Consider the following 72,089-nt stretch of genomic DNA (forward strand, 5'->3'; position numbering starts at 1 on the left):
GGAACTACCATTGTGCGCCGGCAGCCATATAGCGTTTCTTCCGCTGAACGACAGATCATCGATACCCACGTTGCCGACATGCTGCAACGTAGCATAATACGCCCATCTTCAAGTCCTTGGTCGTCACCTGTCGTTTTGGTGCGCAGGAAAGACGGCTCAGTGCGATTTTGCGTAGACTACCATGCCATGAACAAGATAACCCGCAAAGATGTATATCCACTGCCCCGAATCGATGATACGTTACATTAATTACAAGGCGCGGAGTATTTCTCCAGCCTTGATCTACACTCCGAATACTGGCACATACTCATGCAGGAAGCAGACAGGGAGAAAACCGCCTTTGCCACACCCGATGGACTTTACGAATTTAACGTAATGCCTTTCGGCCTGTGTAATGCTCGCGCCACATTTGAGCGGATGACTGACACCGCACTAAGGGGCCTAAAGTGAAAGACTTGCTTATGCTACCTTGACAACATCATCATATTTTCGTCGACCTTCCATCAGCACTTGCAGCGCCTCGACGAAGTCCTGACATGCCTCTCAGCTGCTGGCCTTCAGCTGAATACAAAAAAGTACCACTTCGCCAGCAAAACCATTAAAGTGCTCGGACACCTTGTCAGCAAGGCGGGCCTTCGACCCGACCCCTACAAGATTACCGCTGTCCTCCGCTTCCCCAGGCCTCAACGCGCCAAAGACTTGCGTAGCTTCCTTGGCGTAGCTTCGTATTTCCGGCGCTTCATACGTAACTTTGCCACCATTGCGGCGCCGCTCCATCAACACGTTCCTTATGGAGCTACCTACGTATGGTCGGACGAATGCCAAACTGCTTTTGACGCCCTCAAGCGTGCCCTCACGTCCGAACCTGTGCTTTGTCATTTCGACAGAACCGCGCCCACTCTTCTACATACTGACGCCAGCGGACACGGTATCGGCGCTGTTCTTCTGCAACGTCAGCAAAATTCTGAAGAACGTGTGGTTGCATACGCAAGTCGCACGCTAACAGCTGCAGAGCAAAGTTATACGATCACTAAGCAAGAGTGTCTCGCCGTTGTTTGGTCCGTCCAAAAATTTCGGCCTTATCTCCACGGCCGCCACATTACGGTCGTTACTGATCACCACGCCTTGTGCCGGTTGGCGACGCTAAAGAATTTAACGGGACGCCTCGGCCGTTGGTTGCTACGTTTACAAGAATACGACTTCGACGTCACCTACAAGTCTGGAAAGAAACACCAGGATGTCGATGCTCTCTCTCGTTATCACTTACCACCGCCTTCAAACGCTGCTTTCTTACCACCTTCCGTGAGGAAACCGCAGGGCACATCACCTGCATTCCCTTCGCTCGCAGCTCTCGACCAGCTCCCATCCAGCCATTCTCATACGTTTGCCTCTAGCCAACATAATGACTCCGACTGCCACTCCGTTAAGGAACGTATTCCCGGATCATCTCGAACACCTTACGCTCGGCTCCGTCGGCAGTTGAAGAAAATTAAGATAAAAAATTCGATGTTATACCGGTACGTGTTTGATCCCGAAGGACACCGTTGGGTTCCCGTCGTTCCCCGATCACTTCGGGCCCAGATATTGGACACCTTTCACGACGATCCCACTGCCGGTCACTTTGGTTTCTATAAAACCTACGAGCGAATTCGCAGCCGCTTCTCTTGGCCTGGACTTCCAACCAGCGTAGCGAAATACGTGGCTTCCTGTTCGCTCTGCCAACACCGCAAACGACTGACCTCACCTCCGGCTGGACTGCTCCAACTTGTCCCGTGTCCTGAAGCTCCTTTCGCAGTCGGTGGTATTGACCTTTATAGCCCGCTACCCTTAACCACTGGCAGTAAACGATGGATCGTCACAGCTGTAGACCACTTGACACGGTACGCTGAAACAGCCGCACTATCTTCGGGATCCGCAGAGGAGGTTGTAGCCTTTTTCTTGAAAGCCATCTTTTTACGGCACGGAGCCCCACGTATCCTTTTGAGTGACCGCGGCAGGACTTTTCTCTCTAAACTTCTCGACGATGTTCTCGGTGCGTGCAATACCATCCATAAAACGACTTCCAGCTGCCACCCTCAAACTAAAGGTCTCACAGAGCGCTTTCATCGCACGCTGTCCGACGTATCTAGGTACATCAACCCTGACCACACCAATTGGGATGTCATTCTACCATTCGTCACTTTCGCATACAACACGGCCGTCCAACGCACTACGGTATACTCGCCCTTTTTCCTCGTGTATGGTCGCCAACCGCTCACTATCCTCGACACTTCTTTCTTCGGTGTCCCCGTTCCTTCGTCCACATCAGTGTGTGAGCGGTTCGTTTCGCGCATTGCCCGGTGTCGCCAAAGTGCCCGCCTCAACACCGACGCCAGTCAACAAGACCGCAAAATTCGCTATGATGCATCTCACCGTGTCGTTTCCTTCCACCCTGGAGACGAAGTGTTACTGTGGACCCCAGTTCGCGCTCTTGGATTGCGCGAGAAATTTCAGGCCCGTTTTATCGGGCCCTACACTGTTAGGGAACAGACTTCGCCAGTTAACTATCGTGTCACTCCAGTTGTTCCGCCTTTGAACAGCCGCGGCCGTTCCACAGAGATTGTGCATGTTTCGCGTTTAAAACCTTTCATACGGCGTTTCCCGCCATAACCAGCGGCCAGGTTGGCCGCTTCGACACCCGGGGGAAATTGTGTGAGGATTATATTACCACTTCATCTTCTTCATCTGTATATTTTCATCATCATGGCCAGCTTCATCGTTTTCAGCGCGCGACCGGCGCAATAAACTGTTGAGGCTTAACAGCTGTCTCGCAGTTCTTTCGGTGACACCGTGCCTGTTAGGCACGAATTCGTTGAAGTTGATATGGAACCCCGATCAGAACTGCGGAAGCCGTCGATTGGATACGAAAACAGCTGGGTTCCAAAGAGTACCTGTGCAAAAATGTGAGGTGAGCACATGTTGACAGCGATGTTGCGCTTCAGCAGCATTCGGTCGTAATGAAGCTCATGTAGGGAATCTGCCTTCCTGGATTCAGCCAACGTAGGTGGTTGCCACGCTATTAGTGTGAATGAATCCAAAGACAGCGCATGATCGCTGTTGCCCGGGAAAAACAAATTGTTCTTTCGGTGTCACCCGCGACGGTAAGGCACGAATTCGTTGAACTTGATAATGAACCCCAGCCTGAACTGCGGAAGCCGTTGTTGAGACACGAAAACAGCAGGGTTCGAAAGAGTACCTGCGCAAAATGCAATGTGAGCACATGTTGACAGCGTTGTCGCGCCCCAGCAGCATTCGGTCGTAATAAAGCTTATGTAGGGTCTCCGCCATCAGGGATTCAGCGAACGTATGTGATTGCCAGGCTAGTAGCGCGATTGAATCCGAAAACAATGCTTGCTTGCTGTTGTCCGGGGAAACCAATGTGCCTTCGCTGTCACACGCGACAGTCAGGCACGAATCCGATGAAGTTGATATTGAACCCCGGTCCGAACTGCAGCAGCTGTCAATTGGACACAACAGGGTTCCAACGAGTACCTGTGCGGCGTGAGCGCACGTCGACAGCGATGTCGTGCCCAACAGCATTCAGTCGCAATGGGGCTAATGGAGGGCCTTCGCCCTCCATTGAGCCAACGTAGGTGGTTGCCTGGCCAGTAGATTGAATGAATCCAAATACAGCGCTTGCTTGCTGTTGTCCGGCGAAAACAACGTTCCTTCGGTGTTACCCGCGACCATCAAGCACGAATTCGTTGAAGTTGATATTGATCCCTTCTTCGAACTGCGGAAGCCGTTGATTGGACGCGAAAACAGCAGGTTTCCAAAGAGCACCTGTACAAAACTGCGAGGTGAGCACATGTCAACAGCGATGTTCAGCCCCAGAAGCTTTCGGTCGTAATTGAGCTTATATGGGTCTGCACTCTCCTGGATTCAGCCAACGCAGGCGGTTGCCAGGCCAGTAGTGCGAAGAAATCCAAAGGCAGCGCTTGCTCGCTGTTGTTCCTTTCATGTCACCTGCGACGGTCAGGCACGAATTCGTTGATATTGAATCCCAGTCCGAACTGCGAAAGCCGTCGCTTGGACAAGAAAACAGCAGGGTTACAAGGAGTACCTGTGCAAATATGAGAGTTGAGAACATACCGACAGTGATGTCGAGCCCCAGCAGCATTGGGTCGTAATGAAGCTTAAGGAGGGCTTCCGCCCTCCGGGATTCAGCCAACGTAGGTGGTTTCCAGGTCAGTAGTGTGAATGAATCCAAAGACAGCGCTTGCTTAATGTTGTCCGGAGAAAACCACGTTCGTTCGTTGCCACCCGATACCGTCAGGCACCAATTCGTTGAAGTCGATCTTGAGCCCCAGCCCGATCTGCAGAAGCCGTCGATTTGACATGAAAATAGCAGGGTTCTAAAGAGTACCTGTGCAAAAATGCGAGGTGAGCAAACATTGACAGCGATGTTGCGCCCCAGCAGCATTCAGTCGTAATGAAGCCTATGTAGGGGCTCCGCCCTCCCCGATTCAGCCAACGTAGGTGGTTGCCAGGCAAGTAGGGTGAATGAATCCAAAGCTAGCGCTTGCTCGTTGTTGTCCGGGGAAAACAACGTTCCTTCGATGTCACCCGGGACGCTCAGGCACGAATTCGTTGAAGTCGATATTTAGCCCCAGTCCAAGCTGCAGAAGCCGTCGATTGGACACGAAAGCAGCAGGGTCCCAAAGAGTGCCTCTGCAGAAATGTGAGGTGGGCACATGCTGACAGCGATGTCGTGCCCCAGCAGCATTCGGGGATAATGAAGATTATGTAGAGCATCCGCCTTCCTGTATTTGGCCAACGTAGGTGGTTGCCACGCCAGTAGTGTGAATCACTCCAAAGACAGCGCCTGCTGGCTGTTGTCCGGGGAAAACAATGCTACTTCGTTGTTTCCCGCGAACGTCAGGCACGAATTCGTTTAAATTGATTTTGAGCCCCAGTCGGAACTGCGGAGGCCGTCGCTTAGACAGGAAAATAGTTGGGTTCCAAAAAGTAGCCATGCGGAAATGCGAGGCGAGTACATGTCGACAGCGATGCCGAACCGTAGCAGCATTCAGTTGTTATAAAGTTTACGGAGGGCCTCCGCCCTCCTTGATGTAGAAAACGCAGGTGGTTGGCAGGCCAGTAGTTTGAGTGACTGGCAGCAGCGGCGGTGACCAGAGCGCATCGTAAATCTGCTTGCTGCTTTACGCAGGGAAAAAAGAAGGTCGCTGTTATCTCACCCCGGAACGCCGACCACAAGGACCATATCTACAAGCTGAACCACTGCATCGTACTTTGGCGCAACGTCACGGCACTTCAGCGACATCTGAACACTGCTTGGCCCGATATAAACCTAGCGATATTTGCCTGGCTTTCCACTGGCAGCAGCGGCGGTGACCAGAGCGCATCGTAAATCTGCTTGCTGCTTTACGCAGGTCAGTTAACCGTAGCTTTGTACTATTCATGCCCGTAATCTGTCTCGCTTGCCGCTGCTGCCATTGAACATGTGCGGTTATGTCTAGTGCAGAGTGCTCTGGCTGTGAAAAGCCTACCACACGCGATGAATTGTCTCTTGCTTGTATTGGGTGCAACGACATCTTTCATGCTGGAATCTTGTGATGTAACACGAAAGGTACTCCGCTATAAAAGTGATACTTACCGGAAAACATGGAAGTGCTAATCTTGTCGGGAAGCAAAATCCTCTGGCGTATCGGCAAAAAGTTCCAGTTCAGCATCCGAAGCAACCGATGTTTCCTTACAGCTAGCGATGATAGGAGAAAAGCTAGAGAAACTATTACCGCTAAGGAAAGCTGTTCTCAGAATAGAAGAATCGATTCGCCATATTGTCACGTGGAGTGACGTATGAAGCACGCAGTAGCAATACTGTGAAAGACAAAACTAACTTTTATTGGGCGAACCTGTGCCCACAAAAGCACGCTGCATTTATAGCACCATGATAGCGGCGAAGACGGTCGGCGATCGTCGAAAATTTGATCAACGGGTCAAACGCGTCGGCTTTATACATCAGTCGTCGAATGTTCCGGACTAATCGCTGGGACCCGCGCATCTTCCACAAAGTTCTAGACTATTCGCGTCGCGCACACGTGCAATCAGTTTTCACAAGGTTCGGTCACAGACAGCGGATGGAAGCATCGATAACATTCCAGAAAATTCCGATACGTGCAGGCGCGTCCTGCGCTGTGCGATAACATTTGTTAGGCGGTGAAACGTGTCGCCCGATAAAGACATGTCAATACCCCCCTCTTAAAAAGCATCGACCCGATGCTGCAAACAAACGAAAGTAATAAAAAATGCACTCGTACCAAAGAAAACAACAAAATAAGGAAGTTCGTCAGCGTGCGTAAAAGGGCTTCAGACGCACTGCGTGGACCATTTCAGATAGTGCCCGGCGCCGCTGTGACTGCGAAATGCCGTCTGGCATGACCTCATAGTCCAGTTCGCCAACACGTCGGATGATCTTGTAGTGTCCGAAATAGCGTCGCAATAGTTTCTCACTGAGTCCTCGTCGACGTATTGTTGTCCGAACCCAAACACGGTCGCCGGGCTGGTACTCGACGAAGCGTCGTCGGAGGTTGTAGTGTCGGCTGTCGGTACGCTGCTGGTTCTTGATCCATAGGCGGGCGAGCTGTCAGTCATTTTCGGCGCGCTGGAGATAGGTAGCGACGTCAAGATTCTCCTCGTCAGTGACGTGTGGCAGCATGGCGTCGAGCGTCGTCGTCGGGTTCCTGCCATAAACCAGCTTAAACGGCGTGATCTGTGCTGTTTCTTGCCATGCCGTGTTGTAAGCGAAGGTTACGTACGGCAGGACGGCATCCTCCTAGCTTCTTACTTAAGGCATCGTAAGCAATACGTATCAATAGGAACATCTTCTTCAGATATTAAATGCGTAAAGATGGGAGTACCTCAGGGCAGCATATTGGGACCACTTTTATTTTGTGTTTACGTTAACGGTAACACTGCTTTACCTTAAATCCACATGTAGCATCAATTTGCTATGCTGATGACACTACATTATTAATCACCGGTAAAATAACTGACGATATACAAAAGATATCTGATGAAACAATGCCGCTGTTACTGGAATGGACAAAGTGTAATTCCTTACTTATTAATACCGCTAAAAAAAACCAATACTCTTCAGACCAAAAAATGAGGTTGTAAACTTAACGTTGATTACACTTGGTCACAATGTGATTGAAATAGTAGAATGCATGAAATTGCTGGGCGTATATTTTTAAAGTACTTTAATTTGGGATGACCAAATCCGCGAAACTAAAAAAATTCTGCAAAACTGCGGGTATGCTAAATAAATGTAGACATATCATTCCTCAACGTATAAAACTACTACTATATAGCTCGTTAGCCATTTCTGAGTTATCCTACGCCCACCTAGTATGGGGCACAACAACAAAAACGAATCTAAACCGACTGTTCCTAATTCAAAAGAAGTTTATGAGAATAGTTGCAAACGTCCCATATGATTTTCACACGCAGCAACCTTTTAAACAATTGAAGGTTATCAATGTCCATGATTTTTATAATTATCGTTTACTCCAGACATACTGCTCGGCCACAAAAAAGAACTCTTTTTACAGCGAGATTTCAGAATTAAGAGAAAATATTGCCGTATACTCTACGCGTCACCACAATATTTGGCACATACCTACTCCTCAAAACAACTATGCGAAACAATCAATCGCTTTTACTCTTCCAGCTCTGCTCAATAATCTTGCCAACAAATCTGTAGATGTGTCACAATTGTCCAAAAACCAATGCGAGATCAGTTCCTGCGAACTATGATGCATTTATTTATCTATTTTTTCTTGTATTTTGCTCATTAATGTGAAGCATTCCTTTGTATCTTGCAAAATGCTTATGTTCCCTTGTGCAATCATTGTCCGTACATATGTATGAAAGCAGTCATTTGTATGAAAATTGTTTAATAACTGCTGCTGCTGCTGTGCAAAGGGGCAGCCACCTAGTCAAGCTACTAATCTCAGTAGCTTTCTTTGTGGCTACTCCTTCCTTGTGTATTGGTTCAAGGAGAATAAAAATTCAATTCACATTCAATTCAATCAAAAGACAACGCTTGCTCGCTGTTGTCCGGGGAAAACAGCCTTTATTCAGTGTCACCCGTGACCGCCAGGCACGAATTCGTTGAAATTGATATTGAGACCCAGCTCGAACTGCTGGAGCCGTCGATTGGACACTAAAACAGCACGGTTCCAATGAGTACGTGTGCAAAAATGCGACGTGAGCAAACAGACAGCGACGTCGCGCCCCAGCAGCCTTCGGTCGTAATGAAGCTTATGTGTACGGACTCCGCCTTCCTGGATTCAGCCAACGCAGGTGTTTGGCAGGCAAGTAGTTTTAATGAATCCGAAAACAGCGCTTGCTCGCTGTTGTCCGGGGGAAACAACGTTCTTTCGGTGTCACCCGGGACTGTAAATCATGAATTCGTTGAAGTTTATATGGAACCCCTGTCCGAACTGCGGACGTCGTCGATTGGACACGAAAACAGCAGGGTTCCAAGGAGTACCTGTGCAAGAATGCGAGGTGAGCACACGTCGACAGCGATGTCGAGCCCCAGCAGCATTCAGACAAAATAAAGCTAATGGAGGGCCTCCGCCCTCCAGGGTTCAGCCAAAGTAGGTGGTGGTCAGGCCAGTATTTTGAATGAATCCGAAGACAGCGCTTGGTCGCTGTTGTCCAGGGAAAACCACGTTCGTTCGTTGCCACCCGCGACAGTCAGGCACAAATTCGTTGAAGTTGTAATTGAGACCCAGTCCAAACTGCGGAAGCCGTCGATTGGTCATGAAAACAGCAGGGTTCTAAAGAGCACCTGTGCAAAAATGCGAGGTGAGCGCATGTTGACTGCCACGTCGCGCCCCAGCAGCATTTGGTGGTAATGAACTGTATGTATGCACTGCGCCGTCCCGAATTCAGCCAACGCAGGTGGTTGGCAGGCCAGTAGTTTGATTGAATTCAAAGAGAGCGCTCTCTCCCTGTGGGCCGGGCAAAACAACGTTTCTTCGGTGTCACTCGCTACGGTCAAGCACGAATTCGTTGAAGTTGATATTAGGCCCCAGACGGAACTGCGGAAGCCGTCGCTTGGGCACGAAAACACCAGGGTTGCGTAAAGTATCTGTGCAAAAATGAAAGGTGAGCACATGTCGACAGCGATGTTGAGCCCCAGCAGCATTCGGTCGTAATGTATCTTATGGAGGACCTCCTCCCTCCGGGATTTGGCCAATGGAGATGGTTTCCAGGGCAGTAGTGTAAATGAATCCAAAGACTTAAAAGCACTTCCTGTTGGGCTAGTTGGTAGCTGTTCACTATAATATATAACGAAGCCAAAAAACGGACACACACACACAAGAGAAGAGAACGGGACAGGCCGCCACTCACAACTCCTTTATTCACAGACCGCAGGCACATATATAATGTCGGTCAACACATGCGCACAGAGAAAACTTTCACTCATGCATCTAATCAAACAAGGGGTTGTGTACGACATTCACCTCTCGAGCGGTCGTACCTATATAGGTCAGACTGTGTTAATGAGCGTGTCAGGGAGCATGAAGGAAATGTTGAGCAAATGAAAGAGGGTCCAAAGTTGCCTAACTACATCGGGACTTGTCCCTCACGCTGTTGTGAACCACGTTTTTCAGTTTCCCGGATTCTTGCCCGAAGATCTGATATTTATTTATTTATTTAGTTATTTATTTATTTATTTATTAGTATTACCCTCAGGGCCCGAGGCATTACAGAGGGGAGTGGAACATATGGAAAAAGACACTATACAGGTTTTTCTTCTGCTAATACAATGTTAGCTAAAACGATGAGATAATTGCGTGAAGCAACAAAAATTCAAGCAATTGACCGATAACAAATTACATAGTTGGTTAGTTACATTGCAATACACTTGCGTTTAAGGCATTATGAAACTGGGAATATTGAACAATGGACGTGACTGCTCCAGGAAGGTGGTTCCAGTCCTGTGAGGTGCGGGGTACAAATGATTGATAACATGTTTGCGTTAAGCACGACATTATTCCCACCTTTTATGCATGATCGAAACGAGGGGAAATGTATGATGGAGGAAGAATAAGGTCGTTGTGTAGGGCGGGACTGTAGTATATCTTGTGGAAGAGACATAGGCGGGAAAACTTGCGGCGGCAGGCGAGTGACGCAAGCTGTAGGGACTCTTTCATTGAAGTGATACTGGCAGTACGACTGTAGTTTCCTAGAATGAAGCGGACAGAGTTATTTTGGACAAGCTCGAGGGCAGACGTTAATATAGCAGTGCTGGGGTCCCAGATTGAAGAGGCATATTCGAGTTTACTTCGAACTAAAGATTTGTAAAGGAGGAGTTTTAAAGAAACAGGAGCAGATGAAAAATTGCGCCGGAGGTAACCTAACGAGTGGTTTGCGTTGCTAATTATTTTACTAATATGAAGAGACCAAGAAAGAGAGGAAGTTATCTGCACACCCAAGTAGCAATAGGATGTTACGGATTCGAGAGCGGAATTCTCGAGCAAGTAGGAAATGGGGCAAGAAGTTGTACGGGAGTTCCACCAGCCAGACTTTACGACAGTTAAATATACAGTTGATATCGTTTTGAAGGATCGTAACATCATTTTGGTCATTAATTTCTCGGAAGACTACGCAATCGTCGGCGAATAAGTGAATGTTAGAGGTTACGCATTGCGGCAAGTCATTAATATAAATGAGAAACAGGAGAGGGCCGAGCACCGTACCTTGGGGCACGCCAGAATGCACTGGCTTCAACGGGGAATTATAAGTGTTAGCAGACACGTATTGTGAGCGTCCGGTTAGAAAATATTCGATCCAGGAAAGAAGTTTCCTATCAATGTTCAATTTGCTTAATTTAAAGAGAAGTAAACTGTGGCAAACTTTTTCAAAGGCTTTTGTGAAATCTAGGAAGACACAGTCAGCTATAGAACGACGATCAAGAATTGCATGTAGCTTGTGTGTAAAGGAAGCCAACTGTGTTTTGCAGGAAAGAGATCGGCGGAAACCATGTTGAGCTTTCGAAAAGAACGAGTTGGCATCAAGGAAATTAACAATTTTTGTGTAAAGAACATGTTCGAGGATTTTACACGGGATACTAGTTAGTGAAATCGGGCGGTAGTTTAGGGGTGAATTTTTACTTCCAGATTTATGAACTGGAACCACCTTGCCGACTTTCCAGTTGGATGGCAGTGTGGATTCATCAATTGATTGTTGGAATATTTTGGATAGCATAATACTAGAATATATTTTGGTACTTTTTAAGAATTTCGCATTGATAAGGTCAATTCCTGGGCTTGAGGACACTTTCAATGATTCGATAATTTTTTCGATGCCAAGGGGTTGTATAATTACTGGATCCATTGTTAGAGAATCAGAACACTGCACGTTGGGAAGTGTTGTAGACGAGGCTATAACAAAATTACGCCAAAATACATCATTTAATACCACAGAGCAGTCGGCAACTGGAATCGCATCACCAGAAGAGTCAAGTAACGTGATTTCGCTATTACGGTCGGGGTGAATCGTTCGCCAAAACTTTTTTGAGTCATTACTGAGCATAGCTGGCAGAGTATTTTGTAGGAAATTATTACGAGAACATTTCAGTACGGAGACATAAGCATTATTCGCTTTCACATATGCATCCCACCGCTGCTCGGAGGGAGAATGCTTGGCAGAGCGATAGAGCCGCTTTTTTTTTGTTACGAAGTCGTTTTAAATTCGAGTTATACCAAAGTGCTGTTGTATGCGAAGAAATAGTGCACATAGGTACGTGCTTGTCGATTAGTTCATGTACTTTTCTTGTAAACATATTCCAGTTAGTTTCGGTAGTACGGCTTTCAAAATCACCTAAGAAAGCGTTGAGAAACGTAGACAGTTCGTTATTAATAGCTTCAAAGTTGGCTTTACTGTAATTACGAAGGGACTTTTTGACTCTCCGGTTTATCGGCTGAGAATATTTTACTTCAGAACAGAGCGGTAAATGATCGCTAATACCTGGCAGGTACGATAAATCAGAGACCATATCAGGACAGTTCGTTAGTATAAGGTCAAGCGTATTTGCCGTATTGTGCGATAGCCTAGTAGGTTGGGAGACAAGCTGATAAAGAGAAAATACTGAGCGAAGATTAATAAAGTCAAAGCTTTCTGATGAAAACGGTTTCAAAGCCGGGGGCTCAGAAGACCAGGAAATGTTGGGAAAGTTGAAGTCCCCCAGGAGAAAAATGAGAGCGTTAGGATGACGTGCAATAATAGTATCAATGGCATCATGTAAATGGGCAGCAAAATTTGAGCAGTTATTGGGTGGACGATAGCAAACCCCAAACACAAAGCTTTTATGGCAGATATAAGCGTGCGCCCATACAATTTCTAGGTTAGTTTGAACAGGAATATAGGAAGACGGAATATCTCGCGAAATAGCCAACATAACACCGCCTCCTACACGTGATTCACAGTCACAGCGATAAATGCTGAAGCTACGTGCGTCATGAAATATTTATTTGTCAGCAATGTTTGGGTGAAGCCAGGTTTCAGTGAGCGCAATGATAGATGATTCTGATTCAAGTGAGTCAACTGATTCAAGTGACTCACGCTTATCAAGTACGCTTCTGACATTTTCCAAAAGTACAGACACACTGGGTGCCGGCAGCAAACCACCACGTCCCCTCGCGCTTACCTATAATGATGTTTCGCCAGTCAAGTTTGGCGCTGAAGGTCGCGATACACTGTTAGTTGAACCAACAGAAACTGGCGGGTTTAGCTCTTTAATGCTGCTGCTGGCTGCGTCGTACACGTAGCGTTTATTGTGGACAATGAGCTTGTGCCGCAGCTGGAAGTTCGGTGACCCGGGTAAACTTTTGGCGAATGCAACCAGCTTTCTTCTAGCATGGCGAGTGGTGGCGGAAAAGTCTTCGGCAACTGACATTCTATCCTCCTTGAATTTTGACCGTAATTCCAGCACTTTTTGTCTAGTTTCAAAAGAAATAAACTTTATAATAACAGGCCGACATCCTGATGCTCTGAAAGTGCCTAAACGGTGTGCGCGTTCGATCTCGGATTCCGAGATGCTACTGCCCATCATGGTGGACAACACGGCAAGCGCTTTCTGCTCGGTTTGTTGCCATGTTTCACGTGCGTCAGGAATACCATGTATGATCAAGTTTTCGCGTCTGGATCGATCTTCTAGATGGTCTATGGGATTCTGGATTGAAGTTTGCTGTGACGTCAGGCGCGTGGCAGTATCCTGCACGGCAGCTATGTGATAACTTATGGAGCTAGAGTCGTTGCTTTTACGTTCAAGGGTTTCAATGCGTTTAAGCATGTCAATGAGCCTAGATTCTAATGTTTCTTGGTTAGACTTGATTGTTTTAATATCGGCTATTGCAGTCGCTTAGCCCAATGAAAAATCTTTTGATAATTCGTTGATGCTGTCATTTGTCTTTTTCAGCATCTGCATCACGACAGCTATCTGCGCGTGCTCCGAATCGCTTTCGGTTTGAGTAGATCGAGTACGGGCTGGACCAGGGTTAGTCTCAATGTCACCACAGCAGAGCAACAACAAAGAAGAATCAAAGCAATTGCACAAGGTTTCACAAAGCACCCGTGGGCACGGGAGCACTATCAAGCAGCGGACGTCCGACCTTCTAGCGAAGAGAGAAAAGCGGTTACACACCTGCGGAGCGTAGAAAACGAAGGGATTAGCCATGCTTCCGCGACGGCTGCTCTCATGCCCACTGAAAGCACAAGGTGGCGGCCAGGCATATAAATACGAGGCGGGACCCGATTCCAGCGTCGATCTTGTCAACTTGATACCAGGGAAATTGGTGATTCGAGGCATGAATTCGTTGAGTGCGCGCGCACCTTCCAGGCGGTAGTGCTGCGCAGGGATTTCGGTGAGCGACACTGTCAAGGGCGGGATGGCGGACGGCATAGCGACCACGTAGTATACCACCAGGGTAACAAAGGCCTGCGGAGCGTAGAAAACGAAGGGATTAGCCATGCTTCCGCGACGGCTGCTCCCATGCCCATTGAAAGCACAAGGTGGCGGCCAGGCATATAAATACGAGGCTTGATTCCAGCGTCGATCTTGTCAACTTGATACCAGGGAAATTGGTGATCCGAGGCATGAATTCGTTGAGTGCGCGCGCACCTTCCAGGCGGTAGTGCTGCGCAGGGCTTTCGGTGAGCGACACTGTCAAGGGCGGGATGACGGACGGCATAGCGACCACGTAGTATACCACCAGGGTAACAAAGGCCTGCAGAGCGTAGAAAACGGAGGGATTAGCCATGCTTCCGCGACGGCTGTTCCCATGCCCACTCAGAGCAAAGGAACCGGTTGAAGCCTATCACATAGGCAAGAAAGGCAGCTTGGCGTTAGCCAAACTTCGTTATCAATATAATAGGCCGAGAAGAGGTTTCTTGAGCGTTGTGTATCATGAATGTTTGATTAGATGCATGAATGAAAGTTTGCTCTGTGCGCATGTGTTGACCGACGGTATATGTGTGCCTGCATTCTGTGAATAAATCAGTTGTGAGTGGCGCCCTGTCTCCTTCTCTTCGCTTGTGTGTGTCCGTTTTTTTGGCGTCTTTATATTCTATAATGAATCCAAAGACAGCGCTTGCTCGCTGTTGTCCGGGGAAGACAGCGTTACGAAAGAGCACGAAAGGGGAAGGCGATGACAACAGGAATTTTTGCATTAAGGGTGCCGCTTGAGCGCAGGGACGCATGAGTAAACGTGCAAGTTTACTCATGCGTGTTCTTTTTTATCTTTTTTCGTTTCTTCAAACATTGCCACTTCGTGTGCTCACTTCGTTCCTGTCCGTTGTCTTCCTGTCGTCTTGCAGGTATTAATTATTCAACATTAATTAGCGGGACTTTCAGTTCTTGGGTCATGCCCTCGGTCAAATATAGTTAGTGTATAGCAAATAAACATGGACACAAGCGTTGCACAACCTTTCAATGCTTGAACATATGTATTGTGACTGGTCTGATTTAATATATGTTTTTTATATAATTTGTTTGACTATTTCTCACCGCTGTTAGAATTAGGTGCACCATACTAACTACTACAGACAGTCGGTGGACATTATGACTACCCTTCGGCCTCTTCCAATGGGGTGTTGGCGCAGGGCTCAGCTGGAGCGGCTGCAGGAGGAGGCGCAACACGAACTTCCAAGCTTCACGCCTTGCTTGTGCTGCACGGTTACGGTGCTCACACTGGTGATGTCGCTGCTGCTGCTCATCCTCGTCCCCTCGGCCCACGAGTGGCCGCTGTACCTGCATCCAGCCAGCAGGAAGAGTCACACCACAGGTGCTCCCACGTCGATCCTTTCCCTGGACACCGAAGATTACGACATTACAGCTATACCGGCACTCACTGGGCCTGCGGATGTGTTTGCCGAGCAGAACGTCAGTGCTACTGCGCCTGGCTCCGTTTACGAGAAGCCTCAGACCACACTGATTTTTAAAATTTAAGGCCAGTGGCAGTCACCCTCTTGCGCGCCATCAATTACCGCGCCTTAAATTTCAACATAATCTTCAATCGAAAGCACTTAGCGCGAGTGAAACTGCTTTTTCTAAGTCGCCTTTGCTGTCATTGAATTATAGACTGCGAAAGATGCCTTGCGTTAAGAATAAATGAGCTTTAGGAAACTCTTTCTCCTTGCTAAGTTCAGAAGGTATTGTGTTTTTATTTTGCTGTTACTTTTCATTCCCCGCTATGTGCCGATTCATCTTTCGTTTATTCATGCAGTATGCGACACTGCAGAATTCACGTGACGCCCTGTGTTAATTTTACATACCGTATTGATCTGCGCGCGAATCCCGCATGTCGGGAGTCACATTTATTTATCCTTATTTCTGAAACCTCAAAGACACTCGAAGGTGTTTTACATGAGGGGTGGGTGCGTGCGGTTGTAAATGATTTCTGCAACGATGTATTTGAAATGAACAGAGTTCGAATGAAGTACAGCAGCCGCGGGAAAGTCATCCCAGTCCTTTGATGTCCGAACGAGGAACGAAAATAGATGGGCAATGTTACTGGCTTGAGGGGGATACACGGTTTTGGTGAAAGTACACAATAGTCCTTTTTGTAATACTTTTTTCTTTTTGCTTCTAGCCACGATTTATGGACTGAGTGGATTTGGAAGATTGAAGAAAACGGATATCGAAGCGAAGAAGACGAGCTGGGGGCAGGAGGTTTGGGAGCGCACCCTCGAAACTGGCGATATGACATCGAATCCCTACCCACACCCGCAAAGGGGTATACCGCAAGGAGCACTGCTCTCACCAATACTGTTCAACTTACTAATGTGTCGCATACACAGAGCTCCACTCCCGATACCAGACAAATTTTACACACTGCACGCCGATGACACAACCATATAGATTAACAAAGGCTCTCTGGGAAAAATGCAGGTCACCTTGCAACGCGCACTAGGTGCAGCACAAGTGGCAGCTGCAAGAATTTGCTTGTTCTTCCCGGAGAAGTCAGAGCTGCCATAACCAAGATAATTGAACTTGCCCCTACCACCGCGAATAAATGTGTGATACTGTATAAATTAGCGCTTTGTCCAGTTCTTCCTCACTTTATCATTTCTGTGTGTGCTGTTAACCCTTCCGGTAATATTTACAGATTCGACGAAAGCCTGTCGGGGACTTCAGGGCAAACAACTTCCCAAGTATTATTGTGAGGCTTCCTGCAGACACCTGTCCACTGAGGTGATCTGGATACTGGCGCAAGCTGGAATGGAGCGTAATGAACCTGCTCGCCCGAGAAGCACTGCGCCGGGCCCGCTCCATCCCCTGCCCAGGTCGATCCTCTCACAAGGCCCCCTTAATACCCACCCTAGCACCATACAGGGAAGACAGAAAACAATTTTAACTCTAAGCCCACACCTCACCAGACGACAGGGTGCACTCATTCGCCAAGTACAAACATCCTGGATACAGAAGCTATAGACAACACCTTATATGGGCCAAGTAACAGAGCGTCCGCCGCATTTTGGAATCTGTGGCGGTCAGTTAAACACTCCGCACTTACGGTGGCACTGCGGGCACCCATTCCGAACAATTCCCAATGGATCCATCCTCACCCTAGCCCCTACAGCTGAGGGGCTGACTGCAGCCACCACACATCACGACGAAGCTATCGTGGCTCCCTACATTAACTTCGCATTGGTGCAGGTGACCAATGGGCCTCCGCACTGAGGGGCCAAGTTCATCGCACAATTTTATGCTGCAAATAGACCTAGATAAGGCTTTTGACATGGTACCACATAGTGTTCTCTTTTTATTAATTATGTAGGACTTGGTTCCGTAATGTTTAAAGGCATCATAATGGCATATCAAAGCTCACGTACCAATTTAATTGTTAATGTTGAACTTTCACAACGCATACAACTACTCTTTTCCGTTCGGCATTGTTGTCCGTTAAGTCTTTTACTTTTTGCTTTATTTTTGGAGCCGCTCCGTAGAAAAATAGGTAATAGTACAGAAATCAGGGGGTTTAAGATACAATCCTGTGAAGTACGTGTTCTAGCTTATGCCGATGACGTTGACCTATTTGCTGCAGATAGGGAGAGTGTTAGCTCATTATTAAGAATTACTGAAAGGTTTTGTGAGAAAAGCGGCAGTGAAATCAATAAGCAAAAGAGTATTGGTCTCTGACATGTTCATTGGAATGCCACGCCCGGTTTTTTAAAATATCCGGTGGCTCACGACACCTAGCACGTACCTGGGGTTCCCTTTGGATGGGTATCGTGAGAACGAGTCACTCTGGCTCGATAAAGTGGATGAAATGCGTGCGATGGCCGAAGCATGGGGTGACCGTGAGTTGTCGATTTTTGCACGTGCCACTATTTGTAACGTTTTTCTCGCTACGAAAATTATGTATCTTCTGCAGCACATTAAAAAATTTCACCGAATCTTTGCAACATTCATCTGGTGTCCTACGTGGGAGCGAACATTATCGACAAATTTGTTTCGTCGAGTGAAGAAGGGCGGTCTGTCGGTGTGCCACTTGTTTCTTCAGCAAGTTGTATCGCGTTTCCTATTGATAAGGGACAAAAGAGACCCCATTCTGTATTGCTTTTTTTCAGAATCAGAATCAGAATTTATTATTAGGACTAGGGTCACATTACAAATATTCAGTATGCAGAAGGACGTCCGATGGTCAAAGACTGTATCGAGACCTCCTGTAGAAGAACTGTTACTATAGTGAACATATCAAATCAAGAGTAGCATATAATAAGGAATTATACAAGCAACAAAAAAAAAGAACGGTTACAGACCAAAATACAGAATTGATTACAAGTAATAACAAGGTTTAGCATATTTATTTATTTATATCTCATGGTAGCAGGAAGAAAATTGTGCGGGAACAAAATACCAACAGTTTATTTACAACAAAAGAGAAAGAAAAAAAAGCGAACAAAGACCGAATACAGCAATCCTTGTCGCTAATCTGTCAATACCAAATGCATTTTTATTTCTCTTTTAAATTGCGATAGAGATCTTGCGTTTTTCATTGTGAAAGTAGGACTGTTCCATATTGATATGGAAGTGAATTCTAGTCTGTTTACCACAGTTAGTACGGATTCTTGGTAAAAGAAAATTGTTATTCAACGCAAATCTGGTAGTAGTCTGAATCATCAGGTTAGATGGTGAAAATGGGATCAATGGTAGATAATTGTTCACAAATCTATAGAAGAAAATACCTAGGTTGTATTTAGTGAGTCGAGAATTGTTAAGGATGTTATTCTCGTGTAGTAGGGAAGTGGCATTAGAAAAGCGTGGACTACAAGTAATTATCCTTATGGCTCGGTCCTGAACTGTCTGGAGAGACGCAATATGAGTGTTATAGGCGTTTCCCCAACATATTATGCCAAAAGTAATGTGAGAGTGGACAAAAGAGTGGTAAAGTGAGAGTAATATGCGGTACACGTGAAGTAAGCGCGTGTTTTGATTAAGATGCGTATACCATTGGCTATTTTCCTTTTTTTTTGTGAGCAATATGATTGTGTTATTTGAAATTACAATCAAGTAGAATACCAAGAAAAGATGAACATGAACTTGGAGCAAGGCGGTGAGGACCAAAAGTGATAGGTGGAATTGATGGTATGTTTCGCTGATGTGAAGAGAATACAACAATTATAGTCTTAGTTGCATTAATAGATAACATGTTAACAATACACCACCTTGGGATATGTTCTAAGTCAGCATTTACCTTATTAACGAGAAATGAGATATCTTTATGAAACCTGAATATAGTGGTGTCATCTGCGTACAGAAGGCATTTTGTGAAAGAAAGACAGTTAGGTAAATCATTAATATAAACCAAAAACAGAAGTAGCCCCAGGATAGAGCCCTGGGGCAACCAATGTTAGTAAATCGCTGTCGAGAATAGGCATTGGAAAGAGAAACAACTTGAACTCTGTTATATAAGCAGCTTTTTAGAAGTGAGAGGGCAGGCCCACAAATGCCAATTGCTTCTAGCTTAGAGAAAAGTATGTCATGATTTATATTATCAAATGCTTGCGTTAGATCGATAAAAACTGAGGCGGCGAGAAATCCTTCGTCGATTAACCTTTTTAGTGTGTCAGTAAGACGAATGAGTGCTAGCTCTGTGGAATATCTATGGCGAAAACCAAACTGGCATGAAGAGAGGATATTAAATTTAGAAAGGAATTTCTTTAGCCGTATTTCGATTAGTTTCTCAATAACATTACCAAAGAATGGTAGAATTCAAATAAGTCTGTATTTAATAATGAGCCATTGTCTTTCTTTAAAACTGAGACGCAGCGACAAGTTGATGAAAGGAGTTGCGCCGGTCTCACCAAAGGTCGGGGTATAGGATGGTTGACCGGGCGACCGAAGCGCGCCAGCTCTGGCTTGGAGATAAAAGGTAGGCGGCTAGGCGGCACGAGTAGATGGCGGGGGCGTTCTGGCCGGGCAGCTGGGCGTAGAACTCGGGCCCGTAGCCCGACTGCTCTCGTCCTGCCCACGGGCACAGAAGCTCGAACGCCGGCCTCGGGCAGCAGGCGGCACGACAGACGGGCGCGGCGTTCTGGCCGGGCAGCTGGGCGTAGAACTCGGGCCCGTAGCCCGACTGCTCGCGTCCTGCCCACGGGCACAGAAGCCCGCCGGCCTTGAGCAGCTGGCGGCACGCTCGGGTAGACTGGCGACGCGGAGGAACGGGTTGGCAGGAGGCCCCTGTCGGGTTTAGTCCTGGTGGTTCGGGTCCGGAACCCAACGGCCCGTCTTCAACTCCCGGTCCGGTGGCCGACCATCTCCTGGCGTCGCTTCCTGGAACTCTCCCGGCGTCTCCCCCTTCTGTCAGCGCGCCTCGCCTTTTCTTCCGCTCTGGCCGATTAGTCATTTTCCGATTGGCTGCCTGACGCCCCGTGGTCTTTCCTAATTGGTTGGCATTTTACTCTTGTTTTCTTTTCTTGCGCCGCGCGTTCACGTGCCGGACGCTCTTCGTCGTTGTCGCTTTCCTCCAGCACGGAATTCGCCTCGGCGCGCGCACTCCTTGTCGTCTGCTTCTGTCCGTCCCGAGCACCTCACCATGTCGCGCACCACACACATCACAATGATATAATACGTGAAAAAAATGTGGAAAACGCTTTCTGTGGGTCGTGTAGTGATTGAATTTCAGACCAATTTGCATTATCAACAGCAGTTATGAAGCCGACTTTGTCCAGAACATCTTTAGTATGTGAAGGTGGGCATGGTCGTACATCATCATCATCATCAGCCTGGTTACGCCCACTGCAGGGCAAAGGCCTCTCCCATAATTCTCCAACAACGCCGGTCGTGTACTAATTGTGGCCATGTAGTGCCTACAAACTTCTTAATCTCATCCGCCCACCTAACTTTCTGCCGCCCCCTGCTACTCTTCCCTTCCCTAGGAATCCAGTCCGTAACCCTTAATGACTATCGGTTATCTTCCCTCCTCAGATTACATGTCCTGCCCATGCCCATTTCTTTTTCTTGATTTCAACTAAGATGTCATTAACTCGCGTTTGTTCCCTCACCCAATCTGCTCTTTTCTTATCCTTTAACGTTACACCTATCATACTTCTTTCCATAGCTCGTTGCGTCGTCCTCAATTTGAGTCGAACCCTTTTCGTAAGCCTCCAGGTTTCTGCCCCGTAGGTGAGTACTGGTAAGACACAGCTGTTATATACTTTACTCTTGAGGGATAATGGCAACCTGCTGTTCATGATCTGAGAATGCCTGCCAAACGCACCCCAGCTCATTCTTATTCTTCTGATTATTTCCATCTCATGATCCGGATCCGCCGTCACTACCTGCCCTAAGTAGATGTATTCCCTTACCACTTCCAGTGCCTCGCTGCCTATTGTAAATTGCTGTTCTCTTCCGAGACTGTTAAGCATTTAGTTTTCTGCAGATTAATTTTTAGACCCACTCTTCTGCTTTGCCTCTCCAGGTCAGTGAGCATGCATTGCAATTGGTCCCCTGAGTTACTAAGCAAGGCAATATCATCAGCGAATCGCAAGTTACTAAGGTATTCTCCATTAACTTTTATCCCCAATTCTTCCCAATCCAGGTCTCTGAATACCTCCTGTAAACACGCTGTGAATAGCATCGGAGATATTGTATCTCCCTGCCTGACGACTTTCTTTATTGGGATTTTGTTGCTTGCTTTATGAAGGACTACGGTGGCTGTGGAGCCGCTGTATATATCTTTCAGTATTTTTACATACGGCTCGTCTACACCCTGATTCCGTAATGCCTCCATGACTGCTGAGGTTTCGACAGAATCAAACGCTTTCTCGTAATCAATGAAAGCTATATATAAGTGTTGGTTATATTCCGCACATTTCTCTATCACCTGATTGATAGTGTGAATATGATCTATTGTTGAGTAGCATTTACGGAATCCTGCCTGGTCCTTTGCTTGACAGAAGTCTAGGGTGTTAATGATTCTATTTGCGATCACCTTAGTAAATAGTTTGTAGGCAACGGACAGTAAGCTGATCGGTCTATAATTTTTCAAGTCTTTGGCGTCCCCTTTCTTATGGATTAGGATTATGTTAGCGTTCTTCCAAGATTCCGGTACGCTCGAGGTCATGAGGCATTGCGTATACAGGGTGGCCAGTTTCTCTAGAACAATCGGTCTACCATCCTTCAACAAATCTGCTGTTACCTGAACCTCCCCAGCTGCCTTCCCCCTTTGCATATCTCCCAAGGCTTTCTTTACTTCTTCCGGCGTTACCTTTATGATTTCGAATTCCTCTAGACTATTTTCTCTTCCATTATCGTCGTGGGTGCCACTGGTACTGTATAAATCTCTATAGAGCTCCTCAGCCACTTGAACTATCTCATCCATATTAGTAATGATATTGCCGGCTTTGTCTTTTAAGGCATACATCTGATTCTTGCCAATTCCTAGTTTCTTCTTCACTGTTTTTAGGCTTCCTCCGTTCCTGAGAGCATGTTCAATTCTATCCATATTATACTTCCTTATGTCAGCTGTCTTACGCTTGTTGATTAACTTCGAAAGTTCTGCCAGTTCTATTCTAGCTGCAGGGTTAGATGCTTTCATACATTGTCGTTTCTTGATCAGATCTTTAGTCTCCTACGATAGTTTGCTGGTATCCTGCCTAACGGAGTTACCACCGACTTCCATTGCACACTCCTTAATGATGCCCACAAGATTGTCGTTCATTTCTTCAACACTAAGGTCGTACGTTGGAATCGAAACGTAAGGGCAGGGGGTAATTATCAGTGGTGTCGATGTGCAAAACTTTTGCCTCTGGTGAATGAAGCATGTTGGAAAGAGCATGATCAATAAGTGTACCTGTTCCGTTAGAAACTTCGCGTGTGGGATCGTCAATTAAACCCTCATACCCGCAGCTATGGAGCAAACTAGTATAGGGAATACAGATGGGTGAGCTTTCATCGAGTAAATTCATATTTATTTCACCCATTATAACAACATTTTTATTTTCTAGTGATACAGTGTGTAAAATAACATTAATATTGCTACAGAAGTCATTAACTGACGGTGAAGGAGAGTGGTAATTGCAGCCAAATATAAAATTCTTGTTGTCCTGAGCAAGAAAGCAGCTACTGAATTCAGTCCAAACAGATTCGCAATTACTAATGGTTAAGGATAGGTCATGTCTTCTTCGATAAGCAATATTAGGAGAAACATATATGGCAGCACCTCCGTGACTGCTCGTTAATCTATTGGAGTATTCGGATTTATAGTTAGGGAAGCAATACAAATTTTTCTCGTCGTCAGATAACCAAATTTCAGTAATGGCAATTAGTGGAAACGAACTAGTTAGCGATGCGAGGAAATTATCGATTGCGTCGAAGTGCTTACGAAGACTCCTCGCGTTAAAGTGAATGATGGAATGAAATCCGCTTAAAAAGGAATTCACTTGATGGGGTTTCAGTAAGGAAGCCATAATTGTGATGTCGATTGGTTAAGGAATGAGTTCTAGTTCATTTTGGTTGGGTCAGATTCGTCTCGAATGCGGAGAACTTTGCTGTTAGTAGTCTTCCTAGCCTTGATTTGGCAGTTGTCCGTCCAAAGGAACATCCAGTTCCTTTCTTTCTTCAAAGTAAGGACTTTGGAAAAAAGAGCCTTGTTACATGAGGTCAGATGCTCGTTTACAAAGACGGAAGCGCTAGAAAAGCCGGAGAATCCAATGTCGCTAAGGCAAAGTTTGGCCTTACGCGCTTTACTAACAAATTCCGCTTATTTGTTCTAGAACAGAAACGAGCAATGATATTTCTCTTGTCATTAGATCTGGTGGGAACGCGATGAACAATGTCCAGATCGCTAGGTGATACGGCGCAGCCAATTCTCACCCCTACCGTTTTCATAATTTCAACGCAGTCCTCTCCTTGAGAACAGGGACGCCCTTGATCTCGACATTACCTAGACGAGAGTACTGTTCAAGCTCCTCCATCTTCCGAGTCAATGACAGGTTCTAAGATTTCAATTGTTCGTTCTCGACAATTAAGGTAGCATTTTGGCTACGTAGTTCTTCTACAAGTCCGTTCGAGTGCTCGGCACTTGTATTCAAGGAATCAACTTCTTTTTTTAGGTCGACAACATCAATCCCACACTCCTTCATTCTTAGCAAGATCTTCCCAAAGACGAGTTCATGCGTGCTTTCAGCCATGTTGTTAATCTTAACTTCTAGCTCCTCAATTTTTTTTCGATAGTTCAGCATTCGTCGGCATGGTATGAGTATTAAACAGAGACTCGGATAGAAAAAAAAGGAAGAAAACAAATGGATGATGACAGCAGCAGCAATTGCAGGAAAAAAGAGGTATAGAAGGAAAGTTTAGGAATACCTGCTTGTGCAAACAGAGGATCCAGGCTTAGAGGTGGGTCATGCAATGCCGCTGCTGCCAGTGAAGAGGAGGCGTCGCTGTCGGCTTATTTATAGGGTGCGCCGCGATAGCAGCGATCTCCAGTGGTGAATTTGCCGATACCAGCAGCAGACCACGAAGTGGCTGCGCAGTCGAAGATTCACCCCGTGTGGATGATTCAGCGCGGTCCAGACCATGTTAACAGTTTCTATGCCTGAATTTTTTTGTTTCTTCGGCCATTGGCCTTCATTACACAACATCAAGTTTCTTGCATGAAGTTGTAACGTCCTGTTGTTTCCTTAGGGCCAAGATTTTCCCTTGAGTACCTCTCCAACGTAAAAATAAAAAGTCTGATGAAGGATCTCCTTGAGAGTGTGTTCGCTGTTAAATTGTATCGGTGAATATTTCTAGAAGGGCCTGGGCAAAATACACTTAAAAGGGTTAAAAATATGTGGATACCGGCAAACGTTAAAAATTTTTCTTCAAGCTTCACACGGGAACCTTGCCTGTTAAAACGTGGTTGGAGGAAAGAGGGATATATCTGCCTGGGGAAGCAGATGCTTTCTGTGCAACAACGCTGAAATAATCGAATATGTTTTCATTCATTGTAAGAATGTCATATTCTTTTGGAATATATTACAGCGCTACAGCCGTGGCATAGAGGTAGAGCATCCGCCTCACGTGCAAGAGGACCCTGGCTTGAATTCCGGTGCCGCGCAATTTGCCACAGGATTAAAAAAAATCCGCAAAAATTGCATAAACATGCCTGGAGTGCGGCCTGACCCCGGTGACCAGAACCGGTAACGCACCCCCTCACCAGAGCAGGATTGGGCACCCTGATGCAGTACTTGGCCACAACCTCCTATGTGAATGCAACAATCAAACCCCGGCCCTCAGTCCCCAGCAGCTGCGAAGCAACTGACCACGGCGGCGGTCAGACCTGCGACGCAGTAGAGGGTGCTAAGAGTCCCTGGTTCCGGACAGGCCGCCATTGGAATCTGAACCTGGCAACGTTGAACGCTAGAACGTTATCTAGTGAGGCGAGCCCAGCAGTGCTAATGGAGGAATTAGAGAGCAGTAAATGGGATATAATAGGGCTCACGGAGGTTAGGAGGACAAAAGCAGCATATACAGCGCTAAAAAGCGCGCACGTCCTGTGCTACCGGGTCTTAGCGGAGAGACGAGAACTAGTAGTCGGATTCCTGATTAATAAGGATATAGCTGGTAACATGCAGGAATTCTATAGCATTAACGAGATGGGGGCACGTATTGTCGTGAAACTTAATAAGAGGTACAAAATGAAGGTGGTACAGGTCTACGCCTCTACATCCAGTCATGATGACCAGGAAGTCGAAAGCTTCTATGAAGACGTGGAATCGGCGATGGCTAAAGTCAAAACATCATACACTATACTGATGGACGACCTCAATGCCAAGGTAGGCAAGAAGCAGGCTGGAGACAAGGCAGTGGGGGAATATGGCATAGGCACTAGGAATAGCAGGGGAGAGTTATTAGTAGAGTTTTCGGAACAGAACAATATGCGGATAATGAATACCTTCTTCCGCAAGCGGGATAGCCGAAAGTGGACGTGGAGGAGTCCGAACGGCGAGCCTAGAAATGAAATATACCTTATACTCTGCGCTAACCCTGGCATCATACAGGATGTGGGCGTGCTCGGCAAAGTGCGCTGCAGTGACCATAGGATGGTAAGAACTAGAATCAGCCTAGACTTAAGGAGGGAACGGAAGAAACTGGTACATAAGAAGCCGATCAATGACCTTTCTTCAGCTTTGGAGAGCGGTTATAGTAGAGCTCACGCACGGGGCAGAAACCTGGAGGCTTACGAAAAGGGTTCTACTTAAATTGAGGACAACGCAACGAGCTATTGAAAAAAGAATGATAGGGGTAAAGTTAAGGGATATGAAAAGAGCAGATTGGGTGAGGGAACAAACGCGGGTTAATGACATCTTAGTTGAAATCAAGAAAAAGAAATGGGGCATGGGCAGGACATGTAATGAGGAGGGAAGATAACCGATGGTCATTAAGGGTTACGGACTGTATTCCAAGGGAAGGGAGGCGTGGCAGGGGACGGCAGAAAGTTAATTGGGCGGATGAGATTAAGAAGTTTGCAGGGACAACATGGCCGCAATTAGTACATGACCGGGGTAATTGGAGAAGTATGGGAGAGGCCCTTGCCCTGCAGCGGGCGTAACCAGCCTGATGATGATGATGACAGAGAACTTTAAATATAGGCCTACCCCTCAATTCACGTGGCATTCGTTTTTTACCACCTGAACGTGTTTTTGAACAGCTGGGGATTATTTTTTTTTCTTGGGCAGCGCGCAGCCTGGCGTAGTCTGTTGGAGTATATACATTGTGATGTGAAAGGCCGCTCTGTGTATAAATATTTTGTGGAAATGATTTTGAAGGTTCGTGACAAGCACAAGACGAATGACTGATGAAGCTGTGGTGTCAATGCTTGACCCTTTAACACATATAAAACGAGTGGGATCTGGGATCACAAACTCTATTGAGGCTTCTAGCCGAGCTGGAAATAAAGAATGATTGATTGATTGATTGATTGATTGAAAACATCTTTATTTGCTGAATATTCGTAGAGCTCGTGGGTGGGCCGCCTAGTCCGGTAGTCCACTGGTGATTGCTGCTGCACTGGCCCTCCCCACCAGCCAATGCCGACGGTCAGGATCATCGCTGAGCAGAATAGCCTACCACTGCTCTTCTGAGGGATTTGGAATGGGTTCAGCTATGGGATTAAATTGGCATGCCCACACCATGTGGTAGAGGTTAGCTACCTCTCCACAGTGTGGGCATTGCGGAGAGTATAGTGTAGGGTACCACTGGTGTAACTTAGCTGGCGTTGGGTATGTATTGGTTTGTAGTATTCTGAGGGTGTTCTCTTCTAACTTATTGAGGGATTTATGTGGTGTTAGCTACTCCTTCCTGGCTGTCCTGTATGGTGCGAGATTGTCAGCATACACTGCTAAAGTAGCTAGGTCGCGGCACCCTTCAAGGTTATCAGGGGGAGATGCCCGGTATAGAAGAGCTCGGGCATACCTGCGAGCGGCTTCGTTTCCTCCTGGTGGTTCCAGGTGACCGGGAAACCAGATGACTGAGGCTTGGCTGGGTGGATGCTTAATCAGCAATGACAGCCTTGACCTGTGAATCAATCCATTATTGAAGTTGCGACAGGCGTTCTGGGAATCAGTGAGCACAGCGGCGTTGGGGTTAGATGCTATAGCTAATGCAATAGCTCCTTCCTCTGCGTAAGTGGGGTTGGATGTTTTCATCGATGCGCAGTTCACCATCGATCCTGAAGGCACCAAAAGGTAGAAAACCGGGAGAAGTAGTGACGCAAGAAGGGCTATCGATCCTCACCGATCCCACTTACCCTACAAGTCTGGGAAACAGTGTTAGTAGAGATACGTGACCGGACCTGACGTTCACCAGGAACATAAACAGCGCCATTTGGAGGAATACCGAACAGAACCTGGGAAGCGATCACTTCATCCTCTCTCTGGAGATAAGCGCAAACGCGTGCAAACGCAAAATAGGTATCGCAAGAATTACGAACTGGGACAAGTGGAGACAGGCCCAGGCATCTACTACAAACCCTATTACAGACCTAGAGGAATGGGTTAAGGGTGAGGTGCAAACTTTGAAAGCCTTTACGAAAAACGTCTGCACCACAGAAGAATGCCCAGCGGTTGATCCGCACCTTCTACATTTATGGGAAGCAAGACGCTCATTGACAAAGAGATGGCGACGACAACGGCTTAAGCACAAACTCAAGAAAAGAATAGAGGAGATAAACAAAAATGCAGAATCCTACGCCATATCCTTGGCCAGACAAACTGGAATACGCTCTGCGATGGTATTCAGGGGAAGCTAGGTGTGTCAAAGACTTGGAAGCTTCTGCGTGTCCTAATCGACCCCTGCAGCAGCAATTCGGCCACTGAAGAAAGGCTCACGAAGATTGTACACACCATCCCGCGTACGGATTGTACACCATCCCAGGTATATGTGCATGGCCCAAATCGTGGAACAACCGGAGTATTTTGGGCTGCCGAATGCCAAGCTGAGCATCCCACTCACAAAATAAGAAATCAAAGCAGAAATCGCGGCCATGAGAAAAAATGCAGCTCCAGGTCCGGATCAAATAAGAGCCAAGCTCTTATTTAACCTCCGCGATGACATTATCACCTTGCTGGTGGAATGCTTCAACGAGGAGCATTGGGCTACAGGAACGCTACCAATATCCTGGAAGACGGCCGAGGTTCGGTTCATTCCTAAGCCGAACAAACCCCTTAAACTGGGTAATCTAAGACTGATATCGCTGACCTTCTGTTTGGGGAAGCTCATAGAGCGGGTCATCAACACGAGACTCAGTAGATACTTAGAAGAGAACTACCTCCTACCTAACACTTAATTCGGTTTTTGCGCTCACCTATCGACGCTGGGCGCCCTCTTGTACCTTTACAAAGACCTCCTTGAGATGCCTCCCAAGTCACAGACACATCCCGGCACTTGATTTGAAAGGAGCGTTTGATAACGTTCTGCATAAAATATTCTGCAAAGCCTCGCTGACACCAACTGTGGTGCGAGAACCTACAATTATATCAAAAACTTCTTATCAGCAAGGCAAGCCACTATAAACTTTGGTGGAATAAAATCAGATCCCATCAATCTAGGCCCGAGAGGAACTCCGCAAGGGGCGGTACTGTCACCCCTTTTGTTCAATTTGGCTATGAAAGATCTCCCAGGCCTTCTCTCCAAAATCCCGGGTATCAAACGCACATTGTATGTGGATATCACTCTCTGGTGCAACTCGGGGAGGGACGCCGCGATCGAGGAGTGTCTTCAAGCAGCAGCGGAACGGTGGACCGTTACGTCAGGGAGAGAGGCCTCCAGTGTGCGCCGGAAAAGTTCGAGTTGCTCATCCTGAAGAACCCGAGAACATCCCTGGCGCAGAACAGCACGGTGTATATAGACAACCACTGAGTACCGAAACCCACGGACATCAAGATCCTAGGGCTGTATATCCCGCAGGGGTGACAGAACACCACCACTATGAAGAAGCTTACAAAATCCACCGTGCAAATCCTACGGATGATACATTGTATCAGAAATAAGCACTATGGCATGAAGGAAAGGGACGCCATCCGCTTAGTGCAAGCTTTCGTGAACTCGCGGATAATCTACGGGACGGCATTCCTTAACCTCTCCAAGGTCGGAAATTGATAAGTTGGAGACACTGATCAGGAAAGCCTACAAGACGGCACTGGGGCTACCAAACTCCACGCCAACGGCAAAGCTCATGGCTCTAGGAGTACATAATACCCTCAAAGAGATGTGCGAAGCACTATGCCTGTCACAACTCAATAGGCTGGCACTCACAAAAGCAGGTAGAGATCTGCTCGGAAAGATCCATATTAATCTGCCCTATACGATAGACCAAAGGGAAGAGGTACCACGTGATGTGAGGAGACGCATCAACGTGTACCTCATTCCGCGGAACATGCATCCCGCATATAACATCGAAAGGAGAAAAGCAAGAGGGGAAGCCATGCAGAAGAAATGGGACGAGCACCCTAACACCTTTACGTGGACACCGCAGGACCAAAGAATGGAGTGATGACTATTGTGGAAATAAAGAAAAAGAAGACCACCGTGGCGAAGTAGAGTTACCTGACTCCTGAGCCAGAGGACCTGAGTTCGAATCTTACTTTGAGGCACATTTTATTTCTTTTTTTAAGCTCAGTAATTTTTTATCAGGGTATAAATGCCTAATTTCATTAGTTCCAGATTTGCGGAGCATCGGAAAAAATCACCCTTACCCCCTTGAGGAGCATCGGAAAAGGGCAACTGTTAGTCCCCGAAGGAGTGAGCGCATGAGGAGCAACAGTTCCTCCCATGTCAGGTAATCCCCAAAAGGACCAATGGTTGTGGCAAATCAGTTAGTCCCCAAAAGGACTAACCTCCCTACCCCTTTTAGTCCTTTTTTTCTTAGAGTCTGCGCAAGTAACAGAGCCTCCACCGCATTGTTGAATCTGGGGCGGTCAGCTAAACATTCTGCACTTACTGTGGCATTCCGGGCAGCGATTCCCAACAATTCCCAATGGATCCATCCTCACCCTAGCCCCTTCAGCTGAGTGGCTGACTGCAGCCACCACACATTACGACGAAGCTATCCTGGCTGCCTACATCAACTTCGCATTGGTGCAGGTGACCAGTGGGCCTCTGGACGGAGGGGCCAAGTTCATCGCACAATATTATTTTTTTTCTCTCACTAAAGCTTACTACTAAGACTACTATTACTCGGGAGCTCGAGTGGAAAATAAGAAAGAAAGAGTATTTGGAGAACCTGCGTATAAGAACTCGAGCAGCGTAGGCACGGGGCCCGCCGGACGAGTGCGCGGCTCGGTAAGAAATTCTGCCACCTTTCCTGTTGCGGCCGTTTGAGCAGGATGCGCCTACCCGGGCCGGATATGCAGACCACTTCCAGCACGCGACTTTGTAATTGCTAATGAGTACAGCGGCGCGTGGCACGGCTCGCAATGGCGGGTCTCATGACTTCCGCTGCTTTGAAAAATCGGAGAGAAGCTAAGTTTAATGTGGTGTATGTTACGTTAAAAAAATTTCAGAAAGCAAGAAAACACTGCGCACGATGCGCACTGCTGAAAGTAACACTTGTAGTCATGGCAATCGTGGAGACGCCGCGAGGCAGCGATCTTGCCGAGCGCAAGTCCTCGGGACAGAATCGTTTAGGGACACTTCAGAAGGCGCGTGGGATGTGTGGCGTACGATCGCCGAGCGTTGCGCAGTGCTGGTTGCATCCGGTTGTGTGTTGTCTCAGCAGTGGGTTCAGTTGTTCTTGGCAAAATTTCGTGCTGTAGTGGTGGTGTCGCAAGGTGGCTGTTGGTCTCGGTGAACTCTTGTGATGTGGGACCCGTATTTCTGAAGAATTTAGGGGTGCTGATGATCAAAATATTCAAGTGACGTAGCGCCTCGGCAATGGAGTTAGCGAACCAGAGCTTGGGCGTCGCCGTGTCCGTCCTTTACGTAACTATGTGCAATTGTTTGACGAAGTTCGAGGGAGGTGCTGCATCCTTTAGGCCACGTAGCGCTGATTGCGCCGACCGCGCGCTGTTCAACGCGAAATCTGTGCTTTGTGCACTGTGCTTCTTGAAACGAGTGGCGCAGCCGTGCAGCGCGAGTGGTGGAGAAGCAGAGTGGCTTCGGGTCTCCAGTTGCCCGGTCACAGACATACGCTCCAGTTTTAGTCTGATTGGCGGCTATCGTGAGATTGTGGCGTGTACCTGGCTTAGTATGAAGTTTACGTTACTAACACAGCTCGTTGATGTTCTTGCGTGCTAGATGACATGTGCATGACCATCGCACTGAAAACAAGATTTATATCGGTGTTATTTGCATTTCTGTGTTCTAAATTACATTGTATCATGCAAGTTAAGGCAGTCTTATTACGGAGGGAGTACGGAGGTCAATATAGAAAGATATTTGTGTATGTCTCAAATTTTAAATTACTTTAGTGTCACGTAGTAGTGACGGTCAGTAACACAGCAGCAAAACTAAATGGCGAAACTAACTCCTTACTTGACGAACCTGTGCCTAGAGAAACAGGCTACACTCAAAGCACAACGAAAGAGGCAAGCATAGTCGTCGATGATCGAAAATCTGATCAGCGGGTCAAGCGCGTCGGCTTTCATACATGAGCCATCGAATGTTCCGGAGTAATCGCTGGTGCCCGCATGTCATATTACAATAATATTACAGAAGGTTCGATGACAACAGGCAACGGATAGCGCCATCAATAACATTCGAGAAACTTCCGATACATGCGGCCGCGTCCTGCGCTGAGCGATAACATTTGTTAGTCGGTGAAAAGCGGTCAGCCGAGAAAGATAAACAAGTACACGTGTCAATACCTCCCCCTTAAGGAGCATCGTCCCGATGCTACAAACACGAAAGTCAAAACAAAACCATGCATAATAACGAAAACAAAACAACAACGAAGAATGACCCCAAGTTCGTCAGTGAACGCAGACAGGCTAAGATGTACGACGCGGACGACTTCTGCAGGTCGTGCGCGCAGACGCTGTGATTGCAAAATGGCGTCTTGAACGACCTCATCGTGCAGTGTCCCAATGCGTCGGCTGATCTTGCAGGGTCCGAAATAGTGTCGTAACATTTTCTCGCTAAGTCCTCGTCGGAGTTTTGCAGTCCAGACCCAAACACCGTCGCCAGTATAGTAATCCACGTAGCGGCGTCGATCCTCTGCTGGTTCTTCATGCGCAGGCGGGTGACCTGTCTGGCTTCTTCGGTGCCCTGGAGATATTCTGCGACGTCGACATTCTCTTCGTCGGTGACATGCGGCAGCATGGCGTGAGCGGCGCGATCTGCATTGTTTCTTGCAGCGCCTGTTGTAAACGAAGCTTACGCACGGCAGGATGGCATTCCACGTCTTGTGCTCTGCGTCGACATACATCATCATCATCATCATCATCATCATTTATTTACCCTTAAAGGCCCTTGGCTTAGGGCATTACATAAAGGGGGGGTGGGGGAGCAGTCGTTACACATACAATGGTCGGTAACAACAAAAAAGCAATACAAAGTGCAGGGTTCATGTTGAACATTAACATTATCAGAAGCATCAACACTAAGATAGACACAGCGGCTCAAGAACAACTTGGAAACAAACCAAAACACGCATACACATTCAAAAACACGGCAAAATAACTCAGCCCTTGAAATGTGCTGTTAATAAGTGCCTGAATTTATTAGGTTCTGTTTCAGTAACTATGGAATCGGGTAAGTCATTCCACAATGTAATGGAGCTAGGTAAAAAAGATTTATTAAATGAGTTTGTGGAGCCATGTATGCGCTGCAAACTTAGAGTTGAAAAGACGGCGTGAGGTGCGAAGCGGCGGGTGTAATACAGAATTTCTTAGCTGTGGGAAGGTATAGTACATATTGTGAAATAGGCAAAGCTGTGAAATTTTACGCCGATGTGCCAGGGGTTGAAGATAAAGGGATGCCTTGATAAGAGTTATACTGTGTCGTCTGTCATACTGCGATGTGATAAAACGGGCCGCGCGATTTTGGATGGCTTCAAGCTGATCGATTAGATAGTTCTGATGGGGATTCCAGATCGCCGAGGCATATTCGAGTTTCGATCGGATGAATGTTACGTAGGCGAGTTGACGGACAGAACGGGGTGAAAAAGCGAGGGATCGTCTGATAAACCCAAGCAACTTAGAAGCATCTGTACAAAGTTTTGCAATCTGCGCAGACCATGTTAGTTCGTTTTTCACGATGATTCCAAGATACCTGTATGATTCTGTTTCAGAGAGTGGTGTAGAATTTAATGAATACGGATAGCTGAGGTTATTTCGCTTTCTTGATACATGCATGAACTTACATTTGGAAATAAAAAAAAATGTTCAGTTGCATAAGCCATGACGCACACCAGGTTTCTATGAGATTTAAGTCGCGTTGAAGCAGAGTCTGATCATCGGGAGTATATATGCGGCGGTAAAGGACACAATCGTCTGCGAAGAGGCTGATACAAGATGATATGGCATTAGCAGGATCATTTATAGATGTAAGAAAAAGGAGTGGTCCCAGCACCGATCCCTAGGGGACACCAGAGATGACTGTAGTATTTTGCGATCTGTGGTTCCCTATTACTGTATATTATGAGCGTTCGCGGAGAAAGCAGTCAATCCATGACAAGATTAAAGGGTTAAAGTGGAGGCAGGACAGTTTTGCCATTAAACGCCGATGTGGAACGCGATCGAAGGCTTTGGACAAGTCTAGGTAAATGACGTCAGTTTGAAAAGAGGAATCTAAGTTTAAGTGAAGGTCTGTGGTGAATTCGAAAAACTGGGACTCGCAAGAATGGCCTGATCTAAAACCGTGCTGTTTTTCATAAAGGAAAGCGTTATTGTCGAGGTGTGATGCGATCTGCGAATATAAAATATGCTCCAGTAGCTTGCATAGAATAGATGTTAATGAAATTGGGCGGTAATTAGAAGGATCGGATCAATTGCCTGCCTTAAATACTGGGGTTATTTTACTAGTTTTCCAATCATGTGGTATTTCGCCGTTTGAAACAGACTGCTGAAAAATAATTTGCAAAATACAGCTAGAAATGCTCACGGTGCCCTTCAATATTTTGGCAGTTATGTTGTCTGGCCCAGGAGCGCTTGACAACTTAAGGTTGTCGATGAGTTTAGCGATACCTTCATGGGTTATAAAAACTGGTGGCATTTGGGAAAGACTAGTGGCAGGTATTGCGGGAATACGAAGTGCAAGTTCGTGGGGGAACACGGAGGAAAAATATGAATTCATGACATCTGAGCGCTCAATATCAGGGACATGTAAGCCATCATGGTTAACCAAAGAAATGTTTTGAGTACGGCTTTTGCACGGGGTGACCAGATTCCAGAATTTGTGGGGGTTAACGCGCATATTGTTTTCAAGGATTGCTAGGATTGTCCCTAGGATTGCTACTGCTGTTGTTAACCGCTTTAAGTAAACTTTTTCTATGTATTTTTTGTTGAAGGTCCCTCCTCAGTCTTTGACTATGGGACCTCCTAGAGTTACTTCTGTAAAAAATTTCAAACGCTCAATAAACTGAAACTGAAACTGGGGAAATAAAAAAGGTCATCGTGAAAAAATTTCTTTTTAGAACGTCGTAGTGTGCTAATGTATTCTTGTAGGCACTTGCTGTACGTTTCCCGTTTCTTTACAGAATTTGTGTGCTTGGCAGCACGATAGAGGCGCTTCTTTTTGTTTGCCAACTGTCGCAAGGCGTTGCTATACCAGGGCTTGTTACAGTCACCACGTATGCAGACAAGGGGGACATAGGTTTCGACAAGGGATAAGATTTTATTCTTGTAGAGCAACCAGTTTAGTTCTACTGATCTAGTGGGTGCGGCCTGCTGGAAAAGGTGGAAAAAGTTTTTAACTCACGGTTAATAGGGCGAAAATCTGCTTTATTGTAGTCGCGAATGTATTTTATGGAGCGTTGCTTTGTGAGGATGGGAACGGAAAAATTGAACACAAGCGCCTCGTGATCGCTCAGACCAGTGATGCTTGTTAATGACTGAATTAACTCAGGTTTGGAAGCGAGAACAAGATCGAGAATGTTGTCGCCACGAGTAGGCACTTTAACTTTCTAGGTGAAGTTAAACGTGAAGACTAAGTCAATGAATTTGTTCGATGGACCGGAAGGTGCTGACAGTGTTTCCCAGTCGATATCGTGAAATTTAAAGTCTCCACAAAGTGGGAAGTTCGCATGGACAAACCGAGAGTGCAGATCAAGTAGGACGGAGTGAAGGTCGGTAAGAAAGGAGGAGTCGGAATTAGGAGGCCGATAACAAGCAACGATAATGTTTGTACAGCTAGGAAGAGCCGTTTAACGCAAAGTATCTTGTGAGAGGAACTAACATGGACGGGGGATGTATGCAATTCTGATTTCGAGAGAACAAGGACGCCACCACTCCTTCTTCCCGATCTGTCGAGCCTGTAAGCAATAAAAGATTTCGTTTCGGAAAGAAGTTCTGTGTCGTCGATATCTGGAGTTAGCCAAGACTCGGTAAAAATAGCAATGTCCGCGGAACTATCTTCAAGAGGGGACCCTACTGCTTCTTTCTTTGGGAGGTAACTGCGGATATTTGTCAATATTAGAGTCCTGTTCTTTGAAGCCCGCACATTTCTGTTAGCTAATGATGTTTGATGAGGATTGGCACGTAGTGGGCGGAAAGCGGGTGGTGGTGATGGCTATGATGACAATAGCTCTGTTACAGTATCGGTTGTGTCATTGTAGACGTATTGCTTGCTACCAATAACAAGTTTGTTGAAACGTATCTTGAACGCAGGGTTAGTTTGCTGAGCATACGCAAAAAGTTTTTTCCCGGGCCAATCTGACACGGGCTGAATAATCTTCGCGAACAGTATACCCTGAATTTTTAAGCTGAGATGAAGCTTAATGACTGAGATGAAGCTGACATGAAGTATTAATGATTTGGTTTTGAAACGCGCAAATTTTACAATAATGGGGCGTTTCTTTGCTTCCGTGTAACGACCCATTCGGTGCGCGCGCTCAATGTCAGCAGGATCAAGTGACACACGAAGTTTCTCGCGACAGAAGGAAACGACACGTTCTTCAGATCGCGCCCACGTTTCTTCTTTTACATCCGAAATACCAAAAAAGATAATGTTCGACCTGCGGAGGCGGTTCTCCGCGTCATCACATTTTTCGGCGCGCTGTTTGATTTCAAAAGAGAGCTTAGTACTGTTCTGGCTTGTGTTATTGTGTGGGCAGGGGCTACTCGATTGAACATTCCCAATATTTCTTTCCATATCATCGACACGCAGCGACAGACGATTGACAGTTTCTTCTATGTTTGACTGCGCACCACGAATAGCTGACAACTCGGCAATTATTGTGGCATGAGATTGTTCGAGACGAGCGAAGGCTTCAGAAATAGACTCTAATGACACAGGGGGCCCAGGGTTAAGTTCAATATCACCTGACTGAACGAGCACAAAAAAAACAAGGAATGCATTAAAGTAGTGGAAACATGACAGGCGAAGCATTCGGCGACAACAATCAAGCATTTCAGGAGGGCACGTCACCGCGAGCTAGAACGGGTCATTTGAACGGAACGATGCCGAGGACGGCAAGTAACTAACCTGCGTAAGAAGGGGCGAAATCATGACCAAGTTCCGAGCGGTGATGCGCCCCAAGTGGCTCCAGAGCAGATGCGTCTTTTCTGGTCGATGCGTATCTCCCGCGCTGATAGTTCCGCCAGGTTGCCAGGCGTCATACTTAACAAGCGGCTGGAACGGCGGTGGTAGGCAAGTTTCAAGTTATTCGTGGGCGGCGACAGAAGGGTTCCAAGGTAAGTCGATGAAATCTAAGAATCCAACAGGATAGTTGAAGCAGGAAGGCGGTGAGGTGATGCAGAGCAGAATAAAAGCCTGCGTAAGAAGGGGCGAAATCATGACCAAGTTCCGAGCGGTGATGTGCCCCACATACATTGCAAGTATGTCGCCGAGGGCCTTGTTCAGCCGAAAGCGGAAGCCAAATATTCTACGACGGAAAAGGAATGCCTTGCCATCATTCGGGATGCCATGAAATGTTGCCCTGAGCTTTATGGTAGGCCCCTTAAAGCCGTAAACGATCACCACGCCTGGTGTCGGCTTGCAAACTTAAAGGACCCTCCATGGGCTGCCATCGTGGTTGTTGACTTGGCCACGATCTTCCTGGTCTGTTCAGGCAAAAATCTGTGCTCCCGGGCCAGTCCTTGCTGCCTGCGGCTATCTCGCTGGTCCTTGGCGACGTTGTTGTTGTCTTCGCAGTTCGGTCTTGGATCACGGCTTGTTGGGGGCGTCCGGTATATGAACGCAAAGCACCTCCACCGATATGACGTGGTACTGATGGTCAGTAATGCTGTAGCAAAACTGTAAATGGCGAAACTAACCGTTTATTGGAAGAATCTGTACCAAGAAAAACAGACTACACTCAAAGCACAACGACAGCAGCGAACACAGTCGGCGATCCTGGAAAGTCTGATCAGCGGGTCAAGTGCGTCGGTTTTTAACGCGCTAGCGTTGAGGAACCCGTATCACCGAAAATCCGGCGTCGGCGTCCGGCGTGGAACGTCGTTTCGCCAAAAAATATTTTCGAACCACCCATACCCAGGCCCTCCATATGAGGCAAGGAATTTACTCAACTAATTGAACTTCTCAAGCAAAAATACATGGAAAAAACGTTAACTACGACTTACACACGACCTACAGACATCATAGCTCTGGGATTATAATTTGACTATAACTGAGCATGTGTTGGCGGGCTAGTTGGTTAAGCATGATTACAAAGACGGCGCCGAATAAAACAACACACGAAGAAGGGGGACACGAGACAGCACGTAGGCGCACTTGACTAATCTTGACTATAAGAGAAAACATAATTCTGTTACGCGAAGTTTCAAAGGAACCCCTTTTCCAGCTTTTCTACCATACACAGACCGGCCATGGTCATGGCCATGGCCCGGTTCCTTGCAATACCTCCAGCTCAAGCCGTCGGCATCGCTGTGTTTTCTCCCGGATCGGTATACGACAGTAATATCATACTACCGAAGACAAAGGCTCCGTCTTGCTTGTAGTCCGGATGGATCCTTGAGATTCGCCAGCCAGCAAAGCGAATGGTGATCACTGACTGCTCTGAATAACCATAGAGGTAGGGCCGAAATTGACATATTGCCGAAATGACTGCAATACAGTCTTTCTCGGTTGCTGAGTAGTTTGCCTCTGCTTTCGAGAGCTTACAGCTGGCATAAGCTATTACTTTCTCCTGGCCGTTCTTCCACTGTACTAGTATGGCACCGAGGCCGACGTTACTCGCATAGGTATGAGCTTCAGTGTGGGCTGTCTCATCAAAATGGGAAAGGATTGGAGAAGCTTGCAGGCATTTCCTTAACTCGTCAAATGCGTTTTGTTGTTCGTTTTCCCACATAAAAGGTTGATCTTTTCTTGTTAGTATTGTAAGAAGCTCAGCAATCTTTGAAAACATTTCAACAAATCTTCCGTAGTATGCGCAGAAACCCAGAAAACGTCTGTGAAAACGTTTTGTCTGTGGATGTCGGGAACCTCGCAACAGTTTCTGTCTTTTCGGGATCTGGCCGAACGCCTTTAGCACTGATGACGTGTCCGAGAAGCCGAAGTTCATCGAAGCGGAATTGACATTTTCACGGCTTAATTGTGAAGTCTGCTGCGCGAATAGCTCCTAGTACTAGTCTCAGGCACTCTAAATGTTGATCAAATGTGGTGGAAAATACGACCACATCATCCAAATACACTAAGCACGACTGCCATTTCAATCGCGCGAGCACAGTGTCCATCATTCGCTGGAACGTTGCAGGCGCGGAACAGAGGCCGAATGGAAGCGCTTTAAATTCGTAGAGGCCATTAGGGGTTGCGAATGCTGTCTTTTCACGGTCCCGCTCATCCACCTCTATTTACCAATATCGACTCTTGAGATCCAGGGAGGAGAAAAACTTTGCACATCGGAGCCGATCTAACGTATCGTCGATACGCGTATACATCCCGCTTAGTTACGCTGTTCAATTTACGGTAGTCGACGCAGAATCGAAGTTTGTTATCTTTTTTCTTAGCGAGCACTACTGGAGACGCCCACAGACTGCTGTAAGGCTGAATAACGTAATCTGAAAGCATCTCCTCTACTTGCTTCTTGATGACCTCCCTTTCTTTTGATGAAACTCGATACGGGTGCTGGCATACCGGTCTTGTTATGATTCTGTGCTTTGCAACAGACGTGCGCCGTACCTTAGAGGAAGTGGAGAAGCAGTCAGAAAAATCTTTTATCAGGGCATATATCTGTTTCTTTTGGGTTTCCGGGAGTCTCGGATTGACGGTTATTGATCTGTCGGCACTGCAGGTTCCTGGCAGGGCAGTTCACAGGCTGCATAATTCAGTCGCTACACAGAAGTCGTGGGAATAGGCAATAGCTGTTCCGTGTGCAATGTGTTGGAATTCATTTCCGAAATCCGTAAGTGCGACATTCGCACGGCCATCGCTTAAGATGAGTTTTGTGTCTTCTTTCTTTTTTCGCTTCAGTGCTCCCTTCAGTTGATAGTCGGCGTCCGTGTTGTCCACTTCTCTACTCTTGTGTCCTGTCTGCACGCCTCACCTTTTTTTGCATAATGAATCCTTACCAACTAGCTCAGCTTTCTGTCGTTCCAAGACCCCGAGCCACGCAAATACTTTTGTTGAAAAGGAGCTCTATGTTTCCATCCGCTATGCCTTCGCGGTCGTAAAATATTTCATTCTCCACAAGAACCATTATACTGCAGCGTGGCGGCACAGTTACATCATCAACAACGCGCAGTGCAGCGAGACGTCGCCCCTCCGATTCTTCCACAGGTATAGATTGTTTTGTCGAGAAAGACACACTGGACCTACGTAGTTTAATTATCGCGCCGTTAGCTTGTAGAAAAACCATTCCCAATATAAGTTCCCGTGAACATTCTGGGAGTGCATAAAGTCAGAAATTTAAGTGAAGCCTTTTATCGTAAGTCGTGCCTCGGCCAAGGGGCGTAATAAGATGACCGCCTGCCATGCGTATCTGCGGACCAGTCCACTTCGTCACAACTTTTTTCAGGTGCTTCGCCATCTTGAAGCTTATTACCGAATAATCAGCGCCGGTGTCGACTAAGGCATTCAGCTCGCACCCGTCTATTACCAACCGCAAATCTGACGTAATCGTCTCGTTCATGCACCTGTTTACTGGAATTACGTCGTCATCGCACTGGAACCGCGTTGGAGCATCTTCGTAACTCTGATTATCAGCGACCTCACCTCCGCAGGTCGTTTGCTTCACTTTTCCTGGTGTGGGCTTGGTGAACGACGCCTAGGCAATCTTGGAGTCGCGCGTGGGCTAGGCGATCGGTAGCGCATGGGCGAGAGTGACCGTGGGGGATGTTGGCGAGAAGTAATGGGGCTGTGGCGCGTGGACAAGTATTCTTCGATCTCCGCTGGCCGTTCCCCGTTCCGGGGGCATAATGCACTTATAGGAAAACCCCTTAATACAGCCTGACGGTACGGGCAGAAACTATACAGGTGACCCGCTTCTCCCCAGTGAAAACACAGAGGCCTGCGCTCGTGGTCACGCCAGACGTCACTTTTTCGGGGCCTTTGTTCCACAAAACGAGGTGCACTACGTGCTGAAGGCGGGTAGGCAGCCGGTGGTTCCAGCAGACGAGATGCACTGCGTACTGTCGGCGGGTAGGGAACGGTTGTCGCAACTGCTTCACTACTGTGTACCGCGGGTTGCCTGAGTACGTCGGCGTACGTTGGGGTGCGCCGCATCGGCTGTGCCTCACGCTCTGGATCGCGTATGACCTTCCTCAGTTCGTCCCGGACAACGTCGACGATAGATTGTGCAGTTGGAGCCTGGGTGTTTCATTTCATCTCATTTATTAAAGCCTTAGAGGCCCGGAGGCATCACATAAGGCGGGGGCAAACAAAGTGTGAGGAACTCTTCGTCATCCAAAAGAGGGAAAAGAGGAACAAAAGATAGACGAAGAATAAAAAATGAAACAACGCTAAGGAGGGAACCTAGCAAGCGGCACTATCATCAAAATCACTGTAAAAAACTATAAAATACAACAAAATGCATACTACATAAATATTACTAAATACATACTATGCATGAGAACGAATCACTATCAATTACTTAAAAGAGGTCAAGTAGCAAATGCATTTTTAACAAACTATTCTCGGTACGGTGGATTGTTAGTTTCTCACAGCACCACAGTATAATATAGTCCGCATACATTAAACACGGTACTCGTTGCTCAAAACCCTTTCCGCATAATCTTTACGGCAGATTATACTCTCGATTGCTTCCTTGTAGCCTTCTTTCTCTACTTATCGTATAAAACATGAACAGTGCGGCAGTGGCGTAGCCAGAAACTTCGTTCGGGGGGGGGGGGCTCACTTTGCAGCTCGGCCTCCTCCTTACAGAAATTGTGGAGGGATCAAATACATTAAACATTATTAATAACTGCGTTGCCATTGACAAACACGCTGCAAACGAATTCTTGAACGCTACGCACTGTCAACACAAATAAAATATCTAAATTTTATAGAACAATATACTCGTATGTCTAAAATATTGTGCCCGAAATAACTGATATCAGTGCTTCCATGTTTTTGGTATATTTAATGAGTACAGCAAATATCACACGAACTTTAGAATTATATCAGTTTGAAACCAGCAAAGCAGTGCATGCCGCTGGCCACGAAATGAGCAAGTTGAGGAGAAATATTTTAATAAAACTTTGTTAGCCTCCCTGCCTTTCTTTCATTTGCATCTCTCTGTTATTCAAGAGCATTGCTTGCATTTTTGTACACATGCAATGACCAGGGAAAGATTTCAATGACGCTGTCCTTTGTTAGAATGCATTGCGTAGGAGCAGCGGTTACTGGTCGTGTATTTTGAGTAATTGCTCCGAAATTGCAAAAAAGTCGCAACAGAGAGCAACATATAAAAAGAAGGAGTTCCGCAAAATATACGAGGGCGAGTCAAATGAAAGTGATCCAATGCGAATATATGACAAACGGGGTACTTTATTTAAAAGTAGTCTCCATGAGCATTTAGACACTTGTCCCACTGACTAACGACTCGCGTGATTCCCGTCCCATAAAACTCTTTTGGTTGCTGCTTCAAAAAGTCTGGAACTGACTTTTTCCCGTCATTGTGCGACAAGAATCTGGTTCACTTGAGCTTTTCTTTTTTTTCAAATGCTCCGAAAAGTGGAAGTCGCAAGGAGACAGGTCTGGGCTGTATGGAGGATGTTGCAGTGTTTCCCACTTGAACGTTGCCAGTTTTTTATTGACCGTATCAGCGACGTGGGGACGGGCATTATCGTGAAGCAAGATGTCACCATTCCTCAATTTGCCACATTGTTTGTTCTTGATTGCGAACGCAGCCGATCTGACGTTTCACAATATCGGAAACGATTGATAGTTTCTCCAGGCTTAGCGAATTCAGTCAATAATAGCCCCTGACGATCGAAAAAGAAAGTCAACAACACCTTCCCGGCAGAAATGACGGCCTTTGCTTTTCTTGGGCGTGTTGAATTTAAATGTTCCCACTGTAAGCGCCGAGCAGTGCAGACGTGGAAGCATCGGCTCCGTTTCTTTTTCCATGCTCCGCTCGTCAGTTTTGAGAGTGCAACGGAAAAAAGCATACCATTGGATCCCCGAAGCGACGGCGAATCTACTGACACCAAGATTCGAGGTGGGGCTTGTTTTTTCACAATCTTACGGAACGTTTTCTGCTCCTTAGTAAGGAGTAGGGCCTTTGCTGGGCCTAGTAAGCCCACCTGACCGCAGCCATGGCGGATACAAACATGGAAGATGAGGATTTTACTGGAAATGAAGGAAACAATGGTCAGGACGACTACGGCTGGCAAGTAGTGGCTGGCCGAAGATCACGAGCTAGCACAAAGGCTGCGGATGAGGACAGCACATTGCCACGTAATCAGCGAGGGCATGGAGTCAAGGGAACCGCCGTTGGTGGAATGGTCAAGAATCGGATTATCAAAGCTTCGAGGATGCCTCAACTGCCCGAGGAGCACAGAAAGATCATTATACGACCTCGAGGAGGACTCAATTTGAACAAGGTGAGCACCATCACGATTGGTTCCGCAGTCATCGAGGCGTCCGGCCTAACGGAAGAGGAGACCCGTGAAGATGTTGTCTGCCCGAACTTCATTCAAAATATCATCGTAGTCAGCACACCTAATCCCGAACATGCTGCGAAATACGTTAGAATCCAGACTTTCAAGATTATGGAAGCGTAATACGAGGCAAATGCATACGAAGCGGCACCACATGCCACATGCAAAGGCGTCATCCGAAGAGTGGACATCAGAGACTCGCGAGCTATCATAACAAGAAACATCGTGCATGCATTGAACCCGCTTGCGCTGGCTGCCAAGCGCATCAAGAAGTCGGGATCGGTCATCGTACTTTTCGATGGACTCAAAGTGCCCAATTTTGTCAGGTACGGATCCACACTAGTGAGATGCTACCTCTACAGGACGCAATTCGACGTCTGCTTCACTTGCGGAAGGGTCGGGCACCGCTCTGATGTGTGTCCAACACCTGACTTTGTTCAGTGCAGGGGATATGGAACTCGCAACCCAGGAGATGAACATGTGTGTGTACCTAAGTCTAAATTTTGTGAAGGCGATCACCCTACCGGCGACAAGTTTTGTAAGCAAAGATTTCAAATCCCTTACGTCGTACGACTTCGTCGAAGAGAGCGCAACAGGACTCGGTCGTCAACAAGAGTGCAGTCGGAAGCGCAACAGCTGGCGCCCAACCATCGCCCCGAGGACAGGGAGCACTCACGCTCCAGGAGTCGCACCAGATCCAGGCATCGTTCCCTATCCAGGGAGAGAAGGCACTCAAAGTCAAGGGAAGCACAGGTGCGCTTCGTGCAAAGGGACTCAATACCTGGCGAGAAGAAGACGCCAGGAACCACTTGGGCTGACAAAGTAAAAGGTATGGCGAGAGTTGCTGGGGGCGCCTCGGCTGCTGTGGGTGATGACAATGATGCCAGAATAGAGCGATTAATTAAAGAAGTAACTTTTTTAAGAAAAGCTAATGAAGAATTGACAAGGCAGGTAGCAGAGCTTCGTAAAAAAGAGCAGTCGACCCCTGCCAGAGTAGAGATAGATAGACCTGTAAGCAAAAGCAGCGATCCAGGAGAATCCAGCTCTCCTGCCCCTAAAAAGAGGGCGGTGAGTTCCGAGGATGAGTCAGTCTTCTCAGCCCTCAGTGAACTAAAAGATGCAATTAAAGCGATAAGAGAGACAGTGGAAACGACCAACCTTAAAGTGGGCAAATTGTGGAAATGGAGACTAAAGGCGGAGAAAAGACCTTGGAAAATTGAGACGCGAGGGGATGATGACGATGAGTATCTGCCATCGGAGGCGGATAGTACAAAGTCCATTCCTGGACTGTCGGGGGCCATCACAAAGAGGAAAGTAGCGGGTAATAGAAAGGCATCCTCACCTAATAACAATGGACAGTAATCATGCAGTTAACGTATGGCAATGGAATTGTCGCGGGTTCCAACACAAAAAAGCAGCACTGCGACAGGTGATCAGGTCATCTGAGGCCAGGCCAAAAGTAATTATGCTGCAGGAAACCTTAGCGGACGAAATTATGCTTACTGGGTACAAAGTTATATGTAGAGACAAAAAAACGGGGAGGGGGTTGGTGACCCTCATTGACAAAAAGTTGTCATACATTGAGCATGATATTCATCTTAGACATTCCAGGTTTGAATTTATTCTAGTTGAGATAATACTTAAAAGGAACAGAGGTAAGACGCAAAGCATTTTCTGTTTGAATATTTACAGCAGTCCTAACGACATGACACAGAGGTTTAGAGCACTCTTCAACAAGGTGCTTTCGGTTGCCAAAAACTCCCCGCTAATTATTGGAGGGGACTTTAATGCTCCCTATCACACATGGGGATACACTTTGAACACAAAGAAGGGAGAGGAGCTATGGAGTCTTGCCATGGATCTGGGGTTATGCTTGATTACTGATCCGGCGTATCCCACCCGCTGTGGCACGTCCACAAGCAGGGACTCCACACCAGATCTTACTTTCGTAAACAACTCGGGAGGAGCCAATTGGGAAAATTCAAACATGAATCTCGGGAGCGATCATTATATCATACACATAACCATACGCATACCGAGACAGGAAACTAGAATCTTCAAATTCACTGATTGGGATCAGTTCAGAAAAATCAGGCCGAACAGAAGGAAAGTGGGGCGTCTAGATGCCGAGCAGGATCCCCTTCAGACGTGGGTCACCCAGCTCAGAGGGGAAGTCAAAGGGGCCACTAAAGAAATCAGGACAGAGGAAAATATTGAAGCTATGGACAGCAGGCTGGCGCATCTGATTGAGGCCAAACAGTCTATATTACAGAGGTGGAAAACGCAGAGACTTAACAGAAGGCTAAGGAAAAAAATTGCGCAATTAAACAGAGAAATTGATAATCACTCGAAGACTCTCGTGAAGCAACAGTGGGATGAGATCTGTAATTCGGCTGATGGTAGACTCAAGCATGGAGGTAGCTGGAACCTCCTCAAGCACCTGCTCAACGAGAATGAAACAAGGACAAGCCAGAGAACAGCTATATCTAAGTTGGTTCATCAGGAAAGCCAAGATAAAACACAGAAGGATATCATGGAAAGTCTCGCAGCCAAATATCTCCCACTTAAACAACCAAACGAAGAAGACGAGAGCCCCGAATATACGGGAGGCATATGTGAAGAACTTGACCAGGACTTCACTGAGAGTGAAGTGAGGGCGGCTCTTCACAGTCTTAATAGTAGATCGGCGGCTGGACCTGACGGAATAACTAACAAGATATTAAGAAATCTGCATGATGAATCAATTTCTTATCTAACTGAACATTTCAATCAGTGTTGGAGAAAAGGGGTATACTCAGAGGAATGGAGGGTGGCCAATACTATCCTCATACCAAAGCCAGGAAAACAACTCACTCTGGACAACCTCTGTCCTATTTCCTTAACGTCCTGTCTAGGCAAAGCTATGGAACATGTCATCCTAAATCGACTCACTAAATATGTTGAGCACAACGACATCCTCCCATACAACTTGATGGGCTTTCGTCCCGGGCTGTCAACTCAGGATGCTATGCTGCTGATCAAACACCAACTTTTACAGGCCAGCCCAGCGCATACGAAGGCTCTTTTGGGACTGGATATGGTAAAAGCTTTTGATCGTATAAAGCATAAGGCAATACTTGGCGTCCTCTCGGAGATGGGGTTAGGTAAGAGACTCTTTAACATGATTAATGACTTTCTTAGCAATCGAACTGCACAACTCATGCTGGGTGAGCTTAAATCAGAAGCTAAGAATTTGGGAAATAGGGGCACTCCACAAGGGGCTGTGCTCTCACCCATGCTATTTAATTTAGCAATGTCCAAGGTTGCAAGAAATCTGGAGAAAATTGAGGGTATAAATTGTGTGGTATATGCCGACGACATAACCATATGGAGTGCCAAGGGTAATGTAGGACAGACAGAGACCAGATTACAGGAAAGCTTATATGTTGTAGAGAACACACTGCACGACATAGGGTTGAAATGCTCGGCAGCCAAATCAGAACTCTTGGTCATTAAACATCGCAGAAAAGGTCGCAAACCAAGAGGTTACATTCCGGAAGACGAGCCAAGAGTGTGCTTATACACTCATGAAGGGTCCGCAGTCAGGCTAGTTGAAACAATCAAGGTTCTTGGGTATCACATAGACGGAAACAATGCTAACTATAGAACAATACAACATATCTCGAATAAAACAGATGAAGCCATTAGGTTACTAAGGAGAATTACCAATAGACACAGAGGCTTAGGAGCGGACAGCGCTTTGAGGCTAATACACGCCTTTGCTCTCTGTCACTTCACTTATGTGGCTGGATTATTCAAATGGAAGCAGGCAGAACTTAACAAACTCTATGTGATGCTCAGGAAGCTCGTTAAAGTAGCCCTAGGGATACCCAGCAACGCTGCAACTGACAAACTCATGAGTCTAGGGGTGCACAACACAATGGAAGAAATCGCGGAGGCCCAACAGCTAGCGCAACACAAAAGATTGACAAAATCACGAGCTGGCAGGAACATATTACAGGCAATAGGTGCAGAACTGAATACATCAAGGAGCCCAATAGAGGCTGAAGTAGAATTAAGGACTGACGTTAGGAACAAGATCAGAACCAACTCTCTCCCCAGAAACATGCGTCCTGAATATACTGTCGAAAGGAGAAGGGCAAGAGCTAAAGCACTCTTGGAGGAAATAGAACAGCAGAACCAATTGTCAGCTGTAGTTGATGCAGCCTGGGTGAAAGGTAAAGAAGCATATACGGCCATTGTCTCAAATTATCACGGGAAGGTGCAAGATGCTATCACTATTTTTACCAAGGACCCCATGGTGGCGGAACAAGTGGCAATTGCTCTAGCCATCAGGAGTAATAAGTGGGCCTGCATTTACAGTGATTCGAAATCCGCTATAAAGTGTTTTGATAAAGGCTACGTAGCTGGTGTTGCAGCGAAACTTTTTGACAACATTGGGATTATGAGAACTGAAATTCGATGGTTTCCTGCGCATATGGGAAAAGTGGACGAGACTCGGATAAACCACAATGAGGTTGCTCATGACTTGGTACGAGGACTTGCTAACCGTGACAGTCACAACCGAGCCGTTCACCATCAAGCCAGGGAATCTAGAGATTATTTAATAACATACAATGACATTACCAAACACTACTATTTAGGACGCAGACAATTCCCATTGCCACATTCAAAACTGAACAGGGCTCAGGCAGTCTCACTGCGCTTATTGCAAACAGGTACATATCCCACACCGTACACCATTAATAAAATATATCCACAGAGGGAGATTAGGATGGAATGCAACGATTGTAATGGCATCATTGGAATCAGGCATATGCTGGCGGGGTGCCCCGCGACTCTCCCCAACCTCGTTGAAGAATGGACACAGTGGGAGAAAAGGATTCAAAGCCCATTATTTCAGGACCAACTAAGGGCCGTCCAGAGGGCCCATGATGTCGCTGAAAGGCTTGGCCTGACAGTGCCAACGTGGGAGCGGCCCGCCTTGACTTAAGAAATCGAGCCTCCGGACCTCATTTGAATAAATGTTTTCACACACACACACACACATACTGTAAGCTTTGTCATCGCGCTTCAGGATCATAGTAGTGGCATCATGATTCGTCCCCGGTCACAATTGCATACAAAAAGTCGTCACCCTCATCATGATACCGGACTAGATGAGTCAAGGCAGCGCCGAACCTCTCCATCTTCTGGCGGTGGTTCAAAATCTTGGGCATTCATTGCGCACACAAGAGCCGATAACCAAGATGTTCATGAATTATGGTGCGCGCCGAACCGTGATTGATGTTCACACGCCCTGCCAATTCATCGTTGCTTATCCTCCGTTATTTTCTAATCAGCCTTTGCAATTGTGTTGGGGGTGATTGCACGGTGGCTTTGGCCCGGTCTTGGATCGTCTTTGCAACTTCCGCGTCCTTCTTTGAACCGTTTGCTCCAATGCTTCACAGTGACCAATGAAATGCAATGTTCAACGTACACGGCAGCCATACGGCGACTAATTTCTTTTTCGAAAACATCTTCATCTGTCAAAAACCTCCCGACATCACGCTGTTCAAATTTTGGATTGTCCATTATGTCACGCAACCATGTTCAGCCCAGTGCATGAAAGCATTAAAAAAACCTTAATCCTCACACCTGCGTGTCCCTCTTGCAAATGTGAGATGCCTCTGTGCCACGCGCATGACTCACCGATAATGAAGCGAACCATTATTGCGCAGGGTGGCTTGGCTCACTTTCATTCGACTCGCATTCGTAAATTAGAAGTGCGAAGATACAATGGAATATACAAATGCGAAGATACAGCTTGATAAAGGGCAAAAAAGTGTCACTGGAAACAAAGTTCCCTGCACATATACACAAAACCACGCAACAAGACATTTAAATATACGTATAAGTCTCCGATAAATCTACGTATCTAAGAAAAAGTCACTATATATGATGCGTCAAACAAGGCAAATAAACATCTTGCGCAACCACAGATTAACAGATCACAGCCCCCCCTCCCTCCACTCCATCTGATGTATCGCGTGTGACGGGAGGCGGCGCGCTTACTCCCTGCTTTTCTTCCTTGCTCACACAAGACTGAGCCACCATCGACGGCTCACTAAACGGCTCGCCCATTCCACGCCCCCAACCCCCTTTCCCTTGCACATACAGCATGCGGCGCGCGGTCACGATGTTACCACCCTTGGACTTTATACGGAACATGAAGGCGACGGCGACGACAGGAAAGCGCCTGGAGTGTCCGTATTATTGTTGTCGCAATAATATAATAAGAATATCCGGCAACTGAAGCGTCCCGTGGCCCATTACTTTCCGCAAAAGAAGTGACAAAATCGAACTTTCACCATGCGACAATTCGCTGCGCCGCAACAATGTTTTCTTTTTCTTTTGTGCTGCGGGCGGCACCAAAATGAAACAACGGAAAGGAAAGCATGTTGGCTAAAATCGAATGCCTACTTTAGGCGCCTAGAGGGGCTACCGAAGGAATATCGAAGAAAACGTGAAACGATTGGTCCACAGAGAACCGTACTCATACTGCTCGGTATCCTACACCAGCGAGACAAGGGTTTTTGCAGAGGTTGCGCTCAAGCGAACGCGTTGCAACACGTCGAGTCCCCACAGTGATGGGGGTGGGCGACCATTGTTTCTTTTTCCCGCCTGCTAGCCAGAAGGAGTCCAAAACTCTGGCAGGCCAAAATCCACTCCGCCAGAGATAAACGGAAGCACGCCGAAGGGAGCCGTGCGTTGGTCGGGGCAACACGAGAAAAAATTGGAGGACGCTTAAGCTTCGCCTTCAAGAGTGGAACGCGACAGCGTTCCCATCGGCCCGCCAAGGGGTGTAAGACAAAGCGCTACGGCGCAGGGATCACTTACGAGGCGTCCCGCATCGGACTTTGCGCCCACCTATCGATGAATTTCAGACGAGGCTGCAGGCTCAGGAAAAAGTTACCACGCAACTATCAAACAGAGTTGAACAACTTGAACATGCGAATTCGAGCAGTGAATTGTCCCAAATTAAACGGGATCTGGATAATCTTGAATGCCGTAGCCGCAGGTTAAATATTGAAATACACGGTATTACTGAAAGCGAGAACGAAGACCTAATGATGAAGGTAAACGAAGTAGCGACGCAAATTAAGCTTCCACTATTGAACAAGAGTGATGTTATGGCTATACACAGACTTCCCGCTAAACCAGGCAAAACACGGGCGATCATTATTCGTTTTGTTCACCAGGAACTTCGCGATTCCTGGCTTGCTAACAAGAAGCAACTAAAGGACCATGGGCACGTGTTTTTCTGTGAAAATATGACACGGCTATCACGTGCTCTTTTATCAAAGACGAAGGAATGGGCCCAGACCTCAGGATACGCATACGTCTGGCACTCAAACGGTAAAGTTTTGCTGCGAAAAAGGAGCGGCGACCGAGCTGTTGTCATACGCGGCGAGGAGGATCTGGCGAGTCTTACAGCCTCGAAGTGAGGGCGGCATACGTGATAGCAAAAAATGCGTTATGTTTACTAAACCACAATGGCGACCCTGGAATTCCAATTTCCTGGGGATGTGGCGTCGGTAAAGAATCAATGTCCGCTTTCAATATTTCATTTTAATGTGCGAAGTTTGAGAAATAAGTTTGATGAAGTCAGTTTGTATCTGTCTGAGCTGCAACACTGCTTCGAATTGCTTTGCTTTAGTGAAACGTGGTTTACATCAGAGGATGAATGCGCTTCTATTTCTGGATATGACTGTACCTCTGTTTATCGAACGAAAAAACGAGGAGGAGGAATTGCTCTTTATGTCCGTTCTGGTTTATCGTACAGTATAATCCCCGAGCTCAAGATTGTTAACGAATGCTATGAATGTATTGGTCTTCAGTGCATGAACACTTTGATTTCGCTAGTGTACCGCCCGCCATCTGGATCCATGTGTAAGTTTTTAGAATTTACTGAAAAATTATTAGAACTCAGCATCGAACTTAAACTCGAAACAATAGTAATGGGCGATTTTAATATAGATGCTTGCCAAGACAACCTAGAATATACGCGTTTTCAGGAAACTTTTGAATCATACGGGTGTTCAAATGTCATCAACGTGCCTACTCGCATCACACCTACAAGCCAGACAACACTTGACCTCTGTGTGACGAGTTTTTCTCCTGAATATGTAAGAGCAGGAGTCCTGATGTGCGATCTTAGTGATAACTTGCCTATATACTGTCTGGTACCTCATAGACAGCCGTCCAATATATGCCCTGAAAGCTTAAAAAGAATTTATTCAGAACAAAGTGTTCAGAAATTTGTTGAACTAGTCTCTGGTTATCGGTGGGACGAAGTGACCGCGGAAACTGATGTAAACAAGGCTTACGATGTTTTTATATCTACCTTCGCGTTTTTATACAACAGATGTTTTCCACTTAAGAAGTTTAAAAAACACAACAAAGCTAGAAAGCCTTGGATAACTCGTGACCTCTATAACAGGATAAAATGCCGTAACAAGCTCTTCCAAATTTTTTTGAGTAGCAGAAGTGAAGATGACTTTCGGTCTTTCAAGTCTGAGCGTAACAAATGAAATTCTGATATTAAACGCTCTAAACAAGAATATTACGCGAACACGTTTTTTGCTATCATGGGAAATTCAAATCTCATGTGGAAAGCGATCAATGAAGTAATTAACAAAGGTGCTATCGCAAGAAAAGTTGCATTTCAGCATAGTGAATTGTCAGATATTGAGGTTGCAAATACTTTTAATTCTCATTTTATTGATGCTGGTGCGCTCTCACAAAATGATACACCGGTCTCTTGCACGGAATATATATTAAATCGATGTTCTTCTACGGTGTTCTTGGCGCCTACTGAGCAGCACGAGATACAGACCATAATCTTATCGTTGAAAGACAGTTGTGCTTCAGGTGAAGATGATATAAAAGTGAAGCCGTTGAAAGCCGTCAGTGAAATTGTAAGCACGCCTCTTGCACATATCTGCAACTTAATTCTTTCTAACGGTGTGTTTCCAGATAAGATGAAGCTAGCCAGAGTGACTGTCATTCATAAAGGTGGCCCAGTTAACGACATGAATAACTACAGGCCAATATCCGTTCTTTCTGTCTTCGCGAAAATTGCTGAACATGTAATTAATCGAAGACTTTGTGAGTTTCTAAACACGTATAAAATAATATCTCAGGAGCAATATGGTTTCTGTAAGGCTAAATCTTCAGAAACCGCTTTACTTGAAATAAAGGAACAAATCCTTGACAACATAGAAAACCGAATGTTAACTCTAGGTATCTTTCTAGATTTTAGGAAGGCCTTCGATTGCGTGCAACATGATGTCCTTTTGAAAAAGCTACCTCTTTATGGAATTCGTGGTGTCGCATTATCCTTAATAAAAAGCTATCTCACCTCTAGAACACAGTACACAACAATAAATGGAGTTAGTTCCGAAATTCAGTACATTAAGTACGGCGTGCCGCAAGGATCCGTCTTGGGGCCTGTATTATTTTTACTCTATATTAATGATATTGTCAATATTCAAGGCTGTTCCAATATTATATTATACGCGGATGATACTAACGTGTTTTTCTCAGGAAGGGAAATAGGAAATCTTTTTGAGCAAGCTAACATCTGGTTACAGCAACTAAGCTTGTGGCTAAATGCGAATAAACTCCAATTAAACATAACTAAAACTAAGTATCTAGTGTTTAAATCAAAAGGAACAATAATCCACCCTCACCTAACACTCCAATTTTAGAAGGTCAACCTCGAACAGGCACCAACAGCCAGATTTTTAGGAATTACATTCCATGAAAATATGTCCTGGTCACCGCACGTAGATGTTCTTAGAAAAAATATTGCTCGTGCTGTCGGTGTGCTAAATAGGTTGCGATATTTGCTACCGATAAATGTGAAGCGTAATGTTTACAACGCGCTTATACATTCTCGATTAACTTATTGTTTTCTAGTTTGGTCAACCACTACACAAACTAACCTAAAATCAATTCAAACACTCCAAAACCGCGCACTGCGCGCGATAGGTAACTTAGAACGTACTGATACCACTAAACCATACTATAACAAATATAAAATATTAACAGTATCAAAACTTCACACTTACAAATTATTCCTCGAAATTTCACGGCAATTCTGGGAAGACAAATGTTCCTTCCAAAGTAAATACTATGGCGAAACGACAAGCTATAACCTCAGAAAAACTCTGATAGGAAAACCACGTTGCAGAACACAATACGGAGAACAAAAACTAGCAGTTCAACTTCCTAACCTTCTAAATGACTACCCCTTGGTATTGGACCTGCTAAATTCTGGAATTTCAAAGCAAAACTTTAAGAAAACGGTAAAAGAATTGTTACTATCCGAAGACTAATAGAAATGTTCAACTTCAGGTGTAGAAAATTTTGTACATGTTTCTTGTTGTTTTTAGAAAACTGTATAAACTTTAACCTTCCAGCTACAGGTATGAAAAATTTCGTACATGCTTCTTTTTTTCCTGTTGTTGTGCTTCAATTTTTTAGAAAACTGTATAAACTTTAACATTTTTTCTTTCTTCTTGCGCGAATTGTGTACTCAAGTGTCGAAAATGTGTACTATAATTTCATGTGTGACCTCCTGAAAGCCTGCCACTGCCATGTTGCTGCCAATGTACGGGTGTCACGGCCTAGTCAGCCAAATGTTTGCCTTTAGCCGTGTCCCCTAAGACAATCTGTTCATTGTCTTAAATAAATCAATAAAGAAAGAAAGAAAGAAAGAAAGAAAGAAAGAAAGAAAGAAAGAAAGAAAGAAAGAAAGAGAGAAAGAAAGAAAGAAAGAAAGAAAGGAAATGTGAAAAATAAGCACCAAATCAATGGTGGTGAAAAGGATATATTTACACTGGGATGTTTTCCTCAAACACACACACACACACAAACAGAAAAAGCAAGCAAACAAGACAGCATGTAGAAAACTCGAGGGCAAGGGCCAGTTAGTGGCCGGTGTAGTGGCCTTCTGAAGCTATGACTTCAGCAATTCTTTGTGGCATTGACGCATACAGCACCCTTACAGTCTCAGTTTCTGCTCTTAGTGCGTCCCATGACTCTTGGATTGCTCTCCAAAGAGCATCGGCGTTGGGGATGCGATGACTTTGGGCAGCGAGGCGCCTTTTCATTATGCCCCACAGATTCTCAATTGGATTGACATCCGCGCCGCTTGGAGGCCATGGCAAACGCAGCGCACCGCAAGAGTAGCTCTCGCAAGGCGCGCAGTATGCACTGGGCTACGGTCGTGCCGCAGCCAGTAAAACCCGTCAGGGAACGCGCCGTTCAGGGCATACGGCACCAAGGTCTCCTTAATGATGTCGCAGTACGACTGAGCATTAAACGTTCCATCGATGCGGACTAAAGGGCCAAGTCCATATTTGCTGATGGCTCCCCAGACAGCAACGCTGCACCGACCACTCGACAGCACACACTGCGTGTACTCCGGTCGGTATCTAAAAAGAACGAGAAAAAAAACTGCCATTATGAATTGCGCCATACCTGCGGCGAGTACAACATTTATCGTCACAGACAATAGGCTTTCTTAACAGATTTCGGCGGGCGAAAAGGGAGGCTAAACTATTCTAAACTGTCATGACTGTTTGCCCTGTTGAGAATTGGGTGCTTTTAAGAAAAAAAAACATTTCAACTAAAAAAAATGCCTGCGTGACGAGAATGCTGCTAGCTGAGTTGCTAAATTTCTCTATGAGGGCTGATGAAACAAATACAGCGGGCATATTTACTGAGACAGTAACCTTAGACAGTACTCTTAGACAGCTTAGTATTGACTTAGGCAGTAAGCTGCTCGCCAAAGACAAAATGCAGGTTCCACTTCGTTTTGCAGTACAGAGTCGTATCTTATATTAAAACACTTTGTGTTAAAGACGTGAACGGCCATACCTGCAGTTCAGAGGCCGCCAAAGAATCTGGTGTTGGTCCCACCTGGTGCAGAACGTGAATTCGTCAGTAAAGATGACTTGGAACCATTCTTCAACACCCCAATGCTCGTACGCCCTTGCGAATTCCAGCCGCTGCACTCGTCGGTTCTCTGTTAAGAATGGCTTTTGAGCTGCGACACAATTTCGCAATCCCGCCTCTTTAAGGCGCCTTCTAATTGTATCGCATGACATATGAAGGCCGAGCTCGTTCTTGATTTCTTTGGCGCTCAAGAAAGGATCAGCGACAACAGCGGCAATGTACGTCGACGATATCCTAGTATGGGGCTCTTCAAGAAAAGAGCACGACGAGAGGCTACGAGCTATCCTTCAGTCTGCGCGTAAGGCGGGATTAACATTCAATGCTTCAAAATGTGAAATTAGCGTGCCAGAAATTTCTTTTCTTGGCGATGTTATTTCCGAAAACTGCATACGGCCAAGCCCTGATTCCGTCGAATCAGTTCTACATCTACCACCACCGAGGGACAAGAAAGGAGTTCATAGAATGCTAGGTGTCGTCAACTATTTCGCCAAGTTTGTACCGGCCCTCGCAGAAAAAAACAAAGTTACTCCGAGACCTGATAAGAAAAGACAGTGTTTTCGATTGGACGGATAACCGTGCCACAGAATGAAACCATATCTGTGCAACTTTAAGAAGCCAGCCAGTTCTAGCTATCTTCGACCCGATGCGTGACACTAAAATAGCTTCGGATTCATAGCAAAATGGCATCGGCTCAGCATTGCTACAGCGTTACGGGGACGCTTGGAAACCTGTTGCGTATGCTTCGCGAGTACTCACCGACACCCAAAAACGATATTCACAGATTGAGAAGGAGGTGTTGGCTGTGGTATACGGGTGCGAGAAATTTCACCATTTTGTGTATGGACGCACGGTCATCCTCGAAACAGACCACCGCCCCCTGATCAATATTTCGCAATAGGAAATTGCTGACATGCCATCGAGACCGCAGCGCTTCTTTCTGCACTTTGTTCCAGGAAAGCAGTTCGTGTTGCCAGACCTGCTGTCGCGTGCCTCTGTAGGAAAACCGCAAAAGGATGAAGCAGAAGAAGACATCGAGATTCACGCCGTAGGTGTTGTATCGTCACTTGTAAGCGATGCCACGTTAGAGCGCCTGTCAAAATAATAATAATAATAATAATAAACTCTTATTATTTCTATAAAACCAAATACATTCATCAGGCCTGCCAAAGCCACATTGGGCTTGACTGGCAGAGCGTGACAGGCAGCGTACAAACTGTCACAATATCGAAAAATAAAGAGAAGAAGAAAAAAGAAAGAAAGAAGTAGAGATACAGGAAAGGGATAAATGTATATACATACACTGATACTCACATTGTACTCATTTATAGCAGGTGTACGTATATGCACATATATAGGTTTGAAAAGACATCTGGCGCGTACAAGTAGCAACATGCCTCATGATTACTTTGCGTGGCACAAAATAAGTAGATGAATATAAATAATAAAATGAGTCAAAAACCACAAATGTTTCAGTAAAAGCTGTGCGGGAACAAACTTTCTGGTCATATTTTTCTTCTCTGTGCCAGCCAATGCCAGTACCAAAGCCACTCTGTGGGCGCAATGCAGGAGGAGGTGGGCGAGGTTTATTTCTTTACATGTTATAGCCGCTTAAATCCACACGCTTTAGTGCTTTCTTGAGCTTGTATTTTGATGTTGACTGCAGCACGTTACGGGGTAAATAATTAAACAACGCAGGAACATAGTATTCGCGCATTCTCTTGCGGTATTTTGTTGCACAACGAGGTATTTGATAACTCCATTTTGGTCTAAGGCTACGGGGAGTTACATATGGTACTTTATAACGACTGTCCCAGAAATGTCTCAGGGCTATTGTGTGCAGCAGAACCGAAGAATAATCTGGCATGGATAATGCCTTAAAAATGTCGGAGTTGCCTTCAAGACACAAGTCATATCCTATAACTTTTAAAAGGGAGCGCATTAGTGCGTTAATTCTTTTTTGATAATGAAGAGCACAATGTCCATAGGCAGTAATTCCGTATCGGACAACACTGTACCACAACGCATGCGCGGTGCTTTTCCTGACTGATATGGGCATGAGGTGACGGATTTTATAAAGTAAGCAAAGCACTGAGCGAATCCTCTGACAGACATAAGAAACATGCGATTTCCATGACAGATCGCTGTCAAAACGCAAACCGACATATTTTATGGATGATGTGTAGTTGATAGGGGCGCAAGAACATGGATTACAATGTGAATTATGTAATGTTACTTCCCTAGTCAAGTGTACTCTCTTTAATGGACTGCGAAAGCAGACAAGTTGTGTTTTTAATACGTTAATGTCGATTAAATTTGTGGCGAACCAGTCCATTGCCTTCGTTGCTGCTTCTTGTAGATGAGAAGCTGCATCAGAATATTGACTTGCATGAGACACTAACACTGTATCGTCTGCATACTGAAATATCGTAATGGGGACTGCCTTAGACAGGTCATTAACGTAAATGTTAAATAGGAGAGGGCTTAATACAGAACCTTGTGGAACACCGGCTTTGATTGGAGAAAGGCTGCTGTGAAAGTTTTGAACTGAAACGTACTGAAACCGGTCCCGGAGAAAATTATCAAGAAGTGACAGAAACAAACCACGGAATCCCATCATAGAAAGCTTTGTTAACAAGTCATGGCAGACACTGTCAAATGCCTTGCTTACGTCAAGAAACAATGCGCACGCTACCTGGTTAGTTTCGAAACAGAGGTTAAGGAAATCAGAAAAATCATCCAAAAGTGCCTGAGTGCCTTTGCCTTTTATAAAGCCGTATTGCTGCGGTGATAACATGTTGTTAGTATCAAGGAAGCTATTCATAGTGAACAGCATGTGTTTCTCTAAAATTTGTGCTATGCAAGGTAGAACTGATATGGGGCGGTAGTTTTCAACTTTGCCTCGAGATCCTTTCTTATGGAGTGGTATAATGATTGCCGTTTTCAGTCTGATTGGAATAACGCCGCATGACAAGATGTGATTAATTATTGCAATGAAAACGTCCTTGATGTAGCTGTAGTTTCTTCGAAGCTCTATGACAGAGATGCCATCGGCACCTACGGACTTGTTGAGTTTAAAACTACAAAGAATTGTTTTCAGATCACAATCAGTCAGCAACGGTAGAAAAGCCGATTAGGTTACTTGCTTTTAATGTACATGTATCCGGGTGTGGTCTAGAAAAACCCGATATTCTAGAAAAGAAATCGTTGAAATCATTAGCTATACACTGGCTATCAGATGAAAAGTGGGAAAGGAAGTAGTTATCAATGCGTAGCTTTTTACCTACACCTCTGAGGTCATTTATTAGGGACCAGGTTTTACGGCTATCAAACCGGGCATTCGTAAACTTGTTGCGAAAGTGATTGCGTTTTGCAAGGCGAATAGCTGCATTAACCCTATTTCTGCAAATTTTAAATTTTAACCGAAGTGTCTTGCAGTTAGGGGCTCGGCGACACAGACTCCAAAGCATATCTTTTTCCTTTATAGCAGCAAGAATTTCTGCTGACATCCAACCATCATTAGCGCTGCGCTGTTTAACCGTTATAATTCGAGTGGATTCTCTCCTGAAGTCATCAAAAAGGGCAACAAATTTTCATAAGTTTCCGACGGGGGCACGGTTGATAGAAATATGTGCCAATCATATTGTTTGACTAGTCTATCAAATAACCTTGGATCAGTTATTGAAATTTCTGTCTTGGACGCGCTAGAAGCAATAGTGGCAGATGGCTGTGTTAAAGAAGTACATACGATATAGTAATCAGCTAGTTTTGTTTGAACTACTGTGGAATTAATAACTAGATTACATGACCGCACATTTATGTGGTCGATACATGAAACCGTAAGGCTATCCGCCAAAAATTCTTCGCGTGTGGCACAACGGATTGTTGTTTCTAAGCCCCATTTTGATATAGTGTCAAGGTAATCACTGACAAGTGCCTTCGTAGGACAGAGTGTGTCTATATTTATATCGCCTATCAGGCACACATGTTCATCTAGTGAAAGTGATGATAAAGCGGTATCTAGCTCAGAAAGAAACAACCGTGTATTGAAGCGCGGAGGGCGATAAACTGCAAAAATGGCAACTGACAGCTCAGGAGTGCTCAGGCGAAGCGCTACTGCTTCAGCGTGAACGAAGGAAACAGTTAGTTCCGAAACTGACCACTTATTTTTAACAAAAACAGCGATGCCTCCCCCCTTTTCCTACAGGACGTGTGTATGTAAACATCTGATAGTCTGGCAGAGTATATTGCACAGTACATTCCAATGGGATGTTTATTTCTGTCAAGACGAAAACATCAAAGAAAGAGCGGACACTTGAGGTTGCAGCGACGAACTGGTCCCAATGTTTCTTAATGCTACGTATATTGACATGGCTTATTCGCAAAGCATTTCCTTGTGGCTCAGATAAAAATGTCTTAGCTTCGGAAAAGTTAGTAGTGACAAGAAAGCCGCAACTGTGCATATTCAAACAATTTTATCAAGATCGGACTTCCTATCGATTCTGAGCAGTGACGCCCCTTCTGACTTCTTAAAAATTCTGCCGTTTCTTGTCCAGCAAAATTTATAATTTGTTTCCTTGCTCTTTAACCGTGCCATCCGAAAGAGCTCTCGGTTCTCACGAGTTAAATTGTCATTAAAATACAGGCGTGGAAGCACTCCCAACTGCGCCAGACCAGACAGAGCTCCGCGTGCCTCGAACCATTTCTGTTTCGCAGCGAAGCTCTGCAACTGGACCAGAATAGTGGGCGGGGTGACGCCTTGACTGCGCAAACGGTGAATGGCGACAATGTCAGCTGCTTTGAAATCAGATATTTTCAATTTCACTGCAAGTTCCGAAATGAAGGAAGTCAAATCTTCATTAGATTTAGTTGGAAGGCCGTGAATTTCAAAATTGCATCGGCGACTGTATTGTTCCAAATCATTCAGCCCTGTGTTTGCTCTATCAAGTTGCTCCGCCTGGGTAGTCAGCGTCGACGACAGAGAGACAACCTGGCTACGAAGCTCTGTTATTTCTGATTTGGTGGTCGTAACGAAGGATGTTACAGAGTCATATTTAGCGGAGAGAAAATCAACAGATCTCTGCATTTCCTCAACAACATCTGAAATTCTAGCGCAGGCCTCCCCAAACGTCGACAGCTCACCCACTTTCAGAGCGAGCGTACTGACAGTTGTGCACAACTTGTCAAGCCTCTCGTTCACAGACTTCAACTGCTGCGCGATAGTACTGTCCGCATGAGCAACGCCTCCAGAGGACTGGCTCCCCGTGCCGCTTTTGCAAGCAGGACAGTGCCACGTTTCGCGTTTCGCGGAAGACATCTTTGCAAACGTGCCTTCAGCAATCGCACAGCAACTCTTTCCTACGTGAAAGCTCGTATTACAAGAACAGCATGTCAAACATTTCCCATCATCAGGTATAGCGTTAGAACATGAACCACATAGATGAAACATTGCTGTGCAGTCAGCGGCAAAACAACACAAAGAATAGGCAGGTAAAGTATCCAACTCACCTGCCAACAGCAAAGTACGGTATCAGTATCCTGAAGTGTTTGCCGCTGACTGCAAGCGTCCGTTGAAGGAGCAGGCTTTTTAAGCGACAGAGGAGACACCAGGTGGCAGAGCAAGACCTAACGCTCGTGACGTGACGCTCGTGACGTGATGAAGGCTGCCCGCAGAGCACAGGAGGACGGTGAAGCACTTGCGCCGAACGGATCCTCAGATGCGCATGTCTGTAACCTTGCTAGTGGGTACAGCCGGTCCCTCCAAGTGTATCCGAGCGTCGGCGGTGAGCCTGCCAACAGCAAAGTACGGTATCAGTATCCTGAAGTGTTTGCCGCTGACTGCCGCTGACTGCTGAAAAGAAACGCGAAATGACAGCTACTTGCATAGTGTCGTCACGGGCCTTCAGAAGAGCCAACCTGTGCAGGGACGGCTTCAGCATTTCGAAAGTGAACTGTCAGCCGTAAGCGGGGTGCTACTAAAAGGGTGCAAGGTCGTGGTGCCAACCAGCATGCGCCAAGAAATGTTAAGAAGAGTCCATGAAGGTCACATGGGACTAAATAAGTGCAAAGAACGTGCGCGTCGTTTGGTTTTCTGGCCCGGTATGAACATTGATGTCGAAAATCTGATTAAATAATGCTCAGTATGCCAGAAGCATGCTTACAAGCAACACAGCGAACCCCTTATTATCCGCCCAGTGCCTGCGCATGCCTGGTGTAGGATTGGTGTTGACATCTTCCAGTACGCTGGGAAATCGTATCTTTGTGCGTATGATGCGTTGTCTAATTTTCCCGAGGTTAAGCAGTTGCAGGACACGTCAGCAGCAGGTGTGATTGATAAACTAAGCGCAATATTTGCTAGACACGGCATACCAAAAGAAGTGTGCACTGACAACGGACCGCAATTCTCCAACCACCCGCCGTGGTTGCTCAGTGGCTATGGTGTTGGGCTGCTGAGCACGAGGTCGCGGGATCGAATCCCGGCCACGGCGGCCGCATTTCGATGGGGGCGAAATGCGAAAACACCCGTGTGCTTAAATTTAGGTGCACGTTAAAGAACCCCACGTGGTCAAAATTTTCGGAGTCCTCCACTACGGCGTGCCTCATAATCAGAAAGTGGTTTTGGCACGTAAAACCCCAAATATTATTACTATTATTAATTCTCCAGCCGCGAGTTTCTGCTCTTTTGAGAAAGACACGATTTCCAGCATGTCACTTCAAGCCCGTGGTTTCCACGCTTAAATTGCTTGGCCGAGAAAGGGGTTCAGGTGGTTAAAGGAATCCTTAAAAAGACAACCGAAGGAAGAGAGGACTTCTGGCTCGGATTGCTCAGTTACAGGTCATGTCCTCTGGAAGACGGCAGATCGCCGGGTGAACCGCTATTTGGTCGACGGCTTCGTACGCCATTGCCGGATTTCGCGGAAGTACCCAGCACGTCTGCGCGGAAGCATCGACAGACGGAACAGCCGAGACGCTCCCTGGCTCCTTTACGGAAACGACAAGTCGTGCGATGGCGCGCAGACCGATGGGATACCAAAGCCAGAGTGATGCGAGCGGAGCAACCAAGGTCCTACCGAGTAGAGACAGAAGACGGCAAAATGCTGCGTCGGAACCGGCAGCACCTTCTTGCGACAGCCGAACCTTTCAGCATGGAGTCATCCACCGGAGATTCCACGGACGACGAAAGCGACAACGATGGCATTGTAAACGAACATACGTCGTCAAACGGAGGTGCACCGGCGATATCAAATGAGACAAGTCCGCTTTTGAGGAGATCAACACGTCAAAGAAGACCACCACAGCGCCTCCAATACGGCAGCAATTTTAAGCAATGTTCGCAACCCCTCGCAATACCTTTCGATAATATTTTCACTTTCGTGTTTGTACAGAAAAGAGGATGTATCGTGTTTTATAAAGACATGCGCATCATCTCCAACTCGGCATTTCTGCGCATGCCCACTAAACGATCGAATCAACGAACATGCCCTCGAAAGCTATCTTAAACGTGTTCCCTCTCCTACCCACAACGTATAAATAGTTGAGCAAATAAAGCAACAGCGTTCTGTGTTGACTGACACTTGGCTCGATCATATTCTTTGCGTGAACGGCACGAAACAATGCTTTTATCAGCGTTTCCTTGCTTCTTGGGCCAAGTTCATTAAGTAACTTCATTGGAATGTCGTCTATCCCTGCGGACGTCATTTTGGAACATTTGCTTCCGCCTATTTCCAGTTAAGAATGGCCAGTTCTAAGCTGTTTTCTATTGTGCTATATTCTGTTGCTTCCTCATTTCGGGCGATTACCCTACGTCTTTCCTAAATTACTCAGCTATAACTGTAACAGTGTAGTTCACAGCGTCATTTCCCTCTAAACGATTTCCCTCGGCATCGTGAATCTGTTCCTACTTTCTGTGATTCGATTTGCCCAGCCAGCTTATATGATTCCAGAATTTTCTTGATCCCCCCTTTAGTTGCATCGCGAACTTCAGCCAGTGAGCGATCAGAGGACTGCTTAATTTTAGCCTGGACGAAGGCTAATTTCTTTTGTCGATAAGATTCCCATTTTAGGCCTATTTCGTCTTCAGATAACTGCGCCCTCTTTGCTTCTCTGTGTTCCCGTGATGCCAAACGTCGTTGTTCGATAGCCTCCCTAATTTCCTTATTCCACCAGCTTCGTGGCTTTCTCTTTCCTCTCCAGTGATTTACTCCTTTTACTTCTTTTATTTTTGTACTAGTGAGTAGTTCTAACTGATTATAATCCCACCTTTCTATGATATGTTTGTCTATTGCTTCCTCTATGCCGGCCGCTATTTGCGCCATTTGTTGGTCATTTACTTTTGCGTATTCTTGTTGACTTCCCTGCATTTCTCTTTTGAGCAGGGCTCCCATAGACTAATACGCTTATGATCACTTCCCAGGCTGTACTTACCCTCTTCGTGTATTTCCATTATTGCGAGCTTGCTATACATCCCTTGCGACATTAAGCAGTAGTCAATGGCCGTTTGTCTGTTACGGTATTCCCACGTTATTTGTCCCTCACAGTTAGTTTATCTACTATAACTAGGTTGTGTCGCTCACAGAAGTCTAGCATCAACTTCCCGTTACGATCTGTGTATCCATCCAGATCCTCGATGTGGCCATTCATGTCACCAGTGGCGTAGCAAAAGGGGGGGGGGGGCCGGGGGGCCGTGGGCCCCGGGTGCAAGGCGCCAGTGGTGTGGGGGGGGGGGTGTCATATACGCCTGAAGACACCCCTCTTTCCGCCGGCTTGACTGGGCGCAAATTGCAAAGAATACTCCGGTATCCAGTAGCCCGGCCTCATGCACCCGATACGTTGCGCCGCAGAATTGTCGGCTGCAGCTCTATCAACACCCCACGAAATAATTGCACGACTCTGCGGGCTAAAAAATTTAATGCGCGAAATTGTCGCTAAATTACTCGCCTTAGCGGAACGTTTCATATGGGGTGCGCTCGAGCTGTGCGTTCATGCGGGGAGCAGGAGTCGCTAAAGATACAGTGAGGCGTTGTAAGGCGTTGGGGCTCTAGGGTCCTTCTTCCGTTCAGAACGCGCAGCGAAGACGAACAAAGACAGAAGCAAGAGGGCGTTCAACCAGCGCGCCCGGCGCTCGCGTTTACGGCGAAGCGTTCGTTGAGTGCGACGTTGCATAAGTGGGGCTGTCAAAAGTCGCGAATGGGATTCTCTGGATCGTCTTCAGACTCGGTTCGGCCGAAGAGTTTGGCGGCGTATGACTCGACAGGCTGTAGTCGCGGGCCCGCCGCAATGTCCGACTCGCTTTTACTTCCCCTCTCCCGCTCGCTCCGAGAAGCCGCTGCGAAACCTGCCGTTATGTTTCACGCTTTCCTTCTTACCCTCGAAAGTTTCAGAAAACTGTTGTTGTTGTGTGACTTCATGTCACAAGTACAGTGTCTGTATCAGCTGCACAGAATTTTATATAAAAGAAAAAGGTGAATTTTGTAAGGATATTTCCCGATCGAGATTCTATGAAGTTATGTCTTTCTGTGATTACTAGGAACTCGGTAGCGCGAAAAATATGGCAGATAAGTAATAACCATATCCTTAATAATCCCGTAATTAGTACTTATAGAGGAAGCACTTCAATTCCAGAATTGAGGACTCAAAGTCATATTATTAACTCAACAAAAACTTCTTAAACAAAATTGTTTTGGGTGCTACAACCTACAGTACTTTGGCACTGCGGGCGGCACCCAGTATATGGCAGCAGCGAAAGAAATATGAAATAGTGGACCAGTGACATTGATCCCTCAATCTTCTCCATTGCGAGTGCAGACCAACAGTAGCGCAAGCTTTCGCTGGCACGGGCTTTATCGGGGCCTTTTCTTTCTTTTTTTATGGTGACGCCAAGAATCGACGCGAAACGTGCTCTATTCTGTTCCCAATCTTGCGGTGGTACCGCAGCTCGGATAATCACGTTTGTCCGTATAGTAGCAAATGAAAACAAGGCTTTATTGATCGGAATGAAGAGAACTCGTAATTGTCATAGCATTGGCGCCCGCACAGCGGGGAGGCAGGTAGCGTTTTCTAATAGGGTGGGGAGATCAGCGTCACTGACAAACAATTTAGTTTTCGTGCAGGGCTGCCCACAGACAAAATACTGCGTGCCATACTACCTACGTCGATTTTTGTGAAGTTTCTGTTGGGCAAGATATGAATGTCGGGCTTCAATTTTGCAAATGCAATATTGCCGCTAAAATTGGTAATTAAAACTTTATTATAAAGATATTTATTGCTACTTGTGACGTGAGTCATGTTTTCCACGATGCCGCATTTGTATTGGCTGCCAAGCCTTACAGTCTGACAGAAGATGTGCACATGGGCTTATCACGCGTTATCAGTGCAGCACCCTTTGTTATTTGGCACAGGAAAAACAGCGTGTATATTTGCTGCATTCGCGATCTCTGGGTAAGAAAGCGAAGGAGAGGGGGACCCGGGGAACATGCGTGGTATCGAAGGCGGCTGTACTGGTGCTGAAACCCGGAAATTGTCGATATCCTCGCCTTCATCGACTACATAAGGGGGGGAGGGGGGCGACAGAAGACCTATGGGCCCCGGGTGCCAGACGACCTAGCTACGCCACTGCATGTCACCCAGCAGGCAAATATCGGCACCTTCTCCAAACTGCTTTATAACGTCATTTAGACACTTCTCTAGATCCTTGTTCTCTTGCCTGCATTTGTCCCCTGTCCCTAAATAAACTACTCTTAGCCATGTCTTTTTACCGGCAATTGTACCTGATACCCAGACATGTTCTTTGCAAGTTAACTTTATTCTTTGCCAATCTGCTCCTTGTTGTATCAGTATACCTACTCTTCCTCCCTTCCTCTCAATTGTTGTTCTGTTGCTCCCTTCCCAGACGTAGCCTTCAATAAACGGTGGGTCTTCTAGATCCCTGAGATGTGTTTCGCATAGCGCGTATACACCTACTTCTTCGTCCTTTAACTGCTGTTCTATTTTTAACCACTTCGCTCTCTTTCTACCGCCTTGCATGTTTATGTACCTGATCCTGGCGTTAAATTTATTTTTTGCAGTTTTATTCCTGGACCTCCTAGTGGCCATTTTAATGGCGTCAGCCTCTACTGTTGCACTTTCTACTTTGTTTCTACCTACCCCTACGCCCTGAGCCGCAGTGGACCCCCTAAAAAAGCTACTGCCCGACCTGCCAGGCGCCAGTCGATCTCGGCTCCTAGCCTTCCATTAAAGTGGATGCCATTTCGTGTAAAGCCTCCGCCAAAGCCTGCTCTATGCACTTCTCTGTTTATGTCTGCCACTTCAAAGCCTTTCTCCTTGCTTAGCTTTCTTATCTCACGATTAACAGCCACAATGTCCTTGGTAATTTCTCCTTTCCGTCCTTGTACGTCCGGCACTGTGCGCACCACGATCTGGACTTGCTGTGCTATCGCCCTTAAATCGTCAACTCCCTCCGCTAATCTTTCCACTACTTTTGCGGCTACACCATTCAAGACACCATTGAAGACACCATTTAGCCCCGCCCCTACCACTACCAAATTGCGCTCTGCAACATTCTCAGAAAGCTAGCTTTTTGTTTCTCTCAGTACTGCATCCATTGTCCTGCCTAGGAACGTCCCTACTGCTACCCGCTTATGACCCTTCGCACGCTCCATAATAGCTCTTTTGCACCTCCTCATATTTGAGTCACCACCGATAAGTACTAGGGTATTCCCTTCCTCCCTCCTAACTACCAGATTATGCTGCCTCTTATCATTAATTGTGAGCTCATTCCTTGGGGTTAGCTTGTTTCCCTCCTCTCTTGGCGCCCGCTGGCGCACCTGTGGCGGCAGCGTCGTCTCACTCGGGGCGTGTTGCGCTGCTTCACTATAACTAAGCCGATTCCTCGGCGGCGAGCCGACGGCCGCTTCCTCTGCCTCCCTGCCTCCTACTTCACCTGTAAGTTCTACCCTACTTTCTGGGCTTTTGCCACCGGCTTGATGTCGCGTCCCATAATTCTCCGCTGCTCGCATCTCAAGTGCGTCGAGCCGCCTTTCCAGTTCTGCGCTCCTTTCCTTCTCTTCTCCAAGCTCGGCCACGGTCCTTACTAATTGCGCGGCCCTGACCGCTTCCACCTTGACCAAATCGTCGACTTTCGCCTGCAGGGCTACCCGCTTCTCCCGCTCAGGTCTACGTTAAGCTCTTCGTACTTGGCTGCCCAAGCTCCTTCCAGTTTTTGGACTGCTTCCCGGACACCCTCGCACAGCCTGCACGTAAAGCTAGACCCCTGTCTGCTAAACCCTGGAAACTGGTCTCGTCGAGGAAGCACCAGCGCAGGCACTCGTCGCACTGCACTTGCTCCCCGTCCCCCGCTGCCTTCCCTTTCTTCGCTTTCATCGCTAAGCCTACGTACCTAGGCTCAACGAGCAAGTCCGCCAAATCACTCGAGCAAAGCCGACCTCGACGGCTATCCCAAACAAAATAAAAATTTAGCACTCCCTACCCCATGTAAGAATCACTTCGAAGAGCTAGCTGAGAGAACTAAATAAGCCTACCAAATAGGTCCCACCTACCATCCAGGCCTAACGGGGGAACAGCCAGACCTAGATAAAGCCAGTACGTTTACTACTCTTACCAAGAATTCAAAATTTGCTCCCCTACTCCATGCAAAACAGAACACTTTGAAAACACTACCTAATAAAAAGAAAAGAGTACTTAGCTACGAACGACCTACTTCATACGGTGCTGGCTGGTGCTTTCGGTCGTGCTTGGCCTTCATGCTACTTAGGTAGACTATTATGTTGTCAAACGCTTCTTGCCTGGCCTTGTCAATGTCTTCTTGGGGCTCTTGGATGTTCACTTCCAGTTGACAATTTTCCTTCGCGGTGTATAATTAAACAACAGTTCGAAAGGTGAATTCTTGAGTCCAGTGTGGAACTGTGTGTTGACTTCGAACGTTGTTTTGCCAAGGTATTCACACCACTTGTCGACGTCTCCATCGACATTCTTGCGCAAAGGCGGGAGAATTCAACCGTTTGCTCTCTCAACAAGTCCGTTGGTCCATGGCGCATATGGCACGGTGAAGACATCTTCAATGTGACGATGCTGGAGGTAGTCATTAGTTGTTTTTGACGTGAACGCACTGTCATTGTCACTGATTATGGCTCTTGGAATGTCAGATTTCATGATGATGTCTTCCTCAATGAATTGGATCACGTGTAACGCACTCTTACTCGGTACTGCCCGTGTCACAAGGAATCTTGTAGCAGCGTTTACTGCAGTTATGGAGTACTTGTTCTCGTCGCCTGTGTTAATTTGTATGTATGTGGCCTATCTGGCCGGCCGCGTGCTGATATAACTGGAAGTAGACGTCGGGCCGACTGTTTTTGGAAGTCCGGTGGCCAGGGAATCCGGCTTTCGACTATTTCTCAACAATCGGCCAAGCAACGGCAGTCGGCTAGGGTTGCTTGAGCGGAGACCAAAATAATATGTCATAAGGAGATAGTTCGAAGAAGCCATAACTTAATTTCCTTTCCCTTTATCCTTTGATAGCATCAACACTAGTTAAGGAGGGAAGGTGTTTAAGCTGCCAAGTCGGCGCCCCTCAATGATTCGAGTGCACGGTGGCAGCGCGAGGAGCCGTTGTCCTGTAAAGAGACGCTTTATTCAAACGCCGAGGTGTCTGCCCGACTCCAAGCCCGAAGCTCCGCTCTCCCCCACACAACCAAAACATGACTTTTTAACACCCAGTTGCACAAAGTAGTCGCAAACCAGCCAGTCACACATGCGAGTTCACATCATTGCAACCAATAGCACAACCACCGTCGTTCCGCACACGGCATTGGTGCAAACAGCGGCACACTTTACAACACGCCAGGGGATAGGATTGCTCAAAGACACCTGTCAGCTCTCTCTCCCCTACGTTAGGCTCCGAGTATCGGCCCTTGATATCCGGAGTGTGGAGTCGCATGGTCGACCGAGGTGGTCGCCTGCCATACTGCTGCGTATGGCTCGTGTTCCTCGCCACTTCTCCCACGCTTTTGTGTATGCACTTTTGGATTATTTCTTGCGTTACAAGCCGGACTTGGGTGAGTGAGGAATCCCCTATCCACACGTGCGCTACTTTCTGCGTGTATGGCTGTTCGTTCATGATCACCACGTGCGCCGGAGTTGTGCGTCTGGCTCACCACGTCTACGCTACCTCTAGTGCAAGGTGGATTGTGTCGATATTCGCCGGTGTTGCGTTTGTGCGCGTGTTCGAATTACAACCACCGTGTGCGCAGTATTTGCGTGTGTGTCGGTGACGCTCACCCCGTGCGTGACATTTGTGTGTATTGCGCTTCGAGGCGCGCCGCACTAGCACGAGTGAACCCTGCGATTCGCGTGTGTTTGTGCCGCGTCTTTTATTTACTTTTCCCCCCTCTGTGTGTGTGCGTGCGTGCACGAATTATAACGTACTACGGCGGACAAAACAAGCCGGCTCCTAGCTCTGGCCACCGACGAACGTCGAGTGCAACAAGGATCAACGTACCGCTGACCTGGTCCACGTACTGCCTTGGTCTTCGGCAACGCGAAGTCGTAGAGGCGAGGTCCGCAGAAATCGCGGGCAAATGGCTAGCCAAGCGCCGCTGCCGCGGCAGCGGCTGTCGCGCCACCCTACAACACTCCTGTCACTCCCACTGGTGCTGTTAGCCTGCCGGAGCCTCGCACCCCGGCCTTCTCATAATATTCACCCTCCTCACATCCCCACTCGACTCGGCCTGCTGGTTCTCTCGAACCAATTTCCGTGGAACTACCCGTAAGCTCTAATGAGAAAGATATGCCTTTGACTGCCTCTCGGAATCGCGGCCGCGACAACAATGACGAGGGTGATGCCCCAGAGCTGTCGATGGGTTCAAGTGCCTTCCCAGAGAACAAGAAGTCAGCGCCTGTCCGTCGTTGCCCCACAACTGAGGACCGGGCTGCCGCTTCGACCGCATCCGCAACCAGTCCCGCGGTGCCCGGTCCTGCCATTCCTGACAGAGACGGCAGCCCCGGGGATGCTGTGATTGCCCAGACAACGGATTCACTTGTAGACCTTCCTGCCATGTCTACTACAGGGGCCAAGGAGGTTCCCCAGAAACCTCCACTACAGGCTACCCTCGGAAACACACCAGCTGCGAAGGTGGCGAGCGGCAAGCCGCACAGAGCAGCTGCCTTCCTGAATATCCACTAACTTTTCTGACAAAGCGCCATGCTAAGAAGAAGGGCAAGGGGAAGCGACTGCTACTACCTCGGGTCCAGCGGATTCTCTGCAGCAACAAGCGCCACTGAAGGACACTCCCACCAGCCCCCAGATCGCGCTCTCCGCGGCACCCGAGATCGGCGAACCAGCACAGGACCCCGTTCACCACCGTCTTCTCTAGGAATGCCCAGCGTCGCGCCAGGGCTCTACAACAAGCTGCCACGATACCATGCACTCAACGCAGCGGTGGTCGGGACGGCCCTGTTCCGCCCCCCTGTCCCGGCAGGAGCCTTCGAGCGAGGATACCGCCTTGCGTTTGCTGCTGTTTTCTCAACGCGACCACGTGTGTCCGGGGTCCCTGTTAACAGAAAGAGAAACATCGTGGCCGCGGACGTGACCTCGCAGGCCTGCTTGGAGGAGCTGCTCGCCACCACCGAGCTCCGACGCCCATTCCCGTTGCTGCTCGTCCACCAGCTCTCGGTGGAAACAGCACGGGTTTTATACACGGCATTGACGGTGAGTCTACCGACGCAGAGCTGGCGGGGGCGATCGAGTCCAGTGTCCCTATCCTGTCTGTGACCCGCTCCGGCAATATGGCGACGCTCCGCTTTAGCAGCCCTGTTCCTCCCAAACATGTGTACATATACAAGCTCCAGTTCCGGATGAGGCCTGGAAGACCCCGTCCACTGCAGTGCCAGCAATGGGACCGCTATGAGCACGTGGCTGCAACCTGCGACAGACCTATCCACTCCCTGCACTATGGGAGGTTCCTCGTGCCTACCGCAGGTGGCACGAGGAACGCAGGGTGACAGCCATCATTGTGGCCGCCCCTACTCCCCTCTCTCTTCGTGCCGTCCGGGCCTCTGTGCACGAAGAGACACAACAGGCGAAGACTTCTGCAAAGGTCCCGTATGCACAGGCCCTAACCGGCCACTCACGAATGTACCAGTCAGCGATGCTCCCTCCTGGCCAGCACCCAAAGCAGCCCCACGGACCTTCCGAGCCGAATCATCTGAAGCCGCCGCCACAAGCACGGAGGCACCAACCACACCACCACCGCAGGGCTGTCCAGACCCTGGCGACCAGCTGATCGCGAGCCTGCAGCTGACACTGAAGGCCATCGGAGAGATGGTGCCTGCTGATACCTCACTCCGAG

The 72,089-nt window shown here is 46.9% G+C and overlaps 1 protein-coding gene across 2 annotated transcripts; it reads right to left on the reverse strand.

The window, feature by feature from the left end:
• Window positions 1-14,591: 14,591 nt before the first annotated feature.
• On the reverse strand, window positions 14,592-20,602 carry LOC142568618 (uncharacterized). Of its 2 annotated transcripts, none has more exons than XM_075678490.1 (2): window positions 19,888-20,602; window positions 14,592-15,328 (listed from the first exon to the last, which is right to left on the reverse strand). In XM_075678490.1, the coding sequence occupies exons 1-2, from the start codon at window positions 20,427-20,429 to the stop codon at window positions 15,184-15,186; spliced, it is 687 nt and encodes a 228-aa protein (XP_075534605.1). In that variant the 5' UTR covers window positions 20,430-20,602; the 3' UTR covers window positions 14,592-15,183. The 2 variants fall into 2 exon arrangements, with proteins under 2 accessions (XP_075534605.1, XP_075534606.1); XM_075678491.1 differs by having other exon boundaries at window positions 15,236-15,385.
• Between the last annotated feature and the right edge of the window lie 51,487 nt (window positions 20,603-72,089).

The sequence above is a fragment of the Dermacentor variabilis genome, unplaced genomic scaffold (genome assembly GCF_050947875.1).
Source record: "Dermacentor variabilis isolate Ectoservices unplaced genomic scaffold, ASM5094787v1 scaffold_24, whole genome shotgun sequence".
NCBI classification, from domain to species: Eukaryota; Metazoa; Arthropoda; class Arachnida; order Ixodida; family Ixodidae; genus Dermacentor; species Dermacentor variabilis.

What these genes read in the sequence shown, in the direction of transcription:
- LOC142568618 (XM_075678490.1), bottom strand. Translation starts at nt 20,429, where the DNA reads ATGACTAATCGGCCAGAGCGGAAGAAAAGGCGAGGCGCGCTGACAGAA. An exon ending in ATCCTATACCCCGACCTTTG is followed by an intron (nt 15,329 to 19,887) that starts GTGAGACCGGCG and finishes GGCTGGATGCAG; the next exon opens with GTACAGCGGCCACTCGTGGG.